At 46.4% G+C, this 72,089-nt stretch overlaps 1 long non-coding RNA gene across 1 annotated transcript; it reads right to left on the reverse strand.

Moving 5' to 3' along the window:
• Positions 1 to 3,348: 3,348 nt before the first annotated feature.
• LOC129380794 (uncharacterized) lies at positions 3,349 to 35,260 on the reverse strand. The gene is made up of 3 exons (XR_008608979.1): positions 34,846 to 35,260; positions 4,155 to 4,267; positions 3,349 to 4,063 (listed from the first exon to the last, which is right to left on the reverse strand). It is a non-coding gene; the product is annotated as an uncharacterized lncRNA (long non-coding RNA).
• Positions 35,261 to 72,089: the final 36,829 nt, after the last annotated feature.

Consider the following 72,089-nt stretch of genomic DNA (forward strand, 5'->3'; position numbering starts at 1 on the left):
GCCCAAGGATACGTGGCCAAGCATCGCGGAATGCTTCCGCTTCCGTTCTACTCCAGCTATAAAAGCGGCCTGTATAAGTCTGCAATAACTGGGACACGGCACTCTTCCCAGCTTGTACTTACCTCGCTCTATGTACCAGGTTGCTTACATGAACTATTCGCCTCGTTACCGCTCGAATAACGCCTTATATGTAAGAGTGTCGTGCCCCCTCTACAAGCGCTTGTTTTACCATTGTGCTCATTGCTTTGGTGCCGGTATAATGTCTGTGATGGAATGTTTGGCTTTTGACTCGTGTCTCTTGTTTCACGACGGGCTATTGCTCTTGTGTGGGGACATAGAGCTAAACCCCGGTCCCATGACAAAAGTCGAAGCTGAACGCTTTGAGGAAATCGCACAGGTACTTGCGATTTGCATTTACTTGCACAGCTACAGGCAGACCAGGCGACCGTTTTGACAGAGCTAACAGCCATTGAAACGAGCCAAATACAACTCGAAAAGAAAATTGACAGCGTGTTTGCGAAGGCTACTCTGAGTTAGAATCGTATTTCACATGTCGAGAAATCAGAGCGGAAGCTTGAGGCTAGACTGGAAGATCTCAAAAACAGGAGCCGGAGACTAAATCTCGTCTTTTTTGGCCTCCGTGACAGCGAACTGAAGGAAGCATGGTACACATCTGAAGAAGTAGTCAAAAGCGTCTGCAAGGACCATCTAAACCTCGATAACATGCTTATCGGAAGGGCGCATTGGGTTGGAGAATACCGGGAGAGGAAAAACCGGTCCACTGTAGCGAACTTTTCGAGCTGGAAAGCACGAGAGAGTGTGCAACAAAATGCGCGCAAATATAAAGACACGGGTCTCAGTGTTTCGGAAGACTTCAGTCACGCTGTCCGCGAAAAACGGCATCTTCTCTGGATTTACACAAAAGAAAAACGGTAACGCAAAGAATCCCGTGTACGCCTGAAATATGATAAGACAGATATAAACGGCGACGGATATACATGGGACTACAATATGCGGCAACCTGTCCTACTAAGTGCATCTGCGCATTCGAATGATGGAGAATGACAAGCACATAAACTACCTCGAACCGTCATGCACGGCTTGGTTAGACCTAAAAAGTTTTCCGCACTTTTAGTTAACTGCAGAATCGTGAAAAATAAGACAGACGATCTTGCCTCTATGGTTGAAACTGTGCAGCCGCACGTTGTACTAAGCACCGAGTCCTGGTTAGATAACAGTATAGCGAACAGCGAAGTATTTCCACCGGGGTTTACTGCCTACCGTAAGGATAGACACCGGCACAGCGGAGGCGTTTTTATTTTTATAGCAAACGATTTGCCTAGTGAAGTACTTCATTTTAACAATGATGCATAATGATTATGGTGTCCAGTGCACCTCCCAAAAGCTACAAACTGGTATATCGATCCTTCTACCGCCCACCCGATAGTAATGAAACCCGAATTCATAACCTGGCTGATATTTTATCAGTTATCTCTGATACTGCTTTTCTGGGCGGCGATTTTAACCTCCCAGACGTAACCTGGACTACTGACGGCCCAATAACTAACAAATCACGAATCAATACAATTTTTCGCGAACTAATTATGTTAAACTATTTAACCCAATATGTACTTGTTCCTACTAGACAACAGGCTACATTAGATATCGTCATTTGTAACGACCCCAACATTGTGACCAATGTCGCAACGCAACCTGGCCTCAGTGACCACGATGCAGTCATTACAAATTTAAAGATTTCAGTGGTTCCAATACGGGTGGAATTACCACGACAAGTATTCGTATATGAGAAACGAAATTTTGACACCATCCAGGCAGAATTAGTATCATACTTGCCAACCTTCCGGCGCCTGTCAGAAAGTAATTACGCGGAGCATTTATGGTCCACCTTTGCAACAAAATATTACAACTGCTAGACAAACATGTTCCTGTAAAACTTCTTCGGCAAAAGAAAAAATAATAAACCGTGATTTAATCTTGAAGTGCGTACACTGATCCGGAAAGCTAGAAACGCGTACAAAAATGCTGTAATAATAACGCTTCACTCAACCGCCAACACTTAAAGAATGCGGACTGGACGCTGAAACTGGGAATCAAGAAAGCGAAGCAATTATTTTATCCCGTTTAAACACAGACCTGAAAAAAAAACCTAAAGCTTTTTCGAAATATATAAAAACAAGTCGAACCAACGACATTTCAGTTCCCGTCCTGAAATCGAATGGCACTACTATAACGACAGACGCAGGTCAGGTTGAATTGTTTAATCTATATTTTAAATCAGTGTTTTCGGAGGAACCAGTGACTGACGCGACCACATCACTTTATCCTAACTATGCCTCTGACCATGGCATGCCTGAAATAAACATCGATGTACATGGTATCGACTGTCTTCTGCGGGAATTGGACACCTTTAAATCTATGGGTCCTGATAGAATTCCGTCCTATATTCTAAAGAAATCTCAACATTGTTGCACAATATTTCTGTATAATATTTCAAATCTCGTACGAGACTGTGTGGGTTCCACCGGACTGTAAAATTGCGGCTGTCGATCCCATCTTTAAATCAGGAGACAAGAAACTGGCGGAAAACTACACGCCTATATCCTTAACTTCAGTATCCTGCAAGGTTTTTGAGCATATATTGTATAGTCAGTTATTTATATACCTTGAATCTATTAAATTTTTTACTGCCTCACAGCATGGTTACTCATGCAACACAGAATTAGTTGAATTCCAACATGTTATAGGTAACTCCTTTGATAAGAATAAACAGGTAGATGCGCTATTCCTTGACTTTAAAAAAGCGTTTGACACAGTATCTCATCACTTGCTAAATATTAAGTCAACGTCCTTGAACATACATAATAAAACCTGAAACTGGATTTGTAAATATCTAAATGGTCGTAAACAGTACGTGGTTCTTAATGGGTGTAGTTCGTCACACATAACCGTCTCTTCAGGAGTGCCCCAGAGCAGCGTTCTGGGGCCACCATCACTCCCCATATATATTAATGACATTGTAGATGACATAAAAGTTCCCCTTGAAATTATTTGTAAATGATTGTGTCCTTTACAGAGAAATAAAGTCACCATCAGATGTAACAATCCTGCAGAGGGACCTTGATAAAATAGCAAATTGGTGTCTACGCTGGCAAATAAATCTGAATATGAAAAAGTGTAACCACGTCCGTTTTCCCCATGAAAAATTCGAACCTGAAACAGAGTACAAAACTTGGAACAAACAATAAAAACTCTCTCAGAGTGCAAGTGCCTTGGTGTTTACTTCACACCAAAATTTAAATGGAACGTACACATCCAGCAGTCTGTATAGAGGCAAGTAAAATGTTTTTTATTCGTAGAAATTTCAGATCAGCGTCCAAAGAAGTTCAAGAAACACTTCATTTTTTTCATGTCAGATCTATCCTCGGTTGTGCCTCTATGATTTGGGACCCATATCAGGAATATTTGATGCAAGTAATAGAAGAACTTGAAAATCAGGCTGCACGCTTCGTCTCCAATGATTACAACCCTCTCGAAAGTATCACTGAAATAAAAGCATTGCTGGGCTGGAAAACATTAATCACCAGAAGAAAAAATTTAAAACTGAAATTCTTTCACCGTATTTTCTATATCAAACTGGCACTGATAGCCGCAAGTACCTGTCGGAGCCAACTTACGTCTTCGCTCGACTCGACCACTCAAAGAAGGTGCGAGAATTCAGCTGTAAAAAAGGATCTGGCAAAACGGGGCGTTTTGCCAAATCCTTTTTTCCACAAACTGTGACAGATTGGAATTTGTTACCGGAGGAATGTGTTTCAATATCTGACAGGCAGGCAGGCAGTGAACTTCATCAAGGTCCCGAGGAGCGACTCCGAAACCCCCTTACGAGGGAGGAGCCGCTGCGGGCCGCTCCCACGTCGGGACGGGCAGGCCGTGCCCGACCGCCGCGCCGCGGGCCCTCTGGATGGCCCGTAGCTGGAGCGGCGAGGTTGGAGCTCTTGAGCGCCTCCTGCCACTCGTCTTCCGTGGTGAGATGATCCTGGTTCTGTAACGAGCGACACCGCCAGAGCATGTGTTCTAAAGTGCAGAAGGGATCTCCGCAATCCGAACAATCGGCCTCGAACGAGTCCGCGTACCTGCTGACCCTGGCTAGGCTGGGATAGGACCCGGTCTGCAGCAGGCGAAGGGTGAAAGACTGAAGCCTGAACTGTCCCCCCTGCGATAATGCATTCGAGGCGACGCAGGTATTCTGTAAATAAATAAAAAATAAATAACAACAACCGTCTTCACTACAGAGCACCATTTCCTTTTCACCTGTATTCACATATACATAGTTAAGTGTTTGTAAAGAAATAATTTTCGCTCATCCTGTTATTTCTCCTAATCATTGTAATATTAATCTAGCACAATATCTTTTTCACTTTTTATTATGTATTGCCAAGTATATGTAACGTGATGGTGTGTTGTGCCTGCATTGTTTTTACTTGCCATTGTTACATTTCGGTGTGGCACTATTGAAAACTCTCTTGCATTGCATAATTATTGCATAATTATTGCATTGCACCTTGAATCATGTGTATGTATAATGTTGATTGCGCTACTCACGGCCACCATGTAACACGGGGGGCTAAGGGCACTTCAAGCTACCTTATTGCAGCTTTTATCTTAGCCCCCGCCATTGTTTGATTATCGCAATGGAAAGAAAGAAAGAAAGAAAGAAAGAAAGAAAGAAAGAAAGAAAGAAAGAAAGAAAGAAAGAAAGAAAGAAAGAAAGAAAGGAAAACGACACAAACAACTTGCCAGTGCATATTTCTAATCTACATCAATGATCTTTCCTGGGCCTCTCATATAACAACCATATGCGCCAATGCTTCAAAAACATTAGGATACGTTCGTCGCAACCTACGTAAATCCCCGTCTTACATCCGCAAATTAACGATCCTGTCTTTAGTCCGTCCACAGCTTGAGTTCGCGTCCCTGATATGGTCTCTGCATCACGAATATTGAATCTGCATGTTAGAAGCCATCCATAACCGAGCTAGTCGATTCGTGTCCCACAATTACGATAGACAGTCAAGCATGACTCGAATCAAACTTGATCTTTCACTTCCTGCCCTAAGTAGTCGTCGTGGCGTGGCATTGCTGTTGTTGTTCCATAAATATGTTCGTCAAATGAAGTCATCGTCTTTGCTGCTGGAACGTGCAAGTTGTATATCACGATGACTGAATGATGAGCTAGGTTTCATCCGCACCTGCGGAAACACGGATGCATTTAATCATTCAGTTTTCCTATGAGCCATTCGTTTGTTGAATTCTCTTCCTGAGAGCACTGTCAAGCAAAGGAATTGAGATAAATTTAGGCAACTCTTGGACATGCAGTTTCTGTCACAAAAAGGTGTCATACTTTATGCCATGTTCTGTATACCTCTGTAACGTCAAGCAGGTTTTTCTTTCCTCTTTCATGCCCTAAACTGCACTTTTTTATCATGTGCGCTAGCAATGTGCATAATAAAATATATCTGATGTTTTGTACACTATCCCTAAATTTAATTTCTGTTTGTCTCAGTATTGTTAGTATTTTTAGTATTTTTTTTCTGCTTTTCATGCTCAAAGCTAAATTTTTTTTGCACGATGTTTGATTATGTGTGTGTCGAATCGGTGCAACGTTTATCACGCGTATTCTCTTGTCACTGTGCGCCGCGTATCTGATGCACGCGGTCATTGTTCACATGTGCTATTGTATCGTTAGCCAATCGCATGCCTCGGCTGCACCCATGCTCCCTTTATAAGGCGAAGCCACTGAATCGTTGCTGTTTTGTTCATGTTGCTGTCCGAATAAATACTTGACTTGCTCTCCGAAAGCACTATGCTCCAAAACGGTCAGTGGTTACCGAACGGTATCACTTTTACCAGCGAAAGCAAGAGCCGGACGAAAGCCTAAAACAGTTCATCGTCGAGCTGAAAAGACTGGCTGCAACGTGCTCGTTTGGAAGCTTTTTGGAAGAAGCACTCCGTGATCGACTGATTGCTAGAATCAGGACGGATTCAATTCGATGCCGTCTTCTTGCCTTGTCAGACGACGAAGTCACCTGGGAGCGAGTATGCAACATTGCCACCGCCTTGGAAACGGCCCAGAAAGACACCCGAGAAATGCTACCGCAGGGGTCAACCGCCAGTGCTGCGGACGTTTACTGGCATCGGGAGCCCACCACGCAAGGCAGGTGACACGCGACGAAGACCGCTAGCAACGAGCAGCGTGCCCCCCAAAACAGTCCAAGGAAGCAACGTGGGAAAGGCATTGTTCGCGCCTGTCATAGATGCGGCGGACTGCACGCGCCAGTGAGTTGTCCTTTTCTCAAAAGTACCTGCTTCAAATGCTCGAAGCCAGGGCATGTAGCGAAAATGTGCAAAACAAAGGTCGTGCAGAAAGTTGAGGAGACCTTGCTGTCAACAGACTTGCTTACTGTTAGTACGACTAACCAAGTTCATAGCTCTCCGCCTATTGTGCTTAAAGTAAAAGTAAACGGCAAGGAGATTCCGATGGAACTAGACACGGGAGCAGCTGTGACCATAATGTCTGAAAGACACTTTGGTGAAAATTTTCCAAACTACCCATGTTCCAAAGACGACGTGCGTCTAGGAGTGTATAATGGCACTGCACTCAAAGTGAGAGGCGTAGCAAACGTCAATGTATCTTATCAGAACCGAAGCTACAATCTGCCTCTGATAGTTGCAAAGCAAGAAAAGGAAGCCCGCATGCCGCGCTTTTAGGTCGCGATTGGATGACTACACCAAAAGTTGACCTGCAAAATGCTGTTCAGCAGTTGAAACATGACGTGGATAACGTACAGGAGGGCAGGCAGATGGTAGCAGCGGAAGCTGAAAAGTTGAAACAGTTGTACGGTGATGTTTGAGCCAGGCTATGGTTCTATCAAAGGATTCACTGGTAGTATACGAATGAAAACCGATGTGCATCCAACTTTTTGTAAGGCGAGACCAGTACCATATGCTTTGCGGGAACAAGTGGAGAATGAATTGCGTGACCTTGAGAAAGCTGGTGTGGTGTACAGTCAGGCACAGTGATTGGGCTATACCGCTAGTTATCGTGCCAAAGAAAACAGGAAAAGAAATTAGGATATGTGGGGATTACAGAGTCACGGTCAATCGGGGTATTGAACTTGACCACTATCCACTGCCTCTGCCAGAGGACATATTCGCGTCACTGGTTGGAGGGACCGTGTTCACCTTACTAGATTTGTCGAAGGCTTACCTACAGCTTGAGCTGGATGAGCAGGCACAGCAAGTGCTCACGGTGAATAAGCACATGGGACTTTTGAGGTTCCGGCGATTGCCGTACGGAGTGGCAAGCGCACCCGCAATGTTTCAGGCCGTGACGGACCAGGTTTTACAAAACATACCTGGGACAGCCTGTTACCTGGACGATGTGTTAATAGCAGGTAAAAACCTGACAGAGTGCTATTACCGTTCCCAGCAAGTGCTACAAGCGCTTAGTAAGCACGGCATTCGTGTAAACGCAGGGAAATGCAAATTTTTCCAAGAAAATGTTTGTTACTTGGGGCACGAGCTAGACAAGCATGACGTACACCCCGCAGCGGAAAAAGTAAAGGCGATTCGAGAAGCGCCAAAACCAAGTAATGTGACTCAGCTAAAGGCATTTTTGGGCCTAGTAAACTACTACGCTAAATTTTTGCCTGACCTAGCAAATGTGCTAGAACCTCTCCACCAACTGTTGCGCAAGGGCAGCACATGGAAATGGTCGAGCCAGTGTGACGCATGTTTCAGTCGCTGTGAGAATTTGATCAGCGAAGACATGGTCTTGGAACTGTATGATGTAACGAAGGAAATACAGCTGACATGTGACGCTTCTGCTTACGGCTTAGGCGCAGTGCTGTCGCACGTGGTTGAAGGCGTAGAGCGACCGATCGCGTTTGCATCGCGGAAGATGACGCCTGCTGAGCGTAACTACGCGCAAGTGGAAAAAGAAGCGCTTGCAGTTGTTTTTGGAGTGAAGAAATTTCATAAATATCTGTACGGGCGTACTTTCAGTGTAATCACTGATCACCAGTCGCTAACAGTCATATTTGAGGCTAAGCACCACACAAATGCAGTAGCTGCAGCTCGTGTGCACCGCTGGGGAATTTTTTTTGCTAACTACAGCTTCCGTATTTTGCACAGACCAGGAACAAAGATAGCCAATGCAGATGGATTGTCACACCTTCCACTGCCGGAAGCCGGTGACGAGGCAGAAGAAATCTTTTATTTTTCGCCTGTCAATAAACTCCCCATAACTGCGAAAGATATCGAGCGTGAAACTGTGAAAGATCCAGTTCTCAGTGCTGTTCGTGAAATGGTATGGCACGGATGGCCGCGTGCTGTGGACGCTCATTATCAGCCTTTCTTCGTGAGACGATTTGAACTTTCAGTGGATTGTGGTTGTGTGGTGTGGAACAGAGTCGTGATACCACATTTGCTTCAAAGTGAAGTTATGTGTTTGTTGCATGAGCAACACATCGGCATTACAAAGATGAAAGCTCTTGCAAGGTCAATGGTTTGGTGGCCAAAGATAGACAAGTGCTTGGAACAAACTGCAAAGCAGTGTGAAATTTGTCAAAGCACAATATCTGTGGTGCCACTAGCGCCGCTTTCATCTTGGAAGTGGTGCACAAACAGTTGGGAGAGGATACATCTAGACTTTGCTGAAAAAGAAAGAGATGTTCCTTTTAGCTATAGATTCCTATTCCAAATGGTTGGAAATAAGAGTCATGATGTCAACGACCGCGCAATGCACGATCGAAACAGTGCGCTCGTTGTTCGCAAGTCACGGCCTACCGAAAGAGGTAGTCACTGATAACGGGCTGCAGTTTCGTGCAAAAGAGCTTGAGGACTTCCTATTGTCAAACGGGGTTAAGCACACGCTTACTCCGCCATATCATCCTCAGTCCAACGGTTCGGCCGAACGTGCGGTTCAAACAGTAAAGCAGTCGCTGTTGAAGCAAGGGCACTTCACGGCGTCTGTGGTCAACAGTGTGCGAGCAATGTTCGTGATAATATTTATCCGATAATATTTATCCGCTGGAAGACCAGAGGAATAAAAGTTCCAGGTCACTGCAGCACAGAATTGATAATTTTCTGTTCGCTTATAGAACAACTCCGCATACATTCACCGGCCAAACACCAGCTGAACTCTTTGTGAGGAGGAAGTTGCGCACAAGGTTGTCGTTATTGAAACCAGATCTGCAGGATGCAATAAATGCCAAATCTGAGAGTAATGTACGTAGTGCAAACACGAGGAGTTCACCCAGAGTATTTTCTGTTGGGGATAGAGTGTTTGTGCGTTCAGTACGTGGGGAACAGGTGAGATGGCGTCCAGGCATAATTGTGGATGTGAAATCGGCAATGACATACCTTGTGGTTGTGGATGGACAGACGCGGTTTGTGCACGCGGACCATTTGCGACATTCTTGTGTAAAGCCTGGTAGTGTTGTGAAAGAAAATGATGTACCTTTGCCACATGCAAGTGAACTGCTTGAAAGTGAAAGTGTCCTTGCACCCGCCTCAAACCGGCCAGTGTTGGATCGGAGTGATGGTGGCCCACTCTCACGTGGAACCCAAAGTGCATCAACGTCAGAAAAGAACGATGCCGGTTCACCTGTGCTACCCAGGCGCAGCGCTCGTGATAAGCGGAAGCCGGATCGTCTGACGTATGACAGATTCTGATCTTGTTGGAGGGGAAGTGTTGTATCTGTGCAACGTTTATCACGCGTATTCTCTTGTCACTGTGCGCCGCATATCTGATGCACGCGGTCATTGTTCACATGTGCTATTGTATCGTTAGCCAATCGCATGCCTCGGCTGCACCCATGCTCCCTTTATAAGGCGAAGCCACTGAATCGTTGCTGTCTGTTTTGTTTATGTTGCTGTACGAATAAATACTTCACTTCACGGCGTCTGTAGTCAACAGTGTGCGAGCAATGTTCGTGATAATATTTATCCGATGATTGTTTACTACCGCAGCTCTGCATTTGTAGCAGTATTTTGCAGCGATTATTTCTACTCATCTTTGCAGTATTATTGTGTACAAATTTCTTACTTTCATTCCCCCCTTACTCAGTGCTGCTCATGGGGCCTGTAAAGTACCTTGAAATAATAAATAAATACTAAATTATGTTTTCGCGGAAAATATACCTCTGCAAAACGCAAAAACATTAGGCTGTCATTGGAATTTCGGTGTCCCATTGTATCTTCGGTGTGCCTTTGTTCATTCATCCCCATAAGACCGAATCCATCAAGGCTTTTGCTTCTTAAGCACTATTTGCTAGGCGTGCGCGGATATTCAAAACTTTCGAATAACGAATCGAATATTGCCCTATTTCATTCAGTCTTCAAATGATGTAGCCACAATTCGTAAGTAAGAATATTTTCGAATAGTTTATGAATATATCACATTGCCAACAGTCCGCCATCAAACCTCAAATTGTAGCCAAATGGTAAAAAATTTCATCCTAGTGGCCTTACTTGACACAAAACACAAGAAGTAATGGAGCACGGACTTTTCTGGCTAAACCACTACCATTCGATATCGACAACGCTTGCGGTCTATGCGAATTAACTGAAGACCGCCTGTGCTATGTTTCATAGACCGCCTGCACAAAGCACAGGCGGTCTTTTGTTGAATACGCAGGAGGTGCGGTCTATGAAATTCCTTTCAGGTGCGGAAAAAAGTACGTTGGCCAAACTGGGAGATGTGTTAACGATCGGTTAAGGAAGCACGCAAACAACGTAAAAATGCGCGAGAAGGAAAAAAATTTGAGTGTTTATGGGCATTGTCTGTCTTGCAAGGACTGTTCGCCCAACGGCCCAACCTTGAAAACACTTCCATTATCAAGAGGAGTAAAACGCGTCTGACACGGGAAATCTCAGAATCTGAATGAATCTATAGACTTGGGGAGGGAAGTATCAGCTTGGCCCCCATCACCCTTGCAGACAAAAAGTAGGCATATCTACGCACGTGCAGATAACCCCCGACTCAAACAGCATGTGTATTTTGATGAACCCTTCACAATTCATGCTGGAAGTTCACCGCTCGTCCTTGTCGTCCTGTCTCCGCCCGTGTCTTTTTAGCGCTGCCGCATATTCATATAAGTAGCAACACGCCCAATGTGCCACATTAATCACGCCCTGTATTAAATTCTGGATAAAACATTTTGCGAACTCAAACACAAACAGCTAAATTTGAAGTAGTTACTGCAAGAGAACCAAAAGTATGAAAAGGATGAATTTCTCGCACAATGCACAGGTTACATTTTAAAACTCACTGAGGAAGTCACAATCACGTGGAACACTTGGCAGGAGTCATCACAAATGATCAAACTGGCACTAATTAGAGCGTGCTGAACAAACCACGAAAAGGCTATAACAAGTGATTTAGAGAATAAACGTTTGATCAAGGTGAAACAGCGCAATAATGCTAGATATATGGCAGGCAAGTCATTGGTGAAAAAGAACTTCAGGCATGGGAATAGTTTGCCGAAGGCACAACCAACAAATGAAGTATCACTGGCCATGATTGCAAAAAGTTGAAATTAATTTAAAAATTATATAGACCTAGAGCATTATCCATCAAATTCAGACGTCAAAATGGCCCTTTCCGTGATTGTAGTTGAAGCCCTCTAAAAGCAGACTCAGGTATTGACAATTGGTTTCAAATATTGTAAATATTAAGAAAGGGTCTAAATCAGAGGGAGGTGGCAGTCAGCCGGAGGCGGCGGCAAGATATCACGTGAGGAGTGCTTGTGTGTGTGTGAAAACTTTTACTGTAATGAGGTCCGGAGGCTCAATTTCTTAAGCCAAGGCGGGCCGCTCCCACGTTGGCATTGTCAGGCCAAGCCTTTTAGCGACATCATGGGCCCTCTGGACTGCCCTCAGTTGGTCCTGAAACAGTGGGCTTTGAATCCTTTTCTCCCGCTGTGTCCAATCTTAAACGAGGTTGGGGAGAGTCGCGGGACACCCCGCCAGCATATGTCTGATTCCAATGATGCCATTACATTCGTTGCAGTCCATCTTAATCTCCCTCTCTGAATATATTTTATTAATGGTGTACGGTGTGGGATATGTACCCGTTTGCAATAAGCGCAGTGAGACTGCCCGAGTCCTGTTCAGTTTTGAATGTGGCAATGGGAATTGTCTGCGTCCTAAATAGTAATGTTTGGTAACGTCATCGCATGTTATTAAATGATTTCTAGATTCCCTGGCTCGATGGTGAACGGCTCCGTTGTGACTGTCATGGTTAGCAAGTCCTCGTGCCAAGTCATAAGCAACCTCATTGAGATTTACCCGTCTCGTCGACTTTCCCCATATGCGCAGGAAACCATCGAATTTCAATTCTCCTAATCCCAATGTTTTCGAAACGTTTAGCTGCAATTACAGCTACGTAGCCTTTATCAACACACTTTACAGCGGATTTCGAATCACTGTAAATGCAGGCCCACCTATGACTCCTGATGGCTAGAGCAATTGCCGCTTGTTCCGCCACCATGGGGTCCTTGGTGAAAATAGTGGGAGCGTCTTGCACCTTCCCTTAATAATTCGATACAATGGCCGTATATGCTTCTTTACCTTTCACCCAGGCAGCATCAGCTATAGCTGCCAGTTGGTTCTGCGGCTCTATTTCCTGCAAGAGTGCTTTAGCTCTTGCCTTTCTCCTTTCGACATTGGATGCATGTTTCTGGGGAGAGGGTTGGTTCTGATCTTGTTCCTAACTTCAGTCCTTAATTCTACTTCAGCCTCTATTGGGCTCCTTGATGTATTCAGTTCTACACCTATTGCCTAATAATAATAATAATATTTGGGGTTTTACGTGCCAAAACCACTTTCTGATTATGAGGCACGCCATAGTGGAGGGCTCCGGAAATTTTGACCACCTGGGGTTCTTTAACGTGCACCTAAATCTAAGCACACGGGTGTTTTCGCATTTCGCCCCCATCGAAATGCGGCCGCCGTGGCCGGGATTCGATCCCGCGACCTCGTGCTCAGCAGCCCAACACCATAGCCACTGAGCAACCACGGCGGGTCACACCTATTGCCTGTAATATGTTCCTGCCAGCTCGTGACTTTGTCAATCTTTCGTGTTGCGCTAGCTGTTCGGCCTCCGCGATTTCTTCCATTATGTTGTGCACCCCTAGACTCGTGAGTTTGTCGGTTGCAGCGTTACTGGGTATCCCTAGGGCTACTTTAACGAGCTTCCTGAGCATCACATGAAGTTTGTTAAGTTCTGTCTGCTTCCATTTGAATAATCCAGCCACATAGGTGAAATGACAGAGAGCAAAGGCGTGTATTAGCCTCAAAGCGCTGTCTTCCCCTAAGCCTCTGTGTCTATTGGTAATTCTCCTTACTAACCTACTGACTTCATCTGTTTTATTCGAGATATGTTGTATTGTTCTATAGTTAGCATTGTTTCCGTCTATGTGATACCCAAGAACCTTGATTTTTTTCAACTAGCCTGATTGCGGATACTTCATGAGTGTATAAGCACACTCTTGGCTCATCTTCCGGAATGTAACCTCTTGGTTTACGACCTTTTCTGGGATGTTTAATGACTAAGAGTTCTGATTTGGCTGCCGAGAATTTCAACCCCATGTCTTTCAGTGTGTTCTCTACAACATATAAACTTTCCTGTAATCTGGTCTCTGTCTGTCCTACATTACCCTTGGCACTCCATAGGGTTAGGTAGTCGGCATATATCACATAATGTATAGCCTCAATTTTCTCCAGATTTCTTGCAACCTTGGACATTGCTAAATTGAAAAGCATGGGTGAGAGCACAGCCCCTTGTGAAGTGCCCCTATTTCTCAAATTCTTAGCTTCTGATTTAGGCTCACCCAGCATGAGTTGTGCAGTTCTTTTTCTAAGAAAGTCCTTGATCATGTTAAAGAGTCTCTTACCTAAACCCATCTCCGAGAGAACGTATTGCAGTCTCCGAGAAAGGAAGGAAGGAAGGAAAAAGTGGAGAAGGAAGGCAGGGAGGTTAACCAGTTTTGCCTAACCGGTTTGCTACCCTACACATGGGAGGGGGATGGGGGGATGAAAGATGGGGAGAAGAGATAGAGGGCACATAACACGGCACACACATCGTTGGTTACAGTCTGTCACTCTTGTGTGGTACGTGACATCACTGTCACAGTCGCTTGTCCAAGCCCGTATCCTTCATAAACCGAAGTAGTCCCTTCGTCGCCTTCAGCTGCGATGTCTTCAGTCGGCGATATGTGAAAATGGTTGCAACTGACAATGGTCTACTGTCAAGGTGCGCTAGAACGGACGCCATTGACTGTCTCTGAACATTATATTCAGGACAGTCGCACAGAATGTGTTCCAGCGTCTCCTCGCAAAGACAGGCATTGCAGAGAGCGTTGTCGGCCATTCCAATGCGAAACGAGTAAGATTTCGTGAAGGCCACCCCTAGCCATAAGCGATAAAGCAGGGTGGCCTCACTTCGGCGGAGTCCGGTTGGCATACAGAGATGCATCAAGGAGGGCAGGTCGTGTTGATGATCGCTGCGGTTGGTCTGGCTGCTTGGTGTGCACCATAGAGAGAGCGTGATCTCCTGTGCAAGCACTTGAAGTCTGCTGGCTGCGTCGGAACGTGAAAGTGGTATGGCCTCTTCCTGTGTGTCTTCAAGAGCTGTCCGAGCGGCTTTATCGGCGTCTTCATTTCCGATGACGCCGCAGTGACTTGGCAGCCACTGAAACGTCACGCGATGTCCTTTCTCATGTGATGTATGAAGTAGACATCTAATATCGAATACGAGCTGTTCAGATGGCCCGCGACGCAGAGCTGATAGTACAGATTGTAGGGCTGCCTTTGAGTCGCTGAAAATTGACCATTGTCGAGGTGGTTCCCGATTGACAAAACAAAGTGCAGCTCGAAGAGCAGCTAGTTCCGCAGATGTAGATGTCGTTGGGTGGTCAGTCCTAAAGCTGATGGTAATACCTCTTTCTGGGACGACTGCAGCACCGGACGAACACTGGATGTTTGTGGAACCGTCAGTATAAATATGTGCACTGTCTGCGTACCTCTCGTGCAGAAGAAGCAGAGACAGTTGTTTCAGCATAGGCGACGACAGCTCAGACTTTTTCCCGATTCCTGGCACGTTGAGATGGACTGTGGGGCTGACAAGGCACCAAGGGGGCATCGATGGTTTAGATGCAGCGGTGAAGCCCGAGGGAAGTTTGTCGTTGTACTTGACAATAGTTTTTGAGAATGATGCTTGGTGCCTGTCTGAAGGTAGTGTTGCAAGGTGGTGATAGGGGGCCCGTGCCAAATGTCTGATATGCGTTCTCAGGGTTTCCACCGTGATGTGAGTCTGCATTGGATGGTCCCGAGCAATCGCAATAGTTGCCTCAGTTGACGTGCATCTCGGCAAACCAAGACAAACTCTGAGTGCTTGAGCTTGCGCTGCTTGCAGAACACGAATATTTGTCTTGCAGGTGTTGTTCAGTACAGGTAGACTGTATCTTAAAAAACCGAGAAAGAGAGCTCTGTAGAGTCTCAGCATTGCGTCTACTGACATCCCCCACGTCTTTCCTGTCAGGTATTTAAACAACTGGGAGGTTGCTGTTAGGCGTCGTTTTATGTAAGCCACGTGCGGGCTCCAACAGAGGTCTCGGTCGATAATTACGCCTAGAAATCTGTAGGTTCTGACATAGGAAATGGTCCGCCCGTTGGTTGAGATGACATAAGGCGTCATTGGTTTGCGAGTAAACGCCACTAGGGCGCATTTTTCTGGCGATATGCTGAGACCTTGTTCACACAAGTAGCTCGCTGTCAAAGTAGCCGCTCTCTGAAGCCGTGCACGTATCTGAGGACGTGTGACTGCCGAAGTCCAGAGACAGATGTCGTCTGCGTATACTGAAATTTTGGTGGTAGTTGGCAAGTGTTCAGCAAGCCCAATAAGAGCGAGGTTGAATAGCGTCGGGCTGAGAGCACCGCCTTGAGGAACGCCCTTGCTGGTATAGCGTCGCGTAGTTGGGCCATCGTCAGTTAATACATAGAATGATCCTGCAGATAGGTAACTTGCAATCCATAAAAATACTCGGCCACCTAGGCCAACCGTCACAAGAGCGTCGAGAATAGCCTCATGCAATACGTTATCGTATGCCCCTTTCACATCTAAGAATAAAGCTGCAGATAAACGTTTACGGGACCTTTCGTGCTGGACATATGAAACGAGATCAACTACATTGTCGATGGAAGAGCGGTCATGTCGGAAACCAGCCATGGAACTCGGATAAATCTTGTAGTGTTCAAGGTACCATTCCAGGCGGCCAAGGATCATCCGTTCCATTATCTTTCCTACACAGCTGGCCAACGCTATCGGGCGGTAAGAGCTGAGCTCTAGTGGGGATTTGCCCTGCTTCAATATTGGCACCAGGCGGCTCACTTTCCATTCGTCAGGAACATTTCCCTCCTGCCATGAGGTGTTGTAGAGACTCAATAGTGCTGTCCGTGCGGATTCTCCGAGATAGCACAAGGCTCGGTATGATATACCATCTGGACCCGGAGATGATGAGCGCCTGCAGAGAGCTAGTGCCGCCTCGAGCTCCTCCATTGTAAAAGGAAGGTCCATGCGGCAATCTCGGGAATGGGGGACATCATCTCGGGCTGGAGGATCTGGGCGTGTCGCTTGGTCTGCCATTCGCACACAAAAGTCTTCTGCGACATCGATGTCTTGCCGCCCTTGGAAAAGCGCGAGTGCCTTGAATGGAAAACGCTGTTCCGGAAGGCAACGCAGACCTTGCACCGTTTTCCAAATGTGAGACAGCGGCTTGCGGGGGTCGAGTGTTTGGCAAAACGTTGCCCAACGTTCCGACGCTAATCTATTCATTCGACGCTGAATCTTCTTTTGTATCCTCCTGGCTGCCCTAAGGTCATGGATTGATCTTGTACGCCGATATCGACGTTCCGCCCGGCGACGAAGTGCGCGAAGTCGCTCTAATTCTATGTCGAAGTCGTTTCGCGTGTGAGAGATCGTCAGTATGCGAGTGGCGTTCCGCATCGTATTTTTAATTGTTTGTTCTAACCCAGAGGGCAGGCCCTCGCTGCAGGCATCTTCCATATCAGATTTGAAGTTGGCCCATTGAATCGTCCGAATGGTATTCCGTGGGCCAGATCTAGACATCAAGCCTTTGATGTTCAGATAGGTGGGAATGTGATCACTCCCATGGGTCTCAATATCTGGAAACCACTTCACATATCTGGCGAGAGAGTTGGAGACAAAAGCAAGGTCGAGGCAGCTGCCGTATGTCACGCCTCGAAGAAAGGTGGGGCTACCATCGTTCAAGAGAGTAAGGCCATAGTTGTAGGCGATGCTTGATAATCTTCGTCCTCTTGCATTTGTCTTTGTACTTCCCCATGCTGGATGGTGTGCATTGAAATCTCCTATGATGACCCATGGAGCGGGGCAAACACTCAAGATATCCGCTAATCTTTTAGTGTCGAAATTGTTGGAAGGCGATATATACACGCCTATGAGAGTAAACAAGAGTTTGTTCTTTTTAACTGTGACGCATATATACTGATTGTCGTCGTGGGGCGCAATCGGTTGCAAAACATAGGTCAGTTCCCGACGAACAAAAATGATGATTTTGCTGCATGCACTATTTGTTGATGGCATGAAACATTCGTACCCTGACAGTCTGATTGGTTTCGACAAGTTGGGCTCACAAATGACGATGAGTGGAAACACATTGGTGTACACATACTGACGGAAATCTGAAATTCGTGATTTTAGCCCTCTGGCGTTCCACTGCATGACGGACGCTGCCTTGACTTCTTTTCGGAAGGATGGGGTATGGGTAGCCATCTTTCTAGTTGAGGGATTCAAGCACTGGGCTTAAGGCGTCCAGCACTTTAAGTGCGCTTCGAGCAGACGGTGTCCCCATCTCAACTAAAATCGTTCGGATGGCCTCCATGAGGGAACGTAGCACCGAGATGACTTGATCTGTTTTAGGTGAATCATCAATGGCCGGAGAAGGCTCCGGTGGCGCCGTGACCTTCTGAGGTTCCTTAGCAAGGGAGCGGCTCGGTAGCGTAGGCCATTCCTCTAAAGAAAGAGTCTTATCTGATGCCCTCGTGGAAGTGGTGGGCCCTATCGCGTCGCGACTAAGTGGTACCGTAGTGGAGCGGGTACTATCGCTTCGCTCATGCGCCTTCTTTGAAGACTTACGACGGTGCCGACGTCGACGCCGACGCCGGACTACTTCGGCTGCCTCCCTGTGGGCCGAATTGTCTCTGGCCATTTGCTTCAGAACCGCGCGCTCCCTCTTGATGCGGGGGCAGTCTTTCGACGAGGCTGCGTGAGGGCCGCTACAGTTGGCGCACTTCAGAACTGTGGCACCGCAGGTCACTTCTGCATGAGGTTCAGCGCAACGGGGACACAGAAGCGAGTTCGGACACACGCCCTTTACGTGTCCTAGCCTGAAGCACTGATGGCATTGAAGCGGCTTCTGGATGAATGGTCGAACTGGATGTCGAAAATGTCCGACTTTAACGTGGGAGGGTATGCAATCCCCCTTGAAGATTACTTTTACGCAGCGCGTATTCCCAAGACGGCGCACCTGCGTAATGATCGTGCCCTCGTTTGCCGGCTTGATGAGGCTAGGTAAATCTTCATTGGGAATGGCAATGTCAATGTCGTAAATTACACCGGCTATCGATGTGTCGTCGATCGGGATGAAGGGGCGCATTTTGATTCCGCCAAGCTCCGTGATTTCTTGAAGTGTTCCAAGCGCACTCGCGTTGTACACGTCTATGGCGAGTATATTCTTGCGTGGGTTTATTCTGATGTCTTTAATTTGATCCGGCACCGCACGTTCCAGAAAAATGGATAGGGCTTGCCTGTTCAGCAACCGTAGGTTGCTTGACGGTTCTTCCGGCATAAAGATGATGACGTGTGGCCAGCGCGCAGGCCTTGACTTCATAGTCGTAGTGCTCGCAGGAGGTGACGGCGCTGTGTTGGCGATCTTTCTCTTCGCCCTCTTACTCCGGACGGGTATGAAGCCGTCGTCGGATGAGTCGTCTTCCGACATAGAGTACAGCTCGGTGTCCTCGGTGTCGCTGGGGGAGCCAACTCGCTTCCTTGCGGTTGACAGCCGTGATGACTTCTGGCCAGGAGGGCCTGTGGCATGCTCCGCGTCCATGGTCGCAAGACGGGGAGGTAAGGCACCCCGAAAGGCAAAGAGTTCACCAAAAATGCAGAGAGCACAGAAACAAGCGTTCTGTCAAGAAGACACTTCGTCGTCTTCTTGATCAAAAGCTTTTTCCACATCCAATCCGGAAAGAGCTTTCGTATGCGCTGGGCTGGCCTGTATAAGTTGGTGTTTGATCAGCAGCATAGCATCCCGAGTTGACAGCCCGGGACGAAAGCCGATCAAGTTGCATGGGAAGATGTCGTTCTGCTCAACGTATTTCGGGAGTCTATTTTGGATGACATGTTCCATAGCTTTGCCTAGACATGACGTTAAAGAAATAGGACGGAGGTTGTCCAGAGTGGGTTGTTTGCCGTGCTTTGGTATGAGGATAGTATTGGCCACCCTCCATTCCTCTAAGTATACCCCTTTTCTTCAACATTCATTGAAGTGTTCAGTTAGATAAGAAATTGATTCATCATCTAGATTTCATAATATCTTGTTAGTTATTCCGTCAGGTCCAGCCGCCGATCTACCTTTAAGACTGTGAAGAGCCACTCTCACTTCACTCTGAGTGAAGTCCCGGTCAAGTTCTTCACATATGCCTCCCGTATATTCGGGGCTCTCGTCTCCTTCGTTTGGTTGTTTAAGTAGGAGATATTTGCCTGCGTAACTATCCATGATATCCCTCTCTGTTTTACCTTGGCTTTCCTGATGAACCAACTTAACTATAGCTGTTCTCTTGCTTGTCCTTGTTTCATTCTCGTTGAGCAAGTGCTTGAGGAGGTTCCAGCTACCTCCATGTTTGAGTCTAGCATCAGCCGAATTACAGATCTCATCCCACTGTTGCTTCACGAGGGTCTTCGAATGATCATGAATTTCTCTGTTTAATTGCGTTTTTTTTTTCCTTAGCTTTCTGTTAAGTCTCTGCCTTTTCCATCTCTGTAATATAGCCTGTTTGGCCTTAATCAGATGCGCCAGCCTGTTGTCCATAGCTTCAAGATTTTCCTCTGTCCTGATTTCTTTAGCGGCCTCTTTGACGTCCTCTCTGAGCTGGATGACCCATGTCTGAAGGGGCTCCTGCTCGGCATCTAGGGACCCCACTTTCCTTCTATTCGCCCTGATTTTTCTGAACTGATCCCAATCAGTGAAATTGAAGATTTTAGCTTCCTGTCTCGGTATGCGTATGATTATGTGTATGATGTAATGATCGCTGCCGAGATCCAAGTTTGAATTTTCCCAATTGGCTCCTCTTGAATTGTTTACGAATGTAAAATCTGGCGTGGAGTCCCTGCTACTGGTCGTGCCACAAAGGGTGGGATACGTCAGATGAGTAATCAAGCATAACCCCATATCCATAGCAAGACTCCATAGCTCCTCTCCCTTCTTTGTGTTCCAAGTGTATCCCCATGTGTGATAGGGAGCATTAAAGTCCCCTCCAATAATGAACGGGGAGTTTTTGGCAACCGAAAGCCCCTTGTTGAAGAGTGCTCTGTCTCATGTCGTAAGGACTGCTGTAAATATTCAAGCAGAAAATGCTTTGCGTCTTACCTCTATTCCTTTTAAGTATTATCTCAACTAGAATAAATTCAAACCTGGAATGTCTAAGGTGAATATCATGCTCAATGTATGGCAACTTTTTGTCAATGAGGGTCGCCAACCCCCTCCCCATTTTTTTGTCTCTACATATAACTTTGTACCCAGTAAGCATAATTTCGTCCGCTAAGGTTTCTTGCAGCATTCTTACCTTTGGCCTGGCCTCAGATGACCTGATCACCCGTTGCACTGCTGCTTTTTTGTGTTGGAACCCACGACAATTCCATTGCCACACGTTTAATCCATGATTACTGTCCATTGTTATTAGATGAGCCTGCCTTTCTATTACCCGCTATTTTCCTTTTTGCGATGGCCCCCGACAATCCAGGAATGGACTTTATGCTATCTGCCTCCGATGGCAGATATTCTTCGTCGTCTTCCCCTCGCGCCTCCATTTTCCTAAGCCTTTTCTCCGCCGTTAGCCTCCATTTCCACAATTTGTCCACTTTAAAGTTGGTCGTTTCCACTGTCTCCCTTATCGCTTTAATTGCCTCTTTTATTTCACTGAGGGCTGAGAAGACTGAATCATCCTCAGAACTCACCACTCTCTTTTTAGGGGCAGGGGAGCTGGATTCCCCTGGATCGTTGCTTTTGCTTACAGGTCTATCTATCTCTACTCTAGCAGGGCTTCACTGCTCTTTTTTACGAAACTCTACTACCTGCCTGGTCAATTCTTCATTAGCTTTTCTTAAAGAAGTTACTTCTTCAATTAATTGCTCTATTCTGGCATCATTGTCATCCCCCACAGCCGCCGAGGCGCCCCCAACAACCTTCGCCACATCTTTGACTTTGTGAGCCCAGGTGGTCCCTGACGTCGTCTTCTCGCCAGGTATTGAGTCCCTTTGCACAAAGCGCACCTGCGCTTCCCTTGACTTTGAGCGCCTTCTCTCCCTGGATAGTGAAAGATGCCTGGATGTGGTGCGACTCCTGGAGCGTGAGTGCTCCCTGTCCTCGGGGCGATGGTTGGGCGCCAGCTGTTGCGCCTCCGACTGCGCTCTTGTTGACGACCGAGTCCTGCTGCGCTCTCTTCGACGGAGTCGTACGATTTAAGGGACTTGAAATATTTGCTTACAAAACTTGTCGCCGGTAGGGTGATCGCCTTCACAAAATTTACACTTAGGTATACACACATGTTCATCTCCTGGATTGCGAGCTCCACATCCCCTGCACTGAACAAAATCAGGTGTTGGACAAACATCAGAGCGGTGCACGATCCTTCCGCAGGTGAAGCAGACGTCGAATTGCTTCCTGTAAAGGTAGCATCTCACTGGTGTGGATCCATACCTGACAAAATTGGGCACTTTGAGTCCATCGAAAAGTACAATGACCGATCCCGACGTCTTGATGCGCTTAGCAGCCAGCGCAAGCGGGTTCAAGTCATGCACGATATTTCTTGTTGTCATAGCTTGGGAGTCTCTGATGTCCACTCTTCGGATGATGCCTTTGCATGTGGCATGTGGTGCCGATTCGTATGCATTTACCTCGTATTCCGCTGCCATAATCTTGAAAGACTTGATTCTAACGTACTTCGCAGCATGTTCGGGCTTAGGTGTGCTGACTACGATGAAATTTTGAGTGAAGTTTGGGCAGACAACATCTTCACGGGCCTCCCCTTCCGTTAGGCCGGACGCCTCGATGACTGCAGAGCCAATCGTGGTGGTGCTCACCTTGTTCAAACTGAACCCTCCTCGAGGCCGTATAATGATCTTTCTGTGCTCTTCAGGCAGTTGAGGCATCCTCGAAGCTTTGATAATCCGATTCTTAACCATTACACCGACGGCGGTTTTCTTGACGCCATGCTCTCGTTGATTACGTGGCAATGTGCTCTCCTCATCCACAGCCTTTGTGCTAGCTCGTGATCTTCGGGCAGCCACTACTTGCCAGCTGAAGTCGTCCTGAGTATTGTTTCCTTCATTTTCAGTAAAATGTTCATCTTCCATGTTTGTATCCGCCATGCCTGCGGGCAGGTGGGCTTACTAGACCCAACAAAGGCCCTACTCCTCACTAAGCTTAGCTCCGCTAAGGTCAAGTCGGCGTCTAGGAGGAGAAAAAGTTCCGTAAAATTGTGAAAATACGAGCCCCACCTGGAATCTTGGTGTCAGTCGATTCGCCGTCGCTTCGCGGATCCAGTGGTAGTTTTTTGTTGTACTCTCAATATTGGCGAGTGAAGCATGGAAAAAAAACGGAGCCGATGCTTCCATGTCTGCACTGCTCGGCGCTTCTGCTCGGCGCTTGTAGCGAGAAAGAAATAGTTTCCAGAGAACGTTTCTAGGGCAAAAGCGTAAAGGGGAAGATAGCAAAGCGCAACTAGGTACATATACGTAGCATGTGTTATGATATCCTTTGATAAGGTACGAATTGTCTAGTGAATCATTTTGGACGTTATTTGAATTCCTTACTGAGAAATAGGGCACGAAAATACATCCCCAGACAGACGGGGAGCTTGTGTATTTGCGTGTAAAGGATCCGTAAGAAAGGTCGCCTAAGGAATTCAGGGTCGGTTTAATGTCATATTTCTTTCCCTAGATTCTATTCATTACTTATCCCGCACCGTTCACAATCCGCCAATCAGGGTGATAATACAAACGGAGCGTCACTCGGGCGCCTGAAGAATGCGCGAAAAGGACATAGAAATAGAACTGTTACATTACCTCAGCTCAGGTTCCTGCTCAAGTGGGGGAAGTTACCATACCCTCGCCACTAGTGTAATTGAAGCGACTCTCTCATTGCACTATGAAGGCAAGTTATTTGCTGCTGACATGCATGACAGACGGAGATGTTAGCGCAAAAATACGGCGCAGGCTACACCTTGGCTCTTGAACAGTTGGTACAGTTATATATTACATGGCTTTCCGTGATGTCGCACGTAGTTTTCTAGGAGAAAGATAAGAACAGTTAACGCACACACAACGATGTTACCATACATAGCAGTCAAAAGAGCACCGCTACATTACAAAGTAACTGTTTAAGCAACAATGCGAACAACAATAATATCGCATAACACAACGACATTGGAAAGACACTGTCAAAGCAACTATGTGAACAACAGTAATTTCGCATCTCCTACAGAGCGACATTGTACAGCTCCATATCACGCGTTCTTGCTCATTTCAGAACGTGTGTGGCGGTTATTTGCTAATTTCATTGCTAGACGAAAGGAGGAGAAGGGCTTATTTCTGTTAATTATTTTTATTTTTCTTTAGTACATACTTCAGGCCACATTGTGGCCCTTTCAGGACGGGCAGACATAATTAACTGCAAGACTTTGTATTCTTGCAAGACAAGAATACAAAGATGCATAGATACTCATATAAATACAAAAAGATATACACTTTTGTATGATATATTGCTCACAAAACAATTCGTGAAATGGTCAAAACACAAAGCTTTGATCAATCCTTTCTTCCCGGTTGATTGTCGAAAGCGGAAGAGGGAGCAAACAGAACGATGTAAACCAGATAAAAGCATATTAGTGACAATAGGTAACTAAGCGTTGCGCACCAAAGGCAAGGGTGTTTGAGAGACGAGGACTTGGCGTGATCATTCAACAGCGAAGAGAGCAAGTTTGTGCAGACACACTCCTGAGTGCAACGTAAATACTAAGCTGAAAAAAAAAAAAAACTGTACATATTGAAAAAAGACAGCCACATGTTGTGCGGCGCGGCCAAGAGAATTCCATTCGGAAATAGTCCCTGGAAAGAAGGAGAACTTATGGCTGTCTGTCCTAGCATAGATATGTATTAGTGTATCAGGGTGATGGTGTCGTGCATTCCTTGTGGAAATAGGGCTGACATATAGTGAAGGGTCATGAGCCAATTTGTGGTTAATTAGCTTATATAAAAATCTAGCCGGTATTTCTGTCTTTTTTGTTCAAGCGAAGGAATTTCGTTGGTCAAAATCAACTCTGACGGCGAGTCCAAACTTTCGAACTTGGAATACATAAAACGAACAGACTTTCTCTGTATTCCTTCGAGTTTGGTAATTTTGACTTTAGTATAGGGATCCCATGTGACACAAGCATATTCAAGTTTTGGCCGGATATAGGTTAGGTAAGTGAGCAACTTAATTTTTGGGGGGGGGGGGGGGGGGGGGGGCATTTCTAAGTTTGTGTCGCAGATAAGTTAGCATGCGGAAAGCAGAAGAACAAAAGTTTGTCGATGGGAAAGTTCCATGAAAAATTGTTAAAGAAAGTTACGCCAAGGAGCTTGTAACTCTCAACTTGATTTAATGGAATATATCTCATTTGATACGCGTACTCCAGGGGGTCCTTTCTATGCGTTACCTGAAGAGATATAGTTTTTGTCTGCATTCGCAGCCATGCCCCATTCCTTGCCCCACAAAATATATTATTCAAGCTAGAGTTAAGTTCCTTCTGATCTTCCGTGGACTTAATAGTAAGAAATACAACGCAGTCATCTGCAAACAGTCGCATTTGTGTCCCTGGCTTGACAACGGTAACAATGTCATTAATATATAAATTAAAGAGCAATGGACTCAGGACACTGCCCTGGGGAATACCTGAAGTGGCTGGCAGATGTCCCAACTAAAACATACTGTTGGCAATTATCCAGATAGTCTGTAATCTAAGTAATTATTATCTCTCGAAGGTTAATGTTTTTCTTTTAGAAATAGTTTTTCGTGAATTACCCTATCGAAAGCTTTACTGAAGTCAAAAACACAGCATTAATTTGACCGTTGGCATCCAAAGTTTTGGCAATTGAATCGATTACTATTAGTAATTCCGTGACAATAAAACAGCCCTTCCTGAAGCCATGTTCAGCCATTGTTAGTATCGAGTTTTCTTCTAAGAATTCAAAAATGCGAGTTGCGATTATGTGCTCGAAAAATTTTGCCTCAAGATGATGTCACTGAGCATAATCGATTTCCTTTCATAAAGACTGGAACAATTCCAGCCATCTTCCAATCTTTAGGCACTTTTGCGCATAACAAAGATGTTCTAAACAAGATAACTAAGAACTTGGCAAAAGTTTCGGCGTATCGCCTAAGGAACACATTCGGACGTTGTATGGACGAGGAGTTGTTTTGGTTTTTAAATTGAGTAACATAGACACAATGCCATGGTAAGAGATAAAGTTCGCCTCATACTGTTCAAACATTGCAAAGCTTAAAGCTGGACCAAAACTTGCACGGGGAATACGCTCTGAAAGTAATTGTTAAAGTGTTCAGCGATGGCATTCAAGTCGTTAACAATGGTTCCATCAACTGCTACTTCGGTGACAGCATTCTTGCTAATCGCCTAGGTAACCCCAAAGTTTATCCGGCGCGTTCTTTATAAAGTTGGGCAACGTTGTGGTAAAATATAAATCTTTGGAATCACGTACAGCGCACGACATCTTTTTTTTTTTTTTTTGTAGTTCACTGATAACGACCATGCGTGGATGCTTCTTTTTTATTCGTTTGATTTTACGCTTTAGTTGTACTATACCACTCGTCCTCCATTGCGTACTTTTAGTGGCTTTCTTAGTTTTAGCAGGAATAAATGTAACTATGCAATGTCTGCACATTGCAGTAAAGGCTGTCCATAGTGTACACACATCACCACCGCTATCTGCAAAACCCGTAAGAGAGGTTTCCATGTAGTCAATGACGCTGGCGTCATCTGCTCTGGAGTAATCTTTAAAAAATTTGGTTTGGCAATTTTAGGAGCAGTAGTCTTGACAAGGGGCAAGAAAATTGCAGCAAGATAATGATCAGATAAACCATCTTCGATTGTCACGATATGCTCAGAAAAGGTCTGGTTTAAAAATATAACGTCTAATATAGAGCACGATGACCCTTGTACACGCGTGGGTTCATTAACCACTTGGATTAGATCTCTTGTTATCATAATTTCAAAAATGATGTTAGCGTTTACATCAGCCTTATTGTTTGCCTGGAGGCGCTCCCAATTGACACCAGGCAAGTTAAGATCGCCGATCAAACAAAAATTCTTATTTTGGTAGAGAGACATGTGCTCTTCAAGTTTGATCAAGTAATCTGGTGTAGCGTCAGGTGGTCTGTAACATAGGTACAGCAGCCCAGCACGATAACCTAAGGCATAAACACTCCAGGTCGGGAGTATCACCGACAAGCGTAGCTCCTATATGACCTTTAACTAGAACGGCTACACCACCGCCTCTGCGCATTCTATCCTTACGAAAACCTTTGTGATGGGTGTAAAGGCAAGTTCATTTGTAATATCGCTACACAGCCAGGTTTCCGTTATGACCGCGATTTGCGGATCGTGTGGTAGCAAGCGAATTTCTATGAAATCGGTATTCACCATGCTACGTGAATTGAAGTTCACGATGCACAGGCGTTTATCCTTGGCTGAAACTAAATTTACCGGGGAGGGAGGTTCAAGGATTTCTTAACATGAAAGATCTGAAACATTGTCTTGAACATCGGTGATTTGCGGGCCTATTTCTGCGCTTGCGCATGACAATGGGTTGTTGGGCGGTGCGGCGTTTCTGCGTCATATCTTTTTTTAACAGGACCTCCTCAATTTTTTTTTTCATCGCTCCAAATATAAGCTATTGAACTGATGTACAACTTGACAAAAGGTAAGGAAACCCTGTTCCCCTTCTCGCGGTTTTCTTTCGTACTTGCCCGTAGCTACCTTCTAACCTCTCGAATTTTTCGCTAATAGCCTTCCCTTATTCATATCGCAGTGTTGTTCAGCTTGAGGTGTTTAAAAATTAACGCTTTGTCTCTTGTGTCGATTAATCTCGAGATGACCGGTCGTTTCTTTTTAGTGGAAGGGCGACTTTATGTATTCATTCAATAGCTATGGAGTTCAGCTCAAGAAGTGCTTGAAAGATACCTTTATTTACGGCTGTTTCCTGTGATTCGCTGTTTTCCCCCTCTGGTTCTGGTAGCCCAAAAATAATCAAATTAGGTCTTCTACTCTGTTTCTTTAATTCGTCTATTTTCTTTTCAAGCGTCAGAACAACTTCGTTAATATGTAAAAGCCGGTCTTCGCATGAAGTGACATTGTCTTCAAGTTTCAATAGAGCGTCAACTTTTTTTTCAATTTCTACCGGGCGGTTTCTTTTTTATATCCTTAATATCAGCTGCGATTTCCTTAAGATGCTTTAAGATTTGAGCATTGTCGGGACCGGGGTTAGTTTCAATGTCCCCTCCTAAAAGGACTAACTTCCGGGGACAAAGAACAAGCAAGGAACACAACAATGGGCACGGCAGCACTAGCAGAAGAGGATCGCTTGAAATGTAGTCCTTGCCGTAATCGTTTCTCATATGCACAACAAAAAAGCAGAGTATTTTCAGCTAGCCGCATTCTTTCGGTGCCACTGTGTCCAGTGGTCACGCATTACAAAGGGTCGCCCTTTATACTCGTTTCGCACGGTGTCGCTACTTGCAAAAGCTGCGTGTCGCCTTCTGCGCTTGTTGTCGTTGTATGATGCGGTGATCTGATGGGTGCAATCAAAAGCTGATTAGCAGCTCGATGGCTGTTGAAACCACCATGCTCGTGCGTAGCCCCAGTGGCCATGGTGTGCTCCAGACAGCACGCAGTGCGCAGGAGGCAGAACTGCAGAGGAGAAAGCAGAGGATTTTCATCGAACCACACTCTTTCGGTGCCACCGTACCCAGTGAATAGAGCCAAATAGGCGTTTCGGCGTTTAAGAATAAAGTGGCTGCCAACGTCTAATCGACTCGAACTTGGTTTTCGACAAATGGGAAACGTTGTATGTCTTGCGACGTTTTATTATAGTTATTTTAAGTAAATAAAAAAATTGTTTCTCGTAGAGAATGCTGTAAATCACGCTCATTTCGTTCGTGCAACAACGACGCTGTTGTTTGCTGATAATGTGTATGCGCATCCACGAAAGCTTCCGCGATCGCTTGCGCAGCTTGCACGAGACGTTGCCCTGCATAATAATGGCGCATAAACGCTAAAGAGGGAAACAGACCACGTTTCTGCTCCGGTGACGTCGGAGAATTCAATATTTGTGCGCATTATGTAATATATATATATATATATATATATATATATATATATATGAAAAACTAAACTATATATGTGACATGAGCACAACCCAAAACGGGGCTCTATTCTTGTGGTGTAGGTGTAAGCATAGGATTGATCACTCTAAAGAGAAGTAAGCGCGGTGCGCAGTTCATGTAAATTCATCCATTGAGGCTTTCTATCTTAGGAGCGGCCAGAGGAACGGGCAATGCGGGCGGAATTCAGAAAGCTAGTACGAATGAAATGTTCTGCAGCAGCAGTCGTTTATTGCCGACCCTGGAAATAGTGAGTGCAGGACAAAGAAAGCATATAATGATATTGATTTGTACCGCATTCTAAGTTTGTATACAAATCTATAAAACAGAGTCTCTAGTTTCAATTACTCAGTGCATCCTGATCACGAGAAGAAAATTTACAGATTAATAAAAATGGGGTGGATCGCATAGGACAGGCATTGCCAAATCATGACTGGGAGCTTACCGCTTTTGTTGGCAAGTTAAGTATACAATCATTGAATTCTACCGGTACTGACATATGTCGAAGAAACTTGGAGGTTAATAAGGACGCTTGAGAAGAAGGTAAGGACCAAGACACGATAAGAAAAAAAGATGGATGGAAAGAAAACTTGAGGTGGGATACTAAAAGACAACACAGCGGTGGGGATTAGAAGGCGAACGGGGGTAGCCGATATTCTAGCTGAAATTAAGAGGAAAAATAATTATGTAGATCCCACGCACTGTGGGAATCGATGTAAGGGAAGTTGTTCGGGCTGGATGCTTTTATTGACGATAATTAGCGGTGATGTTAACGGCTAAAGCTTAATTACTTCAATGATTAGGCTAACACGAGAGTGGTGAGTTGATGTTGAACGTTACCTTGCGTGCACCACTGCTGTTGGTCTGCGTAGTATACAGAACATACAGGGAGATCTGTTTGCTTGAGGCGTTGTTGTTCGCCATATTTTATAACCTCTGAGAGGGTTTAGCGTTGTCATTTCCTCCCATGGCATATCGCATTGTGGCAGAAGTATTAAATTTGAATGGGATTATGGGGCCAAAAGCCACACTCGGATTATGAGGCACGCCGTAGTGGCGGACTCCGGATTAATTTTGACACCGTGATGTTCTTTAAAAGGCCCCTGAAATGGCTCGGACAAGTTTTGTAGACGCGCAGGGTACAGCTAAAGTTAACCATTCGCACCGCAATTTGTGTGAAGCGTCTCATAGTATTAGGAGAGCTAAGGACGATTACAAGTTACCCTACTCCATAGCCATGCATTTTCTCCTCAACTCGTTCACCGAGTGATCGGGGCTAAGCTCCGCCTTCACTGGCTCTGCGTCATGATGGCACGTCGCGCGGTCTACTTGCGGTTCTTAGGAGCGAGCGCGCGAAGCCTCTCCAACCTCTCCGGCAGCTGCTTGGCAGTCGACCCCAAGCGAAAGCTATCGAAGCAGCGTGCGTTGCGAGCATTCTGTTGCTCCGCCAAACGTGTCTGGTATTCCCGTATTCACAGGCGAGCTGGGCCTTTCGACAGATGGGTGGAGGCATAAACTCAAGCGGATGAAGCAACTTTAGCGTAGATGTACTGCGTGAGCGGTCTGATCGGTCGGCACGATCCAACCACCTGTTCGCGCAAAGCTTAACCAGCCAAAGAAAGAGCTAATATTGCTCTAACCAAGTGTAAAACATTTTAACAGCATGTTAACGTTTACGCTCCTGCGAAAAATTTACACGAGCAGCAAAGAAGAATACACTTCGTTACTGCTACTGTGTTTGGTTGAGCTCTGCCCCACCAGGTGGCTGCACCATGCAGGCCACTCCCGTTTACACCTCCGCCCCGTCCGCCTGCTTTTACCCGAATACTGGACAATTTAAACCCCTCCATTTTTAGCGTGTCCGGTGTTCCGGCAAGCGCGGGCGGTTTGCCGGATGAGCGGGGGCGTAAACGTGAGCGGCCAGATTGGTGGCGTCAGCGGGTGGCTCAAAGCTCAACCACGTAAACACAGAGCTAATTACTATATTCTGCTTAGCTGCTGGTGTAAATTTTCGATAGCGGCGTAATCGTGTTCACAATTACGCTGCTGCCGAAAATTTGCGCCAGCAGCGAAGCAGAATATAGTAGTTTACTACAATTTTTGCTCTATGTTTGTCTGGTTGACCTCTACGCCACTAGGCGGCTTCACCGCTCCGGCCGCTCACGTTTGCGCCCCCGACAACACTGTAAAATAATTTACACCCTAAAAAGTGAAAAAGGGTGTAAATGTGTCTATAACACACCCTTAGGGTGTCCGCTATATAGATAACACCCTAAGGGTGTGAGTTATAGACACATTTACACTCTTTTTCACTTTTTAGGGTGTAAATTATTTTACAGTGAATCCTGCAATCCGCCCAAAGCACCCCCGTTTGCCGGAATAGCGGACACGCTAAAAGTCTCTGATAGAGACTTTTAAGTGGCGGCCGCAAACGCGCAAATCCTGGCGCCGATCGGATACCGATAGTCCGATGCGCTGCAGCCACTCCGCTCGTCTACTGCCTTGCAGGGGGACACGATGTCACATCTTGACATATTGCCAGTCGCTGCGTTTGCAGCCCTCGACGCAACAAAGGCAATTCATGGTGCTCACGAAAAGGCAGACCGACAATGACCGCGGAGCTCTCGTCAAGACGGAGCACGTTGTAACATAAGCGGACGACACTTGCTGTGTGCCGAAAAGGCTTAAGTGTAGTGAGAAATTGTTCTTGTGCATTCTCTTTCTGTTTCTTTCTTTTATAGAAACAAATTAACTAACATTCCAACTATTACGAACATCATTTGTTCACCATAAAGTTGGAAAAATTATCGATGACGCTCCCTGGGCAGCCAATCGGATGGCTCGCCCTACTGACATCATTAGGGCCATTCACGTCAAATGCGCATGGGCGGCTGAAAATTCCGCCGAGCAGTGTGCTGCGAACGGCAGCAATGTACATATTTAAAACCTTATAATAAATTACACGCTTTACGCGGAGCTAGCACTTCGATGCGTCAATTAATGATTAGAAGGACCTACTCTAACGACTCAGTACGTTTCTACAAAATCGTCGAAATCGTTTCAGGGTCCCTTTAACGTGTCCCAAAATCTAAGTGCACGTGCGTTTTCTATTTCGCCCCCGACTGCCGCGATCGGGATCAAATCCACGACCTCTAGCAATGCCATAGCCGCAAAGCTAACGCGGCGGGCAGAGAAGGGTTGATTTGACGGTCGACTGCTTTGCGTAGTGTCTCCTGAACCCTGCGGTGCGCTTTAATAATGCGGCGCTGCTTCTGCACGCCCTGCGTAAGTTGCCCACTTGACATATTTTGATGGCATTTATTTTTCAGAAATAACAGCAACGTACTGCACCGCACCTTGAACTTAAGCTTATCCTGTTTCCCCGCAACCGCTGTCGTATAGCAGTGGGGTTTCCTTGCCTTCTCACGTCATCTCGCCCCTCTCTTATATGGAAACTGCCTCTTCTCCCTTCCTCTCCTTCTTCTCCTCTTCTACTCTCTACAGTTCTATCTGCGTGCCCTCTGGCCTCGCATGTTAGTAGAAAGAGAAACACTGCAGTTTCTGCAGTGCTTCTGAGGAGAGTCACGGATAATTACAGCTGTCAAGCGGCTAGTGTGGCGACGGCCAGGGAGCTCCAGAGGGCATTGTGCACATTCGACGCGGTGGGGTGAAAAGCTGAAATGCAGTGATTTGGTTTTATTGACATGACATCTTGAGGCTTATAGCGCGTGAAAAGAAGAGGACAAAAGGAAGACGTGACACACACAGGCGCTGTGTGTGTCACGTCTTCCTTTCGTACGTCCTTGTCTTTTCACGCGCTATACGCCTCACGATGGAGTGAAAACGTGTTTCTCCCGTAGCCTTTCCTCTCTTACTCGCGCCTGTCATCTATATAGACGCTCTGAACCACCCCCGAAGCAGTGTGCGCGACTGCAGCAGCCACAGCAGCCCATAGCAGTAGCAGCGGCAGCAGTGGGAAAGTCGAAGGAAGAGGCAAAGAAAGCTTCACTTTAAAATGTAGCTGGGCAGTCCATGTAATGCGTCGGGCAGGTATCCGATGGTCTATTACAGTAGATAATGGATGCCGAAGGGAAGCAAGCACTGTCGACGAGACCAGAAAATTGATTGGTGATATTTATTTATTTATTTATTTATTTATTTATTTATTTATTTATTTATTTATTTATACTGCAACCCAATATAGGCCTATACCAGGATTGGGAACATTATACATTACTCTATATACACTTTAAAAACACAGATATCCACACAAAGATGAATGATCAAAAAGAAGCGCTTTAAGTGTTAGCGATATCTTTTGGTGATAGAGAATTCCAAAGATCTATTGCAGTTGGAAAAACACTGTGTTAGTACAGCCATAAACAGGTGTGACATGTTCAAGGCGGGGGAGCTACGGGTACAACTTGCGTTACTAAATGTGATATCGCTACAGTCACAAAGACCAGAGGTGGAGTGATTAATTGCATATAAATGTTTCAAGGCTTCAATATGATAACGTGAACGTAATGGCTCAATGTTCGAAGATTGTTGAGCCTGTGTTGGTGAGAAACTGCGGCTGTAATTTTGGCAAATGAAATGAACATATTTTCGTTGAACGTTATTGAGTAAGCTTATTTCACATTGGTTGTAGGGGAACCAAACCAAAGATGCATATTGTAGAACAGGGTGAATTAACGTTTTATATGCTGCTTGCCTTGCCTTGCCCTGCCCTGCCTGCCGGCCTGCCGTCCCATTGTTGCCCAATCCTCCCCTACTGTGACCCAAGCAGTACAGAATTCTTAGATGTAGCCACAACATGAACATTCCTTGAGATTAGACGTTGCATATGATGAAATTGAACACAGTTTTACGCATCTCTTTCAGGCTGTATAGCGTTTGTTTATTCAACCGCTTCACATACATTTCACATAATTCTGTGCATGTGGTAGACGTTTAATGTCCACTATCGAGCATGAAAAGCATGAAAAGCGGCGCGGTGCCAGCAAGACATTCTGCCTTATTTCTCAAAGCGCCGGTCAAGACAAATATAACAGCCCTGCCATTCTGATAATCCCTCATACCATAATAGCTCACGGCAGAAGGCATTTCCGAATGTATGCAGAAATGCCGCCATAACCAGGCGTATCTGCAAGCACTTAAAGCACCACATAGAGCTTCTGGCAACGTCGCTTTTCGGTACAGGGAAGCACGATCGTGCCTGTGTTTGCTTCACAGCCCTGTATACACCCTACACACGAAATAATACCAGAAGCAGAAGCTGCAATCTGGATGCAATTTCCGACCGTTCAGGCATAAATATGAGAATGGCTTTAGTTCGTATTGACTGTTGGGCGCATTAGTAATCCGCGCTCAAGGAAGAATAGCGTAAGCAAACAGGGACGAGATACAAGGGCAATTGGGGAACAAAAGCAACAACAGAAGGCAGCTTCGAGTTTGTATTCGCACAATGTCTTCAGGGGCTCGGAGGAAACAATCAACTGCGCTCGTTCCTTCCTTGAGTATGGCTTCCTATTCTTCCTCGAGCGTGGCTTTAGTCCATCGTGAAATAGGTGGTGAACTTGCGGTCACCTTTGTAACCTCTTCAATGCGGCTGTCTTTCTTGCGAACAACCTTAGTTGCACGGTTAGCTGTGCGTAAAGGCGCGACACGGGGCCAGGTTCGAAGAAACAGCCACCATGCTTCAGTAAGGGAGCGTTTTGGGCGTGTTGGTATGACATAATGAGGGTTATAGAGCTCAAAAGGACGAGGACACATAAAGACGTGGTACACACATACGCGTACATCCAGTGTACCACGTCTTTCTGTGTCCTCGTCCTTTCGTGCGCTCTACGCCTCATCAAGTCACCATGGTGTTACAATGTCTATGAAGCACTGCTGTTAGAACAGAGTTGCGGCCGCGTTCCAACGAGAACGGAATGCTATGCCGCACACTCGGATACTGAGGGTCACAATTCCAACATTTATTTTGACTTACGTTCTGACTTACCTTTTCACTTTTGCTTTTTTTCCAACTGCGTCTGACCGACTGGGTTGCGACGTAAAACACCACCAAGAAATAAAATTCGTGGAACCGTTGATGCGCAATGCTAGCTCGTGAGAAGACGGACCGACCAGTAAAAGGCAGTTCGTGGAAAGTAAGTGCTTCGTGAATGCAGTCCTGGAGTATTAATGTAGGCAACATACTAATTCAGTCTCTCACGCCTTTCAGTATAGCGATTGCAACTTTTGTCGATACTTGACAGGCACAGAAATTAAGACTGGCATAATGTAATAATTCGTTTCGCTCGATTCGACTCCGTTCTTATAGTCCACGGCTCGCGAGCGGCCGATTGTGGTGATAACATAGGCGGAGCGCCGCTCGTGCTCCTGACGAAATGTGAAAAGGTACTATAATTGGAATATAATCGTTACATTATCCTGGCCAAGCTATATATTCAGCGCCAAAGTAGGGAAGCTGATCTCGAAATCACAATGCGATCACGTGACTCACCACATCAGCTGCTCTTTTATGCTGGTCTGTACAACCACCTTTTTATGAGCCATAACTATGTCCGAGCCTTCTTTATTGCTTTCTTGATGGCTGGCAAAGCACTAGAAAGGCGCACCGAAACGCATATTATGTTGCGTATATGAATCACATGGTAATGAGATGCTAACAGCACAGCGTTTGAAGTTAATTATAAGGCTTTACGGCACCAAGTAATTTACTGTCTATTAGAAACACCTTAGAGGGGGGTTACTGATTAATTTTGACAGCCTAGGGCTATTTAGCCCACCATAATAGATAATTTGTATGTGTAACAGCGAAGGAGGAGAAAAGAAATGGGAAAGACTGGGATTTTAACCAGAAACGTGACTAGTTGGCTGCCGTATACGCTGGGTGAAGGAAATTGGAGAATAGAAGGATGAATCAGAACGAGGAGAGGGAAACAATGAAAACTGCTAATTGGGCTAGTTGGAATGTTGGATTCATAGTTACGAAAATTCAACGCAAACACGCTTGCGCTGAATTTTCGTCGCCATGAGAGGGAAAGAGGCGGTGAAATCGCGCACACGTGTGGATGGTACCAATGAATTCAAGAGATTGAAAGTGGAAAGATGGTAAAACAAAAGCGGGCAATTCAGTATACTGGACTGTCCTTCATTAAATCATCATTTATTTTTGACGATGTGGGTCAGTAGCATATTCTCGCAAGATACAGAAGCGAGTGCCGTCCATTACATCCAAATGGGTTACATGTCTTCAAAGTATAGCTGTTCCGAAACCATGCAATGTGAGTATAATGCTGACGTCTTCGAGCTGCTCATGCGTGTACCTTTCTAACAGTCTCCGGCACCATAAAAGAAGTTGGTCACTCTTGAACATAAAACAAGTTTATCACTCATACTTCGACTCACAAACTTCGCAGATGATGCAGTTTGAGAGTCACTGATTTTTTGAACGAACCAAACGGATTACTAACAGTGCTTGCTTCGTTCTCAGACTTCCTTGCTTGGCGACTACTTGGCTTACTCGACTACATTCATTTTCGTTGGCGGAGCATGTTGCTGTAACATCCAGTCCCTTTGTGTTCCTTTAGCTGTTATTTTAAATCACGAAATAGAATTATATTTATGCCTGCATATATTGAGCGCACTCAGTTGAAAACGTAGGACGAGAAACAAAAACAAAGAAAAACAACAAAAACACACGCACCCTTAGAGAACGAAAGCACGGGCGAGGGCTGCAAGTGGGGAACAAAAACAAGGACAGAAGGCAGCTTCGAGTTTGTATTCGCCCAATGTCTACAGGGGCTCAAATGAAACAATCAAGCCCACGAACGACTAACTTGCGCTATAGAAGTTTGTGGGTGTGTCCCTGATTCTTTGTCTAATTAAGAAGACGCCATGCATAATAAATAAATGCTGAAGCTGATAGCCACGCCGGCGCGGAACGTTTGCACATGTTCATGGTAAAGGGAATTGTATCGACAAAACAAGGAACGAGATTACTGCCAGAGCCGAACGACAACCAGATTAAGGAAGGAATTAAGGTCGGCTAGAAGGGCCTGAGTTTCCAGAAGCCGAACCAATGTCAGGATTGCCTGAAAAGGGGGCTTCTGGAAGGCTTCGTGCGCGTTGCTCATTTACGTGATTTGCTTTCTGTGGTTTGTCGGGTCCGTCTGGGTACTTCCTTTTTTCTATTCGTGCGCCACTTGAGAGCAGCAGTAAAGGCAGAAAGCGGCCGAAAGCCGTTACACGCAACCTCTCTGGTTAAAAAGAGAGAGGAAATCTGCCGACGGAGCCGGCGACAGCGATGCGTATTGTCGTCGGCAAGCCAGAGAGAGAGAGAAATGAGGAGGAAAGGCAGGGAGGTTAACCAGGTTTGCTCTCCGGTTTGCTACCCTACGCGGCGGTTGGGAGCTAGGTGTTAGAAAGGAACGGAGAGGGAATGGTAAAAAATGGATAAAAATGCACACACAGAGACACACACACAAAGGGCGTTCCAGTTAGAGACGTTCACAAAGGCTGGTAGATCGCAAGAAGCGCAGCAGTGCTTGCATAGCCTTCTTCTATGACGTTAGGTCCTGTCGATGGCGTAGAATTCCTTCTTCCTATAGTGGTCAGTCGTCCAGCTGGTCGAGTTCGTGGCGAAGGCATTTCCTCTGTGGACTGTACTGTGGGCAGTCGCACAAAATATGGCCTAATCAGTTCTTAAAGGCCGCAGTGGTCGCAGGAGGCGGTGTTAGTTATCCCCATGCGGAACGCATTGGCTTTGGTAAAAACAACGCCCAACCATAGTCGATACAAAAGCGTGGCATCTTCATGGCGAAGCTTTGCTCGGACTCGAAGGCTTAATGTGGGATCAAGGCACTATAGTGGGGAATTCCAGAAATGGGGTTCATTCCATTGCGACGTGGTGCTCTAGTTAACAAGGAGGCGGAGTTTCCGTGCTGCGTCAGTTATAGAAAGAGAGAGAGAGAGAAGGGAAGACGGAAAGGCAGGGAGGTTAACCAGACTGAGTCCAGTTTGCTACCCTACACGTGGGGAGGGGAATGGGGAGTGAAAGAGGGAGTTCAGTTCTAGAAAGTGGTGTTGGTACGGCAGGGTCCTCAGTTATTTCATGGCCTGCATCAGTGATATGGTGCACCGTCTCTGTAATCTGAAATACTAGCTGTTCGTGTTGTCCGCGTCGTAAAGCTGACAGTAGAGACTGCAGTGCCGCCTTTGAATCGGTGAAGATCGTCCACTCGTGGGGCGGTTCATCACCGATGTAATGAAGGGCGCTAAAGAGCGCTGCGAGCTCTGCTACCGTCGATGTTGTCGCGTGAGTCACCTTAAATTTAATGATCGTAACTTTCGCTGGTATCACGATTGCCACAGCGGAGCTGTTTGGCAGGAAAGATCCATCAGTGTAAATATATGGAGAGTCACGGTAGTTCTCGTAGAAAGTAGTAACGTGAGCTGTTTAAGGGCTGGTGATGATAGATCAACTTTTTTCGTAATGTCATGTATTCTTAGGTTGATTTCTGGCTGAGCGAGGCACCATAGAGGAAACGAAGGTCTCGCAGCCAGAGTGAAACAAGCTGGCAATGATTCACCATGTGCGGTAATCGTTTGGCTGAAAGAGGCGCGTGGTCTGTTCGCTGGTAGAGAGGCTAGGTGGTGGCGACGAGTCCGGGCAAGATGATTTATATGGGTCCTCAGCGCTTCAATTTCAATGTAGGTCTTGAGAAAATGGTCTCTAGCAATTGAAATAGTCGCCACTGTTGATGTACTCTGAGGCAGACCTAGACAGAATAGGATCGCTTGAGCCTGAACACTTTGTATTGTGCGTAGATTCGCTTTTCTTGTGTTGGTTATTGCTGGCAAGTTGTACCGCAGAAAGTCCCCAAAAAGTGCCCTGTATAGTTGTAGCACAGCTTTTGTTGACATTCCCCAAGGCTGGCCAATGAAAAACTTGAACAGGTGGCAGAAGCCTGTCAACCGTTTTTTCACCTATGATACGCGAGGGCTCCATGACAAGACCCTGTCGATTATGACACCTAGAAACTTGTGAAATCTAACATATGGTTTTATTTGGCCATTTATCATTACGCTGTAGTTTGTCATGGATTTGCTCGGAAATGGCCCTCGTAAATGGCACTAAGTGCGCATTTCTCGGATGAAATTTCCAGGCCTCGATTATGGAGGTACATAGCAGTTTGGGTGGCAGCTCTCTGAATTCTCGCTCCCAAATGTAGGCGTGTTACTGTAGACATCGATATACATATGTCATCCGCGTACATTGATAGCCTGACTGTGCTTGGAACGTGCTCAAGCAGAGCAACTAGGGTTAGATTAAATCACACAGGGTTAAGTACACCGCCGTGGGGGACGCCGCGCTAGCTATAATGTAGAGAAGTATGGCCTTCCACGGTGCTTACAAAGAAGGATCGTATGGAGAGATAGCCATGTATCAATTGAAACATCCGACGACCCACTTCTACCTCTTCGAGAGGAGAGAGGATGGCTTCATGCTTAACTTTGTCATACGCCCCTTTGACGTCAAGGCACAAAGAAGCGCAGAGACGCTTACGGCATTTCTCATGCTGAACGCAGGAGACCAGGTCGACAACGTTATCGATCGATGATCGACGACGTCGAAAGTCCGCCATGGCATCCGGGTAGGCGTTGTGGTACTCCAGATCGGCAAGCTTCCTCTTGGGGACATGAGCTCGATCCTCATCGCTGAACAAGTACTCTCGCGTTTTCTGATTTGACAATACATGCATCAACGAAGAATTGGCATTACCGGGTAGAGAGAGAGAAAGCAAGGGTAGGAAAGGCAGGGAGGTCAACCAGAACAGCATCCGGCTTGCTACCCTACACTGGGGGTGGGGGACAGGGGAATAGAAAGAGGAAGAAAGGGAGAGAGTAAGTTCTGAGTACGTGTGGGAGGGACAGCGTTCACAATGACACTATAAGCGGTCTCTTAAGCCCGTGCACTTCAAGTACCGCACTAGTGCACGAATCGCTTTTCGAGCCAGTGACGGTTGTGGCCACGGTCCGAGTATCTTTGACTCGGTGAACGGTCTCGAGTCTAGTATGCGTAAAGTTGCCCGCAGCGAGAGGCGTTGGACATCGTAGCGAGGGCAGGTACACAATAGGTGCTCGATGGTCTCCTCGCACCCACAGGAGTCACACATCGGGCTCTCGGCCATTTACATGCATCAACGAAGAATTGGCATTACCGGGTAGATTTTCAGGAAAACACGGCGCATGACATATTCCATACTACCACAAAATAAAAGTCGCAGCGAAATGTCTTAGAGCGATAATATGGGCACCTTTACCTTTACATCCACTCAAGTAAACTGTGTACCATATTTGGTCATCCGGAACATGTAATCAAAATAAACAATCCAAGAGTGATTCAGTATCTTGTCTACAGCCAGCCACACTTTTCTCGTGCATTACAGCGGTAAGATAGCGAAGTCGTCGTTCTGGAACGCTCTCCATAGCATGTGGGTCCACTCTGTGGTCAGAAAGCCCACATATGAACTGAATAACAACCGGTAGAAATGTGACATGGCACACGAGAACGGTTTTGTGAACTGGGCCGGAAAAGTATATTCTGTGGTGCGTACTGTGTGTACCAGGTATCGCATGTAGTTGAGGTGGCGTTCGCCGTGTTTTGTTTTTCGTCGCTGCTTTCGATGTTAGCGCTTAGTCTAAGCTGACGCCCTTTCTAGAACCGGTAGAAGCCAAAGACTTCCAAGTGAAGAGATGGGGGCTGAGGAAAGGCAAGGAGGTCAACCGCAAAGGATCCCAGAATTACCTATGTTTAAGTGGGAAAAGATAAAAGCAATACAAAAGGGTATGTAGATGGAGACAGAACATGCCGCAGGTAATTTTCGAATGGAGAAAAAACTTTATTATTATGGATTTACTATATGACAGCACTATTTGGTTACCTCAGCTGAACTTGCTCAAGAGGTGGGCCTTACTTGCTCGACCAATCGCAATGTAGTTTTATCTAAACACTATAAATAACTTTTTAATTATTCATCTTAAGGCAAACCTTCCAATTTCGAAATTTCTGCGAACAGTAACTAAGTCGGATCGTTTAGCAGAAATGCTGTGCTTAGAAGAATTTCAAACCTACATCCCCAACATTTGTAGTAAAACGCATGGGTATTTCAGGTAATACTTTTAAGAACAGCATTTTTTCCACAGCACCTATATACGTGTTAACTGCAACATTACTTAATTTCATCACAGAATTTGAGGACGTGTTTCTTGACACATATGCAGAACTGCTGATTCACTACATAGAACAATAATTTCAGAAATCAATGCGCTTTCACACAGAGGCGTAGCCAAAGAAGGAAGGGGCGGGGAGGGGAGGGGGTGCGCATACGGAACGTGCCTCCCACCCCAGAAATTTCTGTGGCTACCATGAAACCACGTGCGACACCGCCTCCTTAACCCCGATCCCCCTCCCGGTCAAATGCGTGCCCCGTCGCGCGAATTCCTGGTTATACGCGACTGCTTACACAATGCTGATACCTTAAACTGCTTCGGACAAGTAAAATAAAAAACACGAGGGATAATTAACGACAGCTAAAACCAAAATAAGTTTCGAGAGGAAATTCTTGTGTAGTGGCGCTTGTTTATCCGTCACAAATGGTGTTAGTATTGTTCGGTGTGACCCAAAGGACACTCACCAAGATCGCAACTTAGAGATGGAACTGATTATGTCCTTGCAATGGGTGTAGGCGCATTAAACACCGAACGTTACGTCTCGTAGTTCTCAGTATACATACACGCGCACTTGCAATTCTACCTCCACCGCCAGACTAACAGCGTATCGTTATGCAGGGTGGAAATAAAGCCGTAGATAGCTTAGCATCCACCGATTCACACAGTGCGTGGGATTTGCATAGTTCTTTTTATCTATATTCGCGAAGTTAGTTTATTGATTAACTAGTGTATTATGCACAGATAAATCACTGATGCGTCCGACTCACATGCCTCATAATACGATATTGGTAGCATTGTGAGTTGATTTGAAATACTGCTGGCTCATGAAAGTACACGTTAGTTAATGTAAAGCAATGCGAACATGGAGAACTAATGACTTTAATGGGCACACTTATACTCCTGACTCATTTCCTTCCGCATTTGTTAACATAGATAAACATGTGACTTTTAGCATCCTATTGAACCTGTCCTGTAATGCAACAATATTGCAGCTATGAAAGTGTTAAGGGCATGTTTGTCCTTTTTTTTTTCACGCTAAGTGTCCCTCTCACACATTTTCTTAAGACTTTTTTTTGTATAAACCTCTTGTTTGCATCAATATGAAATGTGCCTCTTTCCTTTATCGTTCTAGTGAGGACTCTTTTCCGCTAACACTAGCATGGATGCGCAATCTCTCTTCGCAATTTATACTTTGAAACTATTTACATTTAGCCATTGCGTCACTAGTAAACTAAATGAAGAAACGCCAACGCTTAATCCGCGAGCGTTTCCTTCGACACGGTACTCCTCGCGTGTACGTTTTCGCGACATGGATTAGACCAAGAAGAGTTTATAAAAAAAGTTTTTCACCAACCCTGGCACATATGTCCGCACCCAAAGATCCCCAACTAAAAAATAGAATTCTCTACTTAGGGAACCATTAGTGCTTCGTTTCATTTGTGACGATAACCAGCAGTCAAGGACACCGCCTGCCCACTGCCACCGTTTCCATTCCCAACCGCCATGGGACATTGAGGGCATTGAAATAAATAAATAAATAAATAAATAAATAAATAAATAAATAAATAAATAAATAAATAAATAAATACTAATTATTCATTTTATGTAACATTTGCCTATGTAATCCACACATGACAAAAGTTCACAAGACGACAGAGGCTTTAAATGATCGACAGTGACCGAACAACAGATGTCTTAAGAGAACGCTGCGTCCTAAATTATTTGTCTTCATCATGGGCCACTATGCGCCGGATTGACAATGTGTGCTTTAAGTGAAGATTTCTTTTCCAGTTGTGTCAGCCCTACTTCTCGGGACAACAACAAACAAAAAAAGAACACTCCGCTTTTTCCTGGCTATCGCAGATAGCTTCCTCCTCCCCACCCCCTCCCGAGATGTTGACAAGTCCTCCTGTCAAACCGTTGGCTACAGACATCTCTTGTTCGATCACTGGTAATGGTTTGCTTAGGCATACATTTTTTTCACTGCCATAGCAACTATACGGACGTTCGAGGTGTATTCGTGCTGCCGCCATAGCCGTTGTCATGCTGTCCGCCTGATGGCACATGGTTAGAGGCTCTCCAGAGACGCAGAGTACCTGTGGCTCCAAAAACGATGACGCGCAGTGGGCGCACTATCAACGCCACGCTCAATCGCCTCGGCAGCGGAGCAAGCGCAGCGTTCTGCCTTCCGCTGCTGGAATGAGCATTGCTCGCGCCGCACACTGTAAGCACACTAGCGTTCCTGCTGAGCTGCTGTGTCAGGTGATCGCGCGTCTCTACCTCTATAGGCCCGCCATTGCAGCGCTGTAGCTGCGCGCGTCACTGAGCGCATACGCGGCCCATATTAACTCCAATATATTGCCCGCGCGCTATATATTGGAGGTAATATGCCATGGCTGCAAGGAATAGCCGAGATGGCTGGTGGCTGCATGTGCGCTATGTTCCCGTGGGCCTAGTGTTGGAGGTGGCGCAGTCTCAAGTTTCGGAGACTTGTTGAAGTTAGAGGCCGCACGAAGCGTTCGGTCCCCTCTGCATGCGCTCTTCATCACGCCAGCGTTGTGTCAGCGAGCCTTCGTAGGCATCGCGTGAGATCTGTTCAAGTATGCCTTTACGCGCGTGACACCATGCTTGTTAATTTATTCACAATTTATGCGGCGGCTGAAACTAGTGACCTCACTTCGTGTAGTTGTCTAATACTTTGTTATCGCCATCAATACCTCGTCTTTCGGGCGAACCTCCGCCTATTTTTGTTCATTTACTTAACGACAGCCTCACAAATTTTTTCTAGACTAATTTTCCCTGAACGCACGCACGCACGCGCACACTAAATAAGGTGCTTCAGTTCGCAAGATTAAATTATAGCCTTTGTGGAGCCATTCAATCAGCCTTCCGATTTGATCAAAACATGACGTGACGACGGAACACATATATGCAAGCAAAAAACTCACGCCCGAGACATTTTAGATATTCTGCGTTTTTTTCTCTAAAATACCTCAACGTCGCCTGGCTTAGCGCCTATCGATTTTCTCTTTCTTTCATTTTTTTCCCTCTCTCTGTTCCTTTTTAAATCCATGTTCGTGCTTGCTATAGGATGCAGACTCGATATGCAACGTGGCAAGCATCCTTTTCCTCTCTTCATACCAGGATCCTTGGAACACCAACCCTTTCTTTTTCTATCATTTTCACTGCGTTTCTTGTCATTTCTTAAGTTGTTTCTTTTAATACCACCAGACCCGTCGGTAGTGCCACTGTTCGAGATTAGAGAGGCATTGTAGAACCATTTGCAATTTTCCGTAACGCCTTTGCTCGTTGTTACTGCCCGCGGTATTTTTTTACTTGCATGTGGGTACACTTGCCGAAAGATGCAAATTTCTTCGTGACGTGTTTCGCGAGCATCTTCCAGTAATCGGTGAAGCGGAGCTCACCGATTACCGGAGCTCACCGATAAAATAATGAGGCTCGGTGCATCAGTTTCTTAAGGAAAATTGCGTTCCGCGTAGATGCCTGCGCTGAGCGAAGGATGTGTGCGCCAGTTGGGTTCTGTGGAGTACGACAGAGAGGATGGGTTGTCCTCGCTCTTGCTCTCTCTCTCTCTCTTTCCTGTCATCCTCTCCTTTCTGTTCACACAGCCAGAAAGAAATACGCGGTCGAAGGAACAAAGCAAAACAGAAGTAGCCTACCCAGAGCTGGAGGGCCGTGGAGAGCACTTCCTTGCAGACTGACGCTGTGCTGAGGCAATAGACGGCCGTGCATTTGTTGCAGGAGCTATGAGGTTTTAATTACGGCAGCTATGTTTGTAAGCACGTGTACCTGAGTACCGGACAAGTGTGTACGCTTTATTGTGCAGCAGCGGCGTGCAGTTTCTCTTGTACACGCATTCGTTGCACTACAAACTGCAAAGCACATCCCTTCTCTATGTAGTGGGGAAGCACTCCACTGTGGCGTGCAATAGGGCTGTACAGCAAAAAAAAAACAAAAAAAATATGAAGAAGAGAAGCAGTGATTCGAAGCAGATTGGGCCCGCTGCTTTTGAGCATGCGCTACCTTGTGGACAGGCCTCATCCCTTCAGGCAGCTACCGTGTGTCAGATTGCTGCCCTGTAGGCCAAGGCCGCATTCCCTATCGTCAGGCATTCAAATGAAGGTGCTGTTTCGTATCGTCGCCCGTGAATAATCATTCACCGCTGCGACCGTCATCGTTGCCGGGTAACAATAATCGTCAGTGGCGGCTGCTCTGTCGTTCGGCAGCTCCTTTCGAACCAGCAGTGCCTCCGGTGGAGGGCCCAAATACACACCACGTGAAACCGCTCATGCACTCTGGACACACGTGAGGAAATATGCATGCTATAATGGCTATGGTTAAGTTATTTTTTTGGTTGATGTTATTATTGCGTTGGCATTCTTTTTCACGCACTTTCCGGCGGCTATCTATGTGTCTGTCTATGTTTACGTGTTTGTATTTAATCACTTCCCCACCTACCTGAGTCACTGTATAATCAGTAGTGGAATGGGTAGCGTGTCAGGCTGCTGTGCTGAGGTAACAGGATTCGATGCCAACCTTCGGATCAACTTGGGTCACTGTGTATGTGGCAATGTGTGCATACCTGCCGCTCTTCAACGAACCTCTTTCACGCCGACTTAGATCACTGTAGGTCGGGACTTCGTTGGTACTGCTGTTCGAAGAAGCTCTTTGACGCCGACTTGGAATACTGGCTGTGTGCCACTCGGCCTGCGCTTGTCTCCAATGAACCTGTTCGATGCGAACTTGGGACACTGGGTATGTGCCAGTATATAGGTGTCCGCTGCTCTTCAGTGGACGCCTTTGACGCCAACTATAGGGCAGCTAGATATGTGCCACTGGGAATGTACCGCTCTACAATGACAAAAAGGACCTCCGAACCTCTCCGATATTGTGCGCAATCGAATCCACGTCACAAGCGTTCCTGAAAGACAGCAACCTGATTCATTAGCAGGCTGCGCCACGACTTCACTGGGTATGTGCCGCGCTTCAATGAACCTCTCGCCAACTTTGGTGACTGAGTATGTGTCACTGAGTGTGCTGCAAGCGAGGGAACAATTCTCAACGTTCGCAGGCACCGGCGCGCCACGCTTCTCGTCTCGGAGGCCACGCGCGGACTTCTCGTCAGTGCCACCAGATGGCGCAGCTTGTCAAGACAGAAGCGCGACAGGAGCCCAGTTGCCGCATGAGGCGTTTTTCAGCGTTCGCACGTACTGGCGCGCCCTTCATTTCGGAGGTCATGCGCAGGTTTCGCGGCAGCTGTGCTAAATGGCGCCGCGGCTGTTTTTAGGGACGCGCAAAGTGTAGTCCCGCGGCCAGTACACGCCTCATATAAATCTCGTTTCGACGGTGGCACTACATCATGTCGCTATATGATAAAAAGCTAATGCATTACCGTCAACAGTCATCGTGGGACGCGTTCTGCCTCAATTTGTACTATTTTCCCAGTTGAGATCGCCAATAGGTTGCGAAGCAAAACTAGTACGAAATTTTGATCGTCGCATTCCGCGTATCTTATGTTCAATCACTGGGGGTTACTTTCGTTGCGCTAATATAAAAGTGCCACCAGGGCAGACTTTAGTTTCAATGATGCGAGCGAGAGGCTTAGAGAACGCGTTTATAACGCGCTCATGAATCTGTCTTTGCCAGATTCATCGGACCTACTTCCAACATGGCACTGACATGACAGCCAGTGGCCAGATGGAATAGAATGTAAATATCCGCTTGTAGGCAGGCGGACACCTGCCTACAAGCGGCGCCTGTGCTTTCCTAGCTATTTCATTTCAATTAATTTCTTTTATTTATTCTCAAGGCGGAAACACCACAAAAGAGAGCAGGGGTAACAACTGTACATATATCACAAATATAAATAAGGCAGCAAAGTGTGCGTAACAGAGGTTATTAACAAACTGAAAGATCATTACATAAATTAATCAGAAACAGCCGTCTTGAAGGCATCAACATCGGTTATGGTTCCGATGGAGGCTGGGAGGTGGTTCCTGCCTGTGCTTGCTTTTGGAACGAAGGAACTATATTTAATTTTGGTGGGACTCTTGGGGGAGTACATCAACCTTTTACTGATGGTCACCGCAAATTTACGTGTACGGAGAAGCCAATAAAACACAATCACGTGATAAATGTGTGATAAAATGTGATAAATTTGATCAAAAAGACACAGGCGTGAGATCTTGCTGTGCTGTGAAAGGTTAGACAAGTTAACATTTGCTTTCATTTGGTTAAGGCTAGCAGTGCGAAAATAGTTGCACAAGGTGAAGCAAGCCACGCGATTTTCATTGGCTTCGAGATTAAGAATGCACCTGTTAATACGTAGGTCCCAGAAGGACGTGCATGCTCTAGTTTAGGTCGTACTAATGTTATGTATAAGAGTGCTTTGTATAAGAGCAGTAGCGCAGCGATAATATTTCCGTAACGACTGTATTGTTGTGGTTTTTGGTGTTCGAGTATTATCTCTTCTACTGCAGTTTATGTCAGTGTCAAAAGATTTTGGACGCAGTGGCTGCGGGCCCATACTTCCGGCATATGATCTGTATTTCATTTCGAGGCCAGATGAGCTACGGAAGCGAGACAAAGCACAACATCATCGAGGCAGCGGGACCACGCCCGTAAAACGGAACGTGTCCCGCCTAAATCGGGACGTCTGGCCATTTCGGTCCATACCTTCGCCAGCTGCGCGTGCAAATGAACAGGGTCATCTGCTCACACGGGAAACAACTTATTAGTATTCAAGCGATCATACCTGCTTCAATTTGGAATGAGAGCAGGAGGAATAATCTTTCATTAATAGATGCCTACTTTAGGCGTCATATCGGCCGTTTTTTTTCCTATAGAACAGAAAAGTATTGAAGATACATTGTACTGAATACTAATCACGTATTCCCCAAACTGTGCATGGCCCTGTGTTATTTCGGAGAAACGAAACGCGGAGATAACGGATAATGTAAAAATGCAAAATATTGTGGTAGATTATATAAAAGTTAGCATTTGTTTCTACTATATGGTGTACCGTACCTCAAACTTATAATCAACCACCCTGTTGTGTCCCCCGCATCGAGTAAATGTTTGTTTTTACCGTTCTTATTTGAGTTTTGCCGTTTGGTTCTCCTTTTTCCGTGATAGCACTCCCGCTCTAAATTGTGCTAGCAGAAATAGTTTCTTTATTTTTTACTTCTCACTCGTTCACATTTAAATTTATGCCACGAGGACACCCTCACTCTCTTTACTCTCTTTCACGCTCTTTGAGTCACGCAGAGGTGCTGCTCTACATAATATTGAAGCCGTAATCTCCGCGGCATAGAAACGGGGCCGAATACACAAAGCTGTTCGTTCGTAAGTGCTCTTTGCCATGGGCCGACCACCTTCGATAATAATTTGTCCAGCATCAGGATTCGCTGAAGTTTTATCTTACGAACACGTCTAATTATGTAAGAGCGTTTTGTAAATACGGGCCATGGGGTGCTATGCAGGATGCCCCGAGTTTCTTGCTCTCCTGAGCTTCCTCGATGGCAGCCAGTGAATAAAGATAGCGCGGAATGCGCGAAAGCAGCGGACAATAATATGTCGATATAAAGCTACGTATGCGAACACGAACGGACCCTGCGCGCACCGCTGCCTCCTTTCAGACACCGATGACTGCGCGATGTTACGCGCCAGTTCCGCTTATTGTTATCAACTCAAAGTCATACTATCACATCATACTATCGTACTGTCCCGCTATCTATATACACACTCGCCGCAAGCCGCTTGCCACGCCTCTTTGGGACACGTCACGGCTGTGTCTCGTCTTTCGGACGTTATCTGTCTATACACCGTTGAATGCAAACAGTGCAGACGCCAACACTCTCCTTTAATTGGAATGCGTTAAAAGACAGCATTTTTTCTAGGACTTACTTTCACTTGTAATGCACCAGAGTGGAACAATAAACAAATGAAAAACGCCAACGACGGTTTGATCACGCGAGTCCTTTTTCGGTCGTCCACGAGGTAACGCCCAAGTGATGATAACCCAACAGTGAATCCAGATAAAACAATGAAAGTGGATGCCTGCCGAGGGTTGAATTTTATGTATTCATACGATTACGAGCCAGAGCTCGCGCAGATCCTGAACATTGCCAAACTGGGGCCTCCCTGCATAGCACCCCTGGTGCATATTGCATGCAACCGTGTCAAAACGTTCAAAACGCAGATACTAGAGGGACTCTGAACAACTCCATGGGCATGGTAAATAAACATATTCCGCAAATACAGCACAAAGCTGGAAAAACATCAACCACGTTCAGGAGCAGCGCGCGGCGCGTTGATCTCACAGGCGGGAAGTGAAGTTTACTTGCTCTTTTTTGCAAAAGAAAGGTTCGACTCGCCGGTTGAGGAGCTACCAGCTTGGTGTCTCTGTCGTCAGCTGGCGGCAACCAAGTTCGTACGTATACATATAAGCGAGGTTTGTAAGAATATGCTACGGCTAATTGTCACAGGGAATATAATTTTTGCGAAGGATTCCGGCCAGTAATCATCATCATCATCATCATCAGCCTGATTACGCCCACTGCAGGGCAAAGGCCTCTCCCATACTCCTTCAACTACCCCGGTCATGTACTAATTGTGGCCATGTTGATCCTCCAAACTTCCTAATCTCATCTGCCCACCTAACTTTCTGTCGCCCCCTGCTACGCTTCCCTACCCTCGGAATCCAGTCGGTAACCCTTAATGACCATCGGTTATCTTCCCTCCTCATTACATGTCCTGCCCATGCCCATTTCTTTTTCTTGATTTCAACTAAGATGTCATTAACGCGCGTTTGTTCCCTCACCCAATCTGCTCTTTTCTTATCCCTTAACGTTACACCTATCATTCTTCTTTCCATAGCTCGTTGCGTCGTCCTCAATTTAAGTAGAACCCTTTTCGTAAGCCTCCAGGTTTCTGCCCCGTACGTGAGTACTGGTAAGACACAGCTGTTATACACTTTTCTCTTGAGGGATAATGGCAACCTGCTGTTCATGATCTGCGAATGCCTGCCAAACGCACCCCAGCCCATTCTTATTCTTCTGATTATTTCACTCTCATGATCTGGATCAGCAGTCACTAACTGTCCTAAGTAGATGTATTCTCTTACCACTTCCAGTGCCTCGCTACCTATCGTAAACTGCTGTTCCCTTCCAAGACTGTTAAACATTACTTTAGTTTTCTGCAGATTCATTTTTAGTCCCACCCTTCTGCTCTGCCTCTCCAGATCAGTGAGCATGCATTGCAGTTGGTCCCCTGAGTTACTAAGCAAAGCAATATCATCAGCGAAGCGCAAGTTACTAAGGTATTCTCCATTTACTCTTATCCCCAATTCTTCCCAATCCAGGTCTCTGAATACCTCCTGTAAACACGCTGTGAATAGCATTGGAGAGATCGTATCTCCCTGCCTGACGCCTTTCTTTATTGGGATTTTGTTGCTTTCTTTATGGAGGAGTACAGTGGCTGTGGAACCGCTATAGATATCTTTCAGTATTTTTACATACGGCTCGTCTACACCCTGATTCCGCAATGCCTCCATGACTGCTGAGGTTTCGACTGAATCAAACGCTTTCTCGTAATCAATGAAAGCTATATATAATGGTTGGTTATATTCCGCACATTTCTCTATCACCTGATTGATAGTGTGAATATGATCTATTGTTGAGAAGCCTTTACGGAATCCTGCCTGGTCCTTTGGTTGACGGGTCTAAGGTGTTCCGGATTCTATTTGCAATTACCTTAGTAAATACTTTGTAGGCAACAGACAGTAAGCTGATCGGTCTATAATTTTTCAAGTCTTTGGCGTCGCCTTTCTTATGGATTAGGATTATGTTAGCGTTCTTCCAAGATTCCGGTACGCTCGAGGTCTTGAGGCATTGTGTATACAGGGTGGCCAGTTTTTCTAGGACAATCTGCCCACCATCCTTCAGCAAATCTGCTGTTACCTGATCCTGCCCAGCTGCCTTCCCCCTTTGCATAGCTCCCAAGGCTTTCTTTACTTCTTCCGGCGTTACTTCTGGGATATCGAATTCCTCTAGATTATTCTCTCTTCCATTATCATCGTGGGTGCCACTCGTACTGTATAAATCTCTATAGAACTCCTCAGCCACTTGAACTATCTCATCCATATTAGTAATGATATTGCCGGCTTTGTCTCTTAACGCATACATCTGATTCTTGCCAATTCCTAGTTTCTTCTTCACTACTTTTAGGCTTCCTCCGTTCCTGAGAGCTTGTTCAATTCTATCCTTGTTATGCTTCCTTATGTCAGCTGTCTTACGCTTGTTGATTAACTTCGAAAGTTCTGCCAGTTCTATTCTAGCTGTAGGGTTAGAGGCTTTCATACATTGGCGTTTCTTGATCAGATCTTTCGTCTCCTGCGATAGCTTACTGGTATCCTGTCTAACGGAGTTACCACCGACTTCTATTGCACACTCCTTAATGATGCCCACAACATTGTCGTTCATTGCTTCAACACTAAGGTCCTCTTCGTGACTTAAAGCCGAATACCTGTTCTGTAGCTTGATCTGGAATTCCTCTATTTTCCCTCTTAGCGCTAACTCATTGATCGGCTTCTTATGTACCAGTTTCTTCCGTTCCCTCCTCAGGTCTAGGCTAATCCGAGTTCTTACCATCCTGTGGTCACTGCAGCGCACCTTACCGAGCACGTCCACATCTTGTATGATGCCAGGGTTAGCGCAGAGTATGAAATCTATTTCATTTCTAGTCTCGCCGTTCGGGCTCCTCCATGTCCACTTTCGGCTATACCGCTTGCGGAAGAAGGTATTCATTATCCGCATATTATTCTGTTCTGCAAACTCTACTAATAACTCTCCCCTGCTATTCCTAGTGCCTATGCCATATTCCCCCACTGCCTTGTCTCCAGCATGCTTCTTGCCTACCTTGGCATTGAAATCGCCCATCAGTATAGTGTATTTTGTTTTCACTCTACCCATCGCCGATTCCACGTCTTCATAGAAGCTTTCGACTTCCTGGTCATCATGACTGGATGTAGGGGCGTAGGCCTGTACAACCTTCATTTTGTACCTCTTATTAAGTTTCACAACAAGACATGCCACCCTCTCGTTAATGCTATAGAATTCCTGTATGTTACCAGCTATACTCTTATTAATCAGGAATCCGACTCCTAGTTCTCGTCTCTCCGCTAAGCCCCGGTAGCACAGGACGTGCCCGCTTCTTAACACTGTATATGCTTCTTTTGGCCTCCTAACTTCACTGAGCCCTATTATATCCCATTTACTGCCCTCTAATTCTTCCAATAGCACTGCTAGACTCGCCTCACTAGATAATGTTCTTGCGTTAAACGTTGCCAGGTTCATATTCCAATGGCGGCCTGTCCGGAGCCAGGGATTCTTAGCACCCTCTGCAGCGTCGCAGGTCTGACCGCCGCCGTGGTCAGTTGCTTCGCAGCTGCTGGGGACTGAGGGCCGGGGTTTGATTGTAGTGTTCATATAGGAGGTTGTGGCCAAGTACTGCACCAGGGTGGCCAATCCTGCTCTGGTGAGGGAGTGCGTTACCGGTTCTGGTCACCGGCATCAGGCCACACTCCAGGCCTGTTTATGCAATTTTATCAACACGCGGATTTATTATTATTATTTTTTTTTAATCCGGTGGAAAATTGCGCGGCACCGGGATTCGAACCACGGACCTCTTGCACGCGAGGCGGGTGTTCTACCTCTACGCCACCGCTGCACTCAGTTACAGTAATGACTCAGTTACTCAGTTACAGTAATGACAGTTACTCAGTAATGACTCAGTTACAGTTCCAGACACGCCTGGCTGTGTCTCCGCGTTAGGTGGCGTGACGAGCAGCTGACACTAATTTGAGCCGTAGTACGCGGCAATGCTATCGCTAACGTCGACAAATGCACACAGAGCCAGCCCTCGCCTCCCTCTTCACTTCAGGGGTTCTATTTTGAATATTCCGCCATTTTCTTCGAGGCGTGACGTAGGCGTGACGCTTTCAAAATGGCGCTGAAGGCCCCGATATGCTTTCGCAACGTGACGCAAATTCGACGTTTCGCCTAAAAGAAAATGGAATGCAAGCACTAGCTGAACCTATCGCCTTTGATAAAGCAAAACAGTTTTCCTCCTATGTAAAAATAAAGCAGCTTGCTCAAGGCGTGCAATTATTCCGTTAAAAACGCTTCTCGCTTCCATTGTCTGCTGCGTACAAGCTGTCGTCTGCTTCATTAGCTAGAATGCGTGTCCCCGGGAAACGGAATCAGTCATCGTATATTGGCGCTAACCAACGAGGTTAAAGAAGTACTGCTGGAGTGTAAGTCGCCTGTACCGGCCTATGGGATCGGGTGAAGCCGGCGACGGCCATCTTGCTGGGGGCAAGAAGCGGACTGCCAAGGCATTCGCAGGGCTGTTCACCGACTTTTCCAGCCGTTTTGAATTGCTTAACAGATTTTGAAGTTCTAATGCAATACTGATGAGGCGAATCATATTGGAGGTTTCCGGATCGCAGATGTCCGAGTACCGAAGCATTTTTCCTTTTTATCGGCATTTATTCAGCTGCCGCAGAGTAGAAAAGAAGGTTCGCGCTATAATTAGCGTTGACTTGCCTTCTTTAATGAAGTGTAGAAATTAATCAATCTTGAAATCTGTCAGAACAAAAAAAAAACAGTTAGGGATTGAAAATGCAGCATGAGAAATAGCAATACATTCAACAAACACATGTATTCATTATTATCTTCATTATCATCAGGGGTTGCCGTTGCTTTAGCATCTTCATTGCACGGAGGGTCTCGGAACTTTGGTAGACCCCGTTTCCTTTTAGCCTGAAATAAACGTAGAATTTTCCTTTATTCTAGAGCTAATCTGCAACGTACCTTACTTAATTTTGAAGGGAAACGCTAATGTGTCTAATGTGCTCGTACATCAACACTCCTAACAATGCCCGAGCGTGCTAGCACATTTTGGCATCCGCACAGCACCGCGCACGGCATGACACGACGACCCGAAACACATAAGCAGCGACCATTGGCGTGCTTTTTACCCCGGCACGATGGCGACGCGGTGGCTTTACTTGACGGACGTTCAAGGCCGCGTTATTGCTATCTCGCGAAACGCAAGTGACTCAAACCCGACTCGTCTGGCGGAATCCCGGCCCAATATCAGCGACGGTGTTGCGCGCGCCACAGGTATCGTTTGCGCGACGCAAGCACCGGCGCTGCAATCTCTTGTTCACTTTGCTGCTTACTCGCACCGCGAGAGGAAACTTCAAGTCGCCCTCTTGCGTACATTTCTTTCTATAACTTATATAGCCGCCGTTGTCATAGCTACTGATGATGTGACAAGTAATTAATATTTATTACAACACAAACGCAGCAGTGAAAAGTACAAAATGTCGCAGAAGGTTCGTAATGTTCAACTATTATTTCAAATAGATGTGTTTAAAAAAATGATGGCCCAAAACACGAATGCCAACCCCACCCGAGAGCGATGCGAATGCTATGAGCACGCGTGATGGAGGAGGAGGAAATAACTTTACTGCGTGTCCTGCAAGTTGGTGGGGAGGGCCAAAGGCCTTGCCTGGGTGACGGCCAGGAGTTCTTGGGTCCTGGTGGCATCCTCGGCCCGCTGGACGGCCCATAGTTGATCCTCGAGGGCGGGGCTGAGCAGCGCGGCTTCCCAGCGCGTGCGAAGGCTGTTGCTAGAGGCCGCGTTCTCGTTATTGTTATATGTCCCTCGGCATTCCCGTAATATATGCTCCAGAGTGGCTCTGGATTCACATGTGTTGCATTTATCCGTTTGATATATATCCGGATATATGTTCCTATGGGTGGGTAGCGCAACCCGGACGAAGGACGAGAGGCAGAACACAACACGAGCGCAGTTAAGACGGCAAGCTGGGCGAGTTGGTGATTGAACATGTTCCTATGGGTGGGTAGCGCAACCCGGACGAAGGACGAGAGGCAGAACACAACACGAGCGCCATAGGAACATGTTCAATCACCAACTCGCCCAGCTTGCCGTCTTAATCCGGATATATGATGTGCAAGAGTGCAGCATTCGGATACGTCCTAGTTTGTAACTCCCGCCATGCGACAGTTACATGCGGAGAGGCATGCAGTGATACGTATGCCTCTCAGCCACCATTGCATATGGCCGTTCATTAGCATAATTCGCATGGTTCGTCACACCACAAATTATGGTGGAAACTCTCTGCAATGACGGCCCAACGCAACGTCACGCAACGTGAAATTGACGTTTACGAAACAGCCCTTCCCGTGACGTTCCTCACGGGATATTCCTTCAGCCAATCAGGAAGCTGACACGGAGGCTATCTTGGACAGCCACAGGCTATAGCTTGGACCGCCACCACTTATTCGCGAAATTGCAGATGCATTGTACAAGCTTCTACACGCTACCACAAGCTTTCGCTTTGAACCGCTAACGTCGCAATATATCTGCCAAGTACCAGAAAAAAGTATTAGTCGATAAGACTTGCAGCTCCACGTCAGGTTTCGTCAGATTGATGAAAGCGCAGAATAGCATTTCGCAGAACTTTCGCTTGCCGTCACAAATTTCAAAACACGTGACCTCTCGACAGCCTTATGAGAGAGTCAACATGGCGGATAATCGCGGCCGTGCAACCACCATGCGTGACGAGAATAAAGCCCCAGGTCACTCATTCACCCTCCCCCACTTTTGCTTCCTATTTCGGCCGTCTTTCTAGAGCTGAGCCATTCTCTACAGACTGGCAACGACGAGAGGAGATAATGTGTGTTTGACCGAATTTACAAAGCATGTCGTTAGCTATAAGACAAAGGCTCGCATGAAGATGGATGCTTGAATCGATCAGCAGTGGTCTAAGAATAGAAGACTATGCCTAGAACGAACGCTTCGAGAAGGGAACTTTGCTCCATCAGGACCGCAGCTGCTTTTGTTACAAGGTTTCATATAACTTTCTCTTGTCCTAGTGTGTAAAGATTCAACTTTTTTTTTTTTGCTTTCGGTCCGAGCCTTCCTCTAATCTATCGCGGTCAATCGTATGCTACAGCGGTTCGAGAGAAGAGGTACCAGCCAATCGTGGCAGCTAACGTAACATTAGCGAAAGCAGGCGGCCAATAGTGATCACTTCGTGCTAAATAAACGTATTCAAAATTTTACTCCTCTTTTTATTACACTAGACGCAGCCTAGTTACGCACAGCATCCAGGAGTAGAAAAGATGACGAGGCTTAATTCAAGTCTGATGATGGGATATTTACATTTATTAGTTTTATTTTATTTCTTTTTTAAATTGTCTGAGCCGATATAAGCGACCTTCATGGAAGGATCCTTATGTGAGTCTATCACATGAATTGTACTGAGTCCCTTATTGGACCATGTCCTGGTACTAAACTGACTGCGGGATTGACTCATGCAGCTTACAAAGCAGATGCTGTTTCTGAACAGAATACACACAGAAAGAAACTGTAAACAGTTTCAACGCATTTTAAAGCATCACAAAAAGGTTTATGCACATCAACACAACCATAAAACATTACTATGCGTTGTACTTAAGCAATAGAGTTTATCACGGGTCACCAATATATTGCACTGCCTCCGGGTCTGGCCATACACTTCGTCCGTTGCAGGTGCAATATCCGTGACATCTGCTGCTGTAGGTGGCAGTTTCAGGTCGTTGTGTTCAAGCGGCGTTACGTGTCTGCGCTGTAGTGTACTTGTCTCTATGTACGTGTCTGTATCTGTATGTAGATGCACGTACGTACGCGGCACTGTACGTGTCTGTGCGCTGTACTGTATGTTAGGTGTCTGTGCTGTACTGTACTCGAGAGAATGACGCCGAAGTGAACAGACGTGCCGATTGGAAGTGTCTTCTCAGCACAACAGGAGCATCGCGCCAAAGCGATAAGTCCTTTATTTTATTTTTCGCTGATTTGGTTGTTAGAAGTGTTAGGTTAGGCGAGCAATTTATATATTTTTCATTCTTTTCGGTTACTTGGTCTTCTTGGTTATATTTAAGTAGGTAACGAATAATTGTAGTTTTCTTCTCCAAATAGGGTTACTTTTGTACGGCGCCTAGCTTGTTAGTGCAAGATAATGGTCGGTACTAGGAAGAACCCAACTGGGCGTTGTTCTGAATGTGAGCGTTCCTACGCTCTGGAAGAAACGCGGTTTGAGTCAATACGCGATGCAAGGAGCGTAGTTCTTATCTCTAGGATGTGTGTGTCAGCGTCACGACTAGACCGTCTAGAGCTCGAGGAGTATAAGCTAACTAAAGGGATAAAGAAGCTAGAAAAGGAACGCCAGAGCGAGCAGAGGCCACGGAAAGTGTTAGCAAATAAGCAAGCCAACATAGAAATTAAGCTGAGGGCCACCGTTCCGCAAAGCAATGGTAAACACTACGATGCGAGCACCGCGAACAGGGCTAGCTTCAAAGCGAAAACAGGTGAGGAATCCGAAACTACCATGCCGGAAAGCAGTGGCTGGGAGTGATGGTCACGAAGCGGCTACCACTGACGTGCCCGCCGCGGAAGAGGACAACACAGCGAATGGTGAGGATAAGACAAGGGGGAGGGCATCGTAACCTCAGGTGCAGCTTTCGGCGCAAGGAGGATAGGATACAATGGAGGGACACAATCGAGGAGAGGCACCTAGTGGTGATAATGGTCGAAGTTATTGAGGTACTGCAGGGAAGGGGGACAGGGATCGCGAAGCAAAAAGCCAAAGGGGCCACCGATCTGCGGAATGTTTCAAAGGAAGTGCGAATCGCAGTGTGCACGGTGCGTATGGTTGAAAGGCAAGGGTACGCAATTAAAAGAGCAGTGCTTGCATTAAACACGGAAATTTGGACGCTAGCTAAGGCTATTCATTTTACGGTCATTGACATTAGGCGAGAAGATCACCGAGAAGGCGGCGAAGGCGCTCTTGTGCGTGACGGGATACATTTTAGCGGTAGTGTAGCAACACTGGCTCGACATAGATTCGCCGCACAGGCAGTAGCTTCTTTGGGCGGGCCCCAGGCGATCAGGAAGGGAGATTAAGTATTGAATATAGCGACATACCAGACAAGGAGCAGAATTAGGCCACAAGGATTTGAGAAAAGACGCACAAAAGATAAGCATAGAAAACGTATAATTTGTTACAATAACAAGCAGGGTGGTTCAAGCAGGAAAAATGACTGGAAATTCAAACGTAGCTGAATCACGAAGGTATTAGCGTGTACGACTTCACCAAAACGCGTCTACGAAATTTGGAGCAGCCGCCTGTTACTGACAAGTATGTACGAGAGGGGGGCAACAGAATGACTGTGTCGAGCAAAGGCCTGTTAATTAGGCGAGATATGAAATGGCAAAAAGGTAAAAGAGACATGTAAGGAACATTTATGGTTTAGCGGCACATGGCAAGGCAAAAATACGTGGCTTGGAGTACCTTACGTATGGACAGGTAGTGATAGCTTAGATTTAAAAAAAGAAGTTATTAATTTAGTTAAAGAAATAGGGCCAGGTGGTATTAGTCGGAGATAGGAATGCGCACATGTAGGATTTAGATGGTTATATTGATTACAACGATTTTATAGTGCTGGATCTATGCTTTGAACAGAACCTTACGGTAGTTAACAGGGAGAATAAGCGTCATGGACAGGTAAGGTGGCAATGCGGAAACAGAGTCATATATCGACTTCGCCTTAGTCTCAGAAACGGTTTACTAATGACTAGACCATAGTCAAGGTCATAAAGTGTGGCGCTGACTAACACTTCCGGGTTTAGTTCTAGTTCATAAAGAGAAATATCCCAGAAATTAGATGGGAAAACGGCGCCGCGGTAGCTCAAATGGTAAGAGCATTGCGCGCGTGATGCGAAGACATGGCATCGTGCACCACCTGCGGCCATTTGTTTATTCATTTACTTTCATTTCCATTAATTTATCATTTGTTTGATTCAGTTAATCAGTACATGAAATTTCCCCTATGCTGTCCTTTGTGTCTTAGTTTGTTGGCTTCTTATAGTATGACCAATAAAAATCGGGCCCTCAGTTTCCTTTCTTGTCGTTCATTGACCAAATAATGATAGACAGACATGGTAACTAACATGGTATATTAAGAAATCACCTGGACCAGATGATATACCGAATGCCTTCCTTAAACAGTATGCAGAGTGGTGTTCAAAGTATTTGTGCGTCCTATTCACTCGATCATTAAAAGAAGGTGTTCTACCGTGTGATTGGAAAACTGCTAGGATTAAGCCTTTGCATAAAAGTGGAGAGAAGACGTGTATTGAAAGTTATCGCCCTATTTCATTAACTTCGACAACGTGCAAATTATTGGAACACATCATTCATAAGCATCTAACTAATTTCCTCGACGAGCATAATGTACTGGCAGCTGTTCAACACGGGTTCAGGCGAGGGTATTCCACATGCACTCAACTGGTCGAAACAATCCATGATTTTGCGACAGCAATCAACGAAGGAAAACAAACTGATGTTATCTTTATGGACTTTCGAAAAGCTTTCGATAAGGTTTCGCACAAGAAACTACTTCACAAACTCAGTTTTATTATAAATAATAAACAGATATTAACATGGATACAATCGTACCTATCTGATCGCCGTCAGTTTGTCGAACTGCATAGAACTTGCTCCAATTACGTTCCTGTCGATTCTGGTGTTCCCCAGGGATCCGTCCTCGGCCCCCTACTGTTTTTAATGTTTATTGATGATATTGTTAAAAACCTGTCAGTACGTGTTAAGTTATATGCGGACGACTGCGTGCTGTATGAGAAAATAAGTTCGACTGATGATCAAATTAGGCTGAATAATGATTTTGCAAAAATAGTTTCTTGGTGTGAGAAGTGGCAAATGTCAATTAACTTTGAAAAAACCGTATTTATGAGGATAACACTTAAAAATATCCCTCTTCTATATTACTACACTGCTAATAATAATTTTCTTCATGAAGTCACAGAATATAAGTATTGTTACGTTTCGCCTACAACGCGCGGTAATGCCGGCGCGGATGCAACGGACGCCGGGGCTTTGTTCAAAACGGCGGACATTTTGGCCTGTTCGACGCCGCCGCAACGCCTACCCGCCAAGCGTGTCCAGGCGTGTTTCAGTGCCACGTGTCTTCGTGTGTGCGTGTGTGTGTGTGTGCCCTCGCTTGTCAAAGCGCGGCAGCCGGGGAGCGGAGTTCCCCGAATGAGGAGCCTGGACGTCTCTCGGCTCAACAGTTCGCGCCGTCGTGTGGGTGAGGGTTGGCGATGCGTCACTACACTCGGTTCAGCAGGTCTCTCGGCCCGACAGTTCGCGCCGTCGTGGGCTCCTGCTGCGCCGTCCCGTGACCTTCATCCCGTGACCTTCCCTCCTTCCCTTTTGGACCGCGACGCCGGGAGTATAAGAGCAGCTGCCCCCGGACGCCAGGAGAGAGGCTCCGATTTGTACTGTTGAGTTGCGTGCTCTCCCGTCTCTCCACTTCGGTCGACCTGACCGGCCGCTCTTTTGCTATGTTAGAATAAACAAGTTGTTCTGTTACCAGTCTTCTCTTGCTTTGCCGGGACCTTCGGATGCTTCCAGTGCCCCAGGCCGCCAGGCCAACGCTACCCTTGGGGCTTGCGACCCATTGGCAATAACGGGCGTCAGCACCGAGACCCCAACAACTCGTGCCAGCGGTGCGATTCTAACATCTGGTTGCCAGCGGTGAGATCGCGACAACGGAGGCCAGCAGCGAAGAGATGCGGTTGACTGTATGCTGAGCAGCTCAACGACCATCCGGGAGCAGTGCAACGAGCCCTGTGTGATGACTGGTTGCCTGCAGCGGAACGACTGCGCTGAAGTCTTGGCTGCGAGGTTTGGTGAGTGCGGGACTTTCTTCTTCTGAGTTTTGCCAGGCTTTTGTTAGTGTTAGAAACAGAGCTGGTAATTGTGGTTGTCGTTGCTACCGGGTTAGTTTGCGGCAAGACAATAGTAGGCAGTAGAGAAAGCAGCATTCAGAGCAGCCATGGATTTGAAGTCGTTGCGCAAACCGAAATTGCTGGAGCTTGCGAGAGAGTTGGGTCTGGATGTCTCAGACAAACTCAGAAAACCAGAACTGCTAAGGGCTATTCTTGAGTTAGAAGCTGAGGATGACGAGCTGTCGGAATGCCTTGAGACCATTGAGGAGAGGGAGACGGCAAAAAGACAGGAGCGGGAACTTAAAGAACAGAAAGAGAAAGATGAGCGCGAACGTAAAGAACAGAAAGAGAAAGATGAGCGCGAACTTAAAGAACAAAAAGAGAGAGAAAAAGAAGAGCGCGACCGTCAACACGCTTTGGAAATGAAGCGTCTCGAGTTAGAGATGGAACGCGCTCGTAATGGAAGTCAGGCACACGGTGCAGGAGAACGAGTATTGTTCAAAATGACTGACCTGATGCGGCCGTTTAAGCTTGGAGAGGACATTGGTTTGTTCCTGGTTAACTTTGAGCGAACGTGCGAGAAGCAGGGGTTCTCTCGGGAAACGTGGCCACAGCGCTTGCTCACTTTGCTACCCGGCGAGGCGGCCGACGTAGTCGCTCGCTTGGAGAGAGAGGAGGCAGAGGATTTCGACAAAGTGAAATCGAGTCTGCTAAAAAAGTACCGGCTGTCAGCGGAGGCGTTCCGTCGGAAGTTTCGGGAAAATGAGAAAGGCAGAAGATAGTCATATACAGAGTTTGCGTACAGGCTTATGTCAAACATGCAGGAGTGGCTCAAAGAAGAGAAAGCGTTTGGTGACCACGAGAAAGTTCTGCAGTGTTTCGGGCTAGAACAGTTTTATAGTCGGTTACCTGAGAACGTGCGGTACTGGGTCTTGGATAGGCCAGACGTTAGTACGGTGGCTAGAGCCGCTGAGTTAGCCGAGGAGTTTGTGACGCGTCGGGCTCGCGGAGCTAAGGACGGTCAAAAGGGTGAATTTGGCTCCAAGTTTGAGAGGCCGAAGTTCACACCCATGAGAGCAAAGGGGGATACACGTAGTGCGGATGCGAGTGAAAGCAGTCCGACCGAACGTACGGAGACGGCGGCAACCGAAGCCGAACGCAGAAAGCGGTTCGAGATGAGGCAAGCGCGCGTGTGTTATACGTGCCAGAAGCCGGGTCACTTTTCGGCGCAGTGTCCGACCGAACGTAAGGAGACGGCGGCAGCCGAAGCCGAACGCAGAAAGCGGTTCGAGGCGAGGCAAGCGCGCCTGTGTTATACGTGCCAGAAGCCGGGTCACTTTTCCGCGCAGTGCCCAGAAACAAAACCAAAAGTCGTGTTTTTTTCATTAGGCAGCACTGACGAGAACATCAAGCTTCTCGAGCCTTACATGCGAGACCTCCTCGTGAACGGGAAAGAGTGCCGAGTGCTTCGCGATACCGCAGCTACGATGGATGTAGTTCATCCCTCTTACGTAGAACCCGATATGTTCACGGGCGAGTGCGCATGGATCAAGCAAGCAGTGGAAGCTCATAGCGTGTGTCTGCCGGTAGCAAAAGTGCTTATTGAAGGACCTTTCGGAGCACTTGAGACGGAGGCCGCAGTGTCATCTATGCTGCCCCCCCAGTACCCGTACCTATTTTCGAACAGGTCCGATCACCTCCTGCGCGAGAAGGGGCTTTTGTTTGGTGAGGCTAGCGTTCAGGCCTTAACCAGATCGAAGGTTCGGGAGCTCGCTGCAAAGGCGGTAGTTGCGGGGCCGACGTTGTTGAACGATGAGAAAGGGTCAGAGGCGCAGCAAGCTGGTATTCGGAGCACGCCCGAACGGGATAAAATTGAGCCTGTAGCGTTAAAGGCACCAGATACTGGAGAGGAAATTCCCGATGCGGAAAAGTTAGAAGAGCTTCCGGTCGAGCTTCCAGGACTAGGCTCAGTGACGAACAGGAAAGACACCGATCAAGTCATTAGTGACTTAATAAGTAAAGCATCGCTGTCGCCTGAGCAGAAAACAGAACTACACCAGCTCTTACAAGAGTTTCAAGGTCTGTTCTCTGAGAGGCCTGGTAGGACTTCTGTCCTTACTCATGACATAGAACTTACCTCCCCAGAGCCAGTACGATCCAAGGCGTACCGGGTGTCACCCCGCCAGAGCGATATTATGGAGGCTGAGGTAAAGAAAATGCTACAGCTCGGTGTTATTGAAGCGGGTGAGAGTGATTATACCTCCCCTTTGATTTTAGTTGAGGTACCGGGCAAGGAACCTCGTCCTTGCGTCGACTACCGCAGGCTTAATTCCATCACTAAGGATCAAATTTATCCGATCCCTAACATCGAGGAGCGCCTTGAGAGAGTGAGTAGCGCTCAGTTTATTTCCACCTAGATCTTGTCAGGGGTTATTGGCAGGTTCCACTTACAGAAGAGGCTAGTAGGTATGCGGCGTTCATTTCACCCATGGGGACATTCCGTCCTAAAGTTTTGAGTTTTGGTTTGAAGAACGCGCCATACTGCTTTTCAAGCCTCATGGATAAAGTGTTGCGGGGACAGCAAGAATTCGCTTTACCGTATCTAGACGACGTAGCGATATTCTCCGCATCCTGGCCGGAACATATGGCGCACTTGCGGGCAGTGCTAACCCGCCTGCGCGATGCGGGCTTGACAGTCAAGGCTCCCAAGTGCCAGTTAGCACAGGCCGAGGTTGTCTACCTCGGACACGTGATTGGTCGGGGTCGACGCCGCCCCTCTGAAATAAAGGTGGCCGCTGTGCGAGACTTCCCGCAACCGCGCACGAAGACCGATATTCGGTCGTTCTTAGGTGTCGCCGGCTACTATCAGAGGTACATCCCCAGGTACTCTGATATCGCGGCTCCCTTGACGAATGCTCTAAGAAAGACAGAGCCGCAAACAGTCGTCTGGGATGAGACGAAGGAAAGAGCTTTTAGCGCCCTAAAGAGCGCCCTAACAAGCCAACCTGTGCTACGATCGCCCGACTACACAAAAGGGTTCGTTGTTCAGTGTGATGCTAGTGAGCGAGGCATGGGCGTTGTACTGTGCCAACGGGAAAATGGAGAAGTAGAACAGCCGGTCCTGTATGCTAGTCGTAAGCTGACCAGTCGTGAGCAGGCGTATAGCGCCACCGAGAAAGAGTGTGCGTGTATCGTGTGGGCCGTTCAGAAATTGTCATGTTACCTAGCTGGCTCGAGGTTTATCATTGAAACGGATCACTGCCCTCTCCAATGGCTGCAGACCATCTCTCCCAAAAATGGCCGCCTCCTGCGCTGGAGCCTCGCTTTGCAACAATATTCCTTTGAGGTGCGTTACAAAAAAGGGAGTCTCAACGGTAACGCCGATGGCTTAAGTCGAAGCCCCTAACGTGGGAATCAGCCTCAAAATTGTTTGTTACTGATGTTTTTCTTCCTGAGGCAGGATTTTTAACTTATTGCTTTTGTGTAGTGTTTCAAAGTGATGATGTGCTTTTTAGTGCAATTTTTCCGATTTGTGGACGCGTTCTGAGTGCTGCTAAACTACTGTAAGGAACTAGGCAGCAGTATAAAAGGGGGAAGAGCCTGGCAGGGCTTAGTGAGGGTTGTGCCGTGCTTGCTGACTGAGCGGTTGACTTTTGGCGTGGTTCTAACGCTTGCCGGAAACGAGAACAAAAATGTCAACTCTCCCGAAGTCACTTTGCAGTGTCCTGTGTGCACCTGAACGTGAGAACGAGGCCTTCTCTGTGCGCTGCGCTCAAGAAACGCCCAGGGACGCCCAACTTCGGTTATGAGCATCATCGAGCGACATCCCTCCGGACAGCGGATGCAGTCCCCTGACCATCGGGATCTCCTTCCCCCGGCGGGGCGGTCTGTTACGTTTCGCCTACAACGCGCGGTAATGCCGGCGCGGATGCAACGGACGCCGGGGCTTTGTTCAAAACGGCGGACATTTTGACCTGTTCGACGCCGCCGCAACGCCTACCCGCCAAGCGTGTCCAGGCGTGTTTCAGTGCCACGTGTCTTCGTGTGTGCGTGTGTGTGTGTGTGCCCTCGCTTGTCAAAGCGCGGCAGCCGGGGAGCGGAGTTCCCCGAATGAGGAGCCTGGACGTCTCTCGGCTCAACAGTTCGCGCCGTCGTGTGGGTGAGGGTTGGCGATGCGTCACTACACTCGGTTCAGCAGGTCTCTCGGCCCGACAGTTCGCGCCGTCGTGGGCTCCTGCTGCGCCGTCCCGTGACCTTCATCCCGTGACCTTCCCTCCTTCCCTTTTGGACCGCGACGCCGGGAGTATAAGAGCAGCTGCCCCCGGACGCCAGGAGAGAGGCTCCGATTTGTACTGTTGAGTTGCGTGCTCTCCCGTCTCTCCACTTCGGTCGACCTGACCGGCCGCTCTTTTGCTATGTTAGAATAAACAAGTTGTTCTGTTACCAGTCTTCTCTTGCTTTGCCGGGACCTTCGGATGCTTCCAGTGCCCCAGGCCGCCAGGCCAACGCTACCCTTGGGGCTTGCGACCCGTTGGCAATAACGGGCGTCAGCACCGAGACCCCAACAACTCGTGCCAGCGGTGCGATTCCAACAGTATCTAGGTCTATGGATCTCTGATAACCTTTCTTGGACCAGGCATGTCGACTATGTTTCAGCAACCGCTCTCCGAAAGCTTTTTTTCTTACGACGCTCGCTTAAGCTAGCGACCCCTGCTACACGCCTCCTTGCCTACAACACTATTATTAGACCAATCTTAGAATATGCAGTAATTATCTGGGACCCTTTTACAAAGGTAAACATAAATAAACTTGAAAGAATCCAAAAGAAAGGAGTAAGGTTTATATATAACACTTACGGGCGAGCATCAGTCAGTGACCTCCTCAAAAAAAAGTGGTTTACCCTCTATTCCTAACAGAAATCGCATATGTCGCTTAAAGTTTTTCTATCAATTAATTAATAATAATCTCAAAGTTGACACCTCCAATATCCTTACCTATTCCTCGGGGTACCAAACTAGAAATCGCCATTCTCTTTCTATAACACCATTAAATCCGCGAGTTAATTGTTTTAAATATTCCTTTTTTCCAAGGACCATCAGTGATTGGAATAACCTCACGGATGATGTTGTCAGACAGACATCATTACATTCATTTCAAGAGCATTTGAATTGATTGTTGTTAATTGACCTTGTCGCTGTATTCTCTTGTTGAAATTCTATGTGCAATTTTGTTTTCTTTGTGTCTGAAATTCTGTATCTTAACACAATGTTTCCCACCTGCTATGATCTTGTGTACAAGATCGCAGTATTCATAAATAAATAAATAAATAAATAAATAAACAATAGCCTGTGTAGCGATCATTGAGGTTTAGCCTTAATATTTCGGAGAGATACTAAAGAAAAACATGGACCAATACCATCAGAATTTCTAAAAATGAAAGAAAATCAAATAATGGAGATCGCAAGAAATATGGAGAAGGGAATAGAGGCGTTTCCTACAACAGTCTGGGAATATGAGGAACTGTTAGGCATTATGCTGTAAGAAATATGACAAACACGGCAAAAAAATTGTTGGAATGGAAAGAGGAAACCGCGTAAGTGGTGGAACAAGTAAATAAAGCAAGCTACAGAAAAGCGCATGCAGGCGTCAAGAGATAATCGAAAAGCCAGAACGTTGGGATCACTCGAAGAAGAGGTGCTCCTTAGATGGAACAGATACCGAGAAAAAAAAGGGTGACAGGTGAGCTCCTGCGAGAGATAACTAAGTGCACAAACTTACTCCAACTAAAAATTCGCAAACGCTATAAGGGATGAAGACGGTAACATCTTCGAAGGAGACGATGGGCTTCGGTACATCATAGACGTTATTATTGATAACTTCGGCATGGAAGAAAATGTATTTGAGACTAAAACAAATGCAGCAATAACAAATGAGCCTGAAAGATCAAAATTTAGCATAGAAAACTTTTAGTGAAAAAAGTTGAAAAAAAAATGTCACTAATATTAAGGCCGCAGGACCCGATAAAATCCCTATACAGCTAATCAAAAACCTCGGTCCAAAGCGCGAGGCACTTCTGACTAATGCAATAGAGCAAGTAATTACAACGAGGAACATTCCGGTTAGATGGCGTGAAAGCGAGATGAACCTCATATACAAAGGCAAAGGTGATAAGGATAAGACGAGCTCATAGCAGCCAGTTACAGTAACCTCGGTAATATGTACAGGGTGTGTCACCTAACTTGAACCAAGGATTTAAGAAAAGCGGTTAACCGCAGCCGAATGAAACCAATGACATATGGTTTGCCGTCATGCGGCGCTCCTTAGAGTATTTTTTTATATTCAGCTGAATCAGATATCTATGATAATTTATGCGAAATTTTTAATGTTCACTGTAGGGCCAAAATGCGTTATCGTTACGTTGTAGAGGGGATCAAGAAACGACTGATGCAATTTTTTTCTAGCATTGCACATGCAGCATGGTTATATTTTTCGGCGTTTAAAGAAAGTTCTTGAAACATGAAATTAAACCACGGGACTGTACTCATGTGCTATCGTAATGCAGCGCTCTCAACCGTGCTTCGAGCCGATCGCTTATCAGGGACGACGGCACTTCCTTTGCTTGTGCCAGCGTCGAAGATGCTGACGCACTGTGAAGCCGATGCCTAGAGCCACGGCCGTTCACTTCGCCACGCTCATCGCGCACGGTTCTTTCGCTCGAAGCACGGTTGAAAACTCTGCGATACGATAGTGCATGGGCGCAATCACGTGGGTCTATTTCATATTTCGCGGACTTTCTTTAAACGCCCAAAAATGTCACCGCGCAGCATGTACGTTGCAACAAAAAAAATTGATCGGTCGTTTCTGGATCCCCTCTACAACATAACGATAACGCACTTGGCTCTACAGTGAACATTGAAATTTTGCATAATAGATCTTAGCTAATTAATTAAGTGGAATATAAAAATACCCTAAGGAGAGCCACATGACGACAATCCATACGTCATTGATTTCATTCCGCTACGGTTAACTGCTTTTCTTAAATCCTTGATTCAAGTTACGTAAAACCCCCTGTTAACCCTGAAATAGAATTGTTAAAGGGGGTGGAGAAGAGTGATGTAGGAATTATGAGGTTTAACGTGCCAAAACCACTTTCTGATTATGAAGCACGCCGTAGTGGAGGACTCCGGAAATTTCAACCACCTGGGGATCTTTAACGTGCACCTAAATCTAAGTACACAGGTGTTTTCGCATTTCGCCCCCATCGAAATGCGGCCGCCGTGGCCGGGATTCGATCCCGCGACCTCGTGCTCAGCAGCCCAACACCATAGCCACTGAGCAACCACGGCGGGTGGAGAAGAGTGATGTACTGGGGGAACTACTGAATGGGTTCAGACTAAGCACACGCTTAGACGATATCTGTCGACTAACTCGATCAATGCATACAGATTTCAGTAGCTCAGAATATGCCTTTATTGATAGCATTTCTAGATATTAAAGGAGCCTACGCCGGCATAGACAGGGAATTGTTATGGGGTAACCTCAAGCACGAAGACACAGGTGCTAATTTCGCGGAGCTGTTGTGGGAGATAGAGACAAGTGAGTAGGAGTAAAGGTCGAAAATATTATGAAGTAGTGGAAATTCACCAAGGACGGAAGCAAGGGTGTCCTCTGTCTCCATTATCATTCATGATTTATGCTAATGGCATAGAAAGACGACTGGAAAACAGTGAATTGGGGTTTGATTTATCCTTCCTGCGTAATGGATAAATGATGCAACAGACGGTCCCCAGACTGATGTGTGTGGACGACATACAGGTATTGCTACTAGAAGTCAATGCAAGATATTTACAAACACTTGCGAATACGTACTGCAACGCAGTGGCAAATCTAGGCCTTAAGTTTATCGCAGAGAAATTGGAAATATTGTTTTTTAATGAAGAAACGAGTAATCACGTGGCGTCAATTCAGCAGCAAGTCATGCCCCTAATCAAGCAATATAAGTACCTCGGCGTATACATAAACGAAGGAAAGACTTAGAGCACTTTGGAGTCACGATAGATATGAGATTGTGCGTGGGATCTGGAAAGGCGCAATGGTTCCAGCGGTAACGTTCGAAAATGTCATTCTGTTCTTAAAATCGGATATCTTGTCGGGGTTGGAAGTTAACCAAATATCGGTGTGCCGGTTGGCCTTTGGAGCCCACGGTAATACGACAAATGAGACAGTGCTGGTTGACATGGGCTGGGCGTCTTTTGAATTCGGAGAAGAGCAGAGAAACATAGCTTTAAAGAAAGGCTAAGGAAGATAAATGAAAAAAAAAATCGCTGCCATTTCACTCTGTGAAAGTGGATGACCAGCGAAACTGTGCATGTGGCCCCTTTAAGAGGAAGCTTTAGCACGGGCCCAACTATGACGCGGCCTATTCAAATACATGTAAAACGCAAAAACGTTTTTCTGAGATGACCCCTGGACTCATTTTAATGAAAGTTGTTGCATTTGAGAGAGAAAGGTAAATTCTAGTGAATGTTGGAAGCGCAATTTTGATTTAGGGCATGAATTTTATTATAAAGATTTTCAGAAACTCATAAGTTTGGAAAAAGAATAGAAGCACGAAGTTTACAAACAAATAACTCTCTGTCAAGAATAGATGACACTGTTCTGTAAACGGCATCCATTAGATCATTCAAAGCGGAAAAATTCGATATGTCAATTTATATATTACGTGAATCGTTTACGTTAGGTACAAGGGTTCTGCAAAAGCTGTATTTACACATTGCTAAATTTCTTGAGACTCATGTGTAACATATCAATTTTGTCCGCTTTAGATCTACTATGAGATGCAATTCACATAATTGTGATATCTTTTATTGCTGAGTTACGGAGTTGTGAGCTTGATAGTTTCGTTTTCTGAAAATTTGTGATCTTTGCCAATTTCTAGCAAAAAAATTTACGACCTAAATAAAAAAATTTGAGATCAACCGACACTAGATTTTACGTTTTTTTTTTTCTTTTATATGCAACAAACCTCGTCAAGTTTGGTGTAGTGGTTGCCGAGAAAAACGAATTCTCCTTTTACATCTATCTAGATAGGAGCACCCGAGCTAAAGCTTCCTCTTAATGGCGAACTGTGTATTGCTATGCGTCAAACGCCTTATGTACATAAATGGATGGCGAGGCGCTACTAGTCGCTCCTCCACGATGTTGAGCCTGGGAAGGTGAGGGACTGGGGGTATACATACCCATGTATTGTTGCAAAATGCGGCACGACACCTTTTACTAATGAAACCCTGCACGTAGTACAGACGCGCACGTAACCGCACTCCGGGGGCACACACTGCTTCAACGTCGCCAAGGGGACCGTGCGTTGGTCGATGTCCCACAGTGCAGTATTGGTTGTGAGGTCACTCGAAAACCGCAAGCGGTCACACGCAACACAGGCCCCACAAAATTGGTTTCCCACAAACTCTCTCTAAAACCTGGCCGTTGCTCCGGTGAAACGTTCCCCGTTTGCGGGATCGGGGCCACATGGATGGTTTTTTGCAAGTTGCCGGAGTGCTTAACGCCTGCTTCACCTCCGCCGCGGGTCGGCCCGGTATTGCACAATCTTCGGGATCGGCCCACGTATGGGGAGAAATTCTCGGTCTACACGGCTCGACAGATACAGCTTCGCTGTAGTAAATCGGCGGCTAAGTGCACAAGTATATATACCTGAAAAGCGTGGACTAAAATGGGGGAAGAGGTCAAGAAACTTGGCGTCCATGTACAGGGTAATTGAAAGTGTAAATAGACAACCAGGAGTCATCACAAAGGAAATGAGAGAAACAGAGACAGCCAATTGGATGCAAAGCATTCAATTAAAATAGGTCATGTACAGGGCTCACGGATTGAAACACGACACTGCGAGCGCGTGGCCGCTGGTACATGCAGCGCCACCCGTGGCCGCCCGTGAAAATAAAGCGTTGCATTGTGGTACACCGTGAGGGTGAGAGCGTTTTGAACGTAGGCTTAATAAAGGCTTACTACTTCCAGTGGCCAATGAGCAAGGCTGTAGTCTCCCGCAGCGCCAGTGGGGTGCTGCAAGCGTGGCGCACTTAAAGGGCCCCTCACCAGGTTTAGCCATTTTGTGCTGACAAGGGCAGAGCATACAATTAGCGCCAACGACCGCGTTTGCAAATAACTACATCGCTAATACACCGAGGAAAGGTCTGAAATTTCAGTCGGAACGCCGCTTTCCCTTCTCCTCCCGGTCGCTGTGCTCCAAGCCGGACAGTGTCGTACTCGCGTGCCTGCGCCTACGTAATCGGGTCCGCAGTGTGACGTCGCTCGTGGTGACACGTGACTTCGAGAAATATTCAAGGCACCATCTGTTATTTGTGTGATCTGCTGCTTGAATTAAAGAATTGAAGTTTACAGAAATAATAAAGCACACAAACGTAATAACTGCGTGTTTTTTCGTTTTACTTCGCACCGAAGCAAGAGAGAGGTACTTCCGCTTTGTCTGGTTGTTCCCACGGTCGTGCGATGACGTGCGCAGGTACCGAAACTATGCCATTTTCTGCCGTGTTCCAGCGCATGATCATGCTCTGCGATCCGCTCTTTCTGCCTCAGAATTCGTGTAGCACTGAATTATACCGCTAGTCATGTGTCCTTGTGCACAGCGCGAAAAATCGTGCTCTGCGCGAAACCAGACAATCACAATAGCCCGTGCACAGGGCCGCAAAAAAAAAAGAAGAAATAAAGTGAGGAAAAAAAATTGTAGGCGGGGCCCGTGGCGTATGCGTCAGGTGATCTTCGAGGTCCGGTATGGGAGAACGCAGGGAGGGAATTTCGCTTGCGGAGGCTACACGGGGCGTGTGGAGAGAGTGTCTCGCTATTCAATGGAGCTCGTCTCCTGAAATCATGGGTTCGCGGCACTGAAATATATCTCGGGTATTAATCAGGAGATTTGAGCATTTTTTGCGGCAGGACGTTCCCTAGAGAACACGTAACAGCTTTCAGTGTATAACCAAAATAACCAAAATTTGCTATGGGGCCTGGTGAGGGGTCCTTTAAGAGAAAGCTCTCCTCGAGCCCAACTCCGACGCGGCCTATTCAAATACATGT

The sequence above is a fragment of the Dermacentor andersoni genome, chromosome 1, assembly GCF_023375885.2.
Source record: "Dermacentor andersoni chromosome 1, qqDerAnde1_hic_scaffold, whole genome shotgun sequence".
Taxonomy (NCBI): domain Eukaryota; kingdom Metazoa; phylum Arthropoda; class Arachnida; order Ixodida; family Ixodidae; genus Dermacentor; species Dermacentor andersoni.